This window comes from Hippopotamus amphibius, chromosome 11 (assembly GCF_030028045.1).
Source record: "Hippopotamus amphibius kiboko isolate mHipAmp2 chromosome 11, mHipAmp2.hap2, whole genome shotgun sequence".
NCBI classification, from domain to species: Eukaryota; Metazoa; Chordata; class Mammalia; order Artiodactyla; family Hippopotamidae; genus Hippopotamus; species Hippopotamus amphibius.
Genome location: NC_080196.1, coordinates 114,747,763 through 114,808,710, shown reverse-complemented (window position 1 = coordinate 114,808,710; position 60,948 = coordinate 114,747,763). Strand labels below are relative to the sequence as shown.

At 56.3% G+C, this 60,948-nt stretch overlaps 2 protein-coding genes across 15 annotated transcripts; one reads left to right on the top strand and one right to left on the bottom strand.

Moving 5' to 3' along the window:
• Positions 1-208: 208 nt before the first annotated feature.
• On the bottom strand, positions 209-43,495 carry CTDP1 (CTD phosphatase subunit 1). Of its 12 annotated transcripts, none has more exons than XM_057698467.1 (14): positions 42,966-43,495; positions 37,334-37,417; positions 36,758-36,823; positions 36,592-36,706; positions 35,176-35,304; positions 33,663-33,795; positions 31,060-31,150; positions 29,055-29,221; positions 27,211-28,200; positions 26,784-26,925; positions 25,967-26,170; positions 14,803-14,965; positions 6,126-6,307; positions 209-969 (listed from the first exon to the last, which is right to left on the bottom strand). In XM_057698467.1, exons 1-14 carry the CDS (start codon positions 43,274-43,276, stop codon positions 828-830), a joined length of 2,919 nt encoding a protein of 972 aa, XP_057554450.1. In that variant the 5' UTR covers positions 43,277-43,495; the 3' UTR covers positions 209-827. The 12 variants fall into 12 exon arrangements, with proteins under 12 accessions (XP_057554450.1, XP_057554447.1, XP_057554451.1 ...); XM_057698464.1 differs by having other exon boundaries at positions 33,663-33,813; positions 42,966-43,494; XM_057698468.1 differs by having other exon boundaries at positions 6,171-6,307; positions 33,663-33,813; positions 42,966-43,494.
• A 1,360-nt stretch (positions 43,496-44,855) lies between these two features.
• On the top strand, positions 44,856-51,891 carry LOC130831033 (tigger transposable element-derived protein 1). Of its 3 annotated transcripts, XM_057698479.1 has the most exons (3): positions 44,856-46,698; positions 50,963-51,019; positions 51,645-51,773. In XM_057698479.1, the coding sequence occupies exons 1-2, from the start codon at positions 44,928-44,930 to the stop codon at positions 51,004-51,006; spliced, it is 1,815 nt and encodes a 604-aa protein (XP_057554462.1). In that variant the 5' UTR covers positions 44,856-44,927; the 3' UTR covers positions 51,007-51,019; positions 51,645-51,773. The 3 variants fall into 3 exon arrangements, with proteins under 3 accessions (XP_057554462.1, XP_057554460.1, XP_057554461.1); XM_057698477.1 differs by lacking the exon at positions 50,963-51,019 and having other exon boundaries at positions 51,645-51,891; XM_057698478.1 differs by having other exon boundaries at positions 50,963-51,774.
• Positions 51,892-60,948: the final 9,057 nt, after the last annotated feature.

Below are 60,948 nucleotides of genomic sequence, written 5' to 3'. Positions count from 1 at the left end.
CCTAAAGCTGCGGTGCAGTAAGGGAGAGACTAACAGCCACCACCTGGCTTGAGAGGATCGTCTGCTTTTCTGATTCAACGTCCAAGGCTGTGGTCATTCTCGCGGGAATCTTCCCACGTCTTCTGTCCCACGAGCTCCCTGACCAGAACCAGCCAGGAGGCCCGCCCGCTCGGTGAGGGAACGGCGCAGAGGAGAAGGCTTACAAAAAGGACTTTTATTAAATGAAAGAAAAATCTGTTTGCTGGGTCACATATGAAACAGAAGGAGCCACAGGCTCCCGCGAGGGCAGTGCCCTCTGTCCCGGTGCCCGTGGGAGGGAGCTGGCGGTCCGGCTGCAGGGCTGCAGGGCCCCGGGGGCGGCCAGGGCTCCCAGGCCTGTCCTCGCTCAGCTGCCACACACGCCTAGGCACACCGCGCTTAAACTCCGTGCACACTCCGCATCCAGTCGTGAAAAGCGGGAAGATGCCGGGTTCCTGCTACGTCCCCTCTACGTCCTGCTGGACCCCCAGCCTCCACCCTAAGTAATATGCTGCGGTATTTACAGGGAAAGACACCCCCAAAGCCCCTCTTCCTGATAACAGACCAGACTCCCGTTCTGCTGTGCAGCTCCGTGGGCTCAACAAGGATCTTTGGCATGGCCCGCGCGCCCCGCAACGCCGTCCTCAAAAAGTAGGCTTTCCTGTAGTAAAAGTTTTAAAAACACCCATTTCTGCAAAATAATGTGTTTCTGCAGGTGGAGCTCTGCAAACAGGCACGTCCTCCTGGAGGAGAAGCAGCCCCTCGAGGACGGCCCCCGGGCGGAAGTGAGTCGCGTGCCCGCCCCGCGGTCACATGAGGTCGCCGAGCTCGGCCTCCAGCGCGGCCGCCATCTCATCCGCCTCCGAGCTGCCCCCCTCCTCGTCCTCGCAGCTGGACGCCCCGCTGGACTCGCTGGCCGCGTCCTCTTCGTTCAGCTTCCTCTTGTGGCCCCTGCAGAGGAAGCACACGCACCGTGAGATGCTCGCGCCGCACACACTCCCCTGCCCCTCGGCCGCCAGCCCTCGCGCCAGGAACAGCCCCGAGGGCACAGGCTGGGGACCAGGGCAGCCCCCTCCTCAGGCAGGTAACAGAATACCCCACAGCAGGTGAGGGGAGGGAGGGCCTGGGGGAGGGGGGTTCCAGGAGGAGAGGGAGGGGCGAGCGGCTGAAGCGGCACGGGCCGCTGGGAAGGGACACAGAGACAGCCGCCAGCAGACAGGTTTCTGTTTTACATTTAGGTCTATAAGATATACTTTGAGTTAATTTCTGAGTACATTTCTAATGCATGGGCTGAGTTTAATTACTTAGCATTTGGACAGCTAATTGTAGCACTAATTATGGAAAAGAAAACTTACGTTGTATAGAAATATATATTACCCCCCCCCACACACACCCAACTATGGTTTGGGGATATCTGAAGAGAAGAGACCCCCCAAAAGATGCCTCTCTTAGAGATGCAGTCACAGCACACGTGAGGCTGGGAAGATGACGTGCAAGACTGTCACGTCTGTGACCTAAGACCTAAGATACACAAAGGAGCTTTCACAAGAGATGAGGAACAACCTAATTGAGAGAAACCTCCCCAAACAGAAAAGGGCAACTGGCAAAAAAAAAGACAATAAACACTGAAAAAGACACCACTGCTTCATCTGAAAAGCAAACCAAGGTGCCCGTCAGCACGCACACCGCCCCCAGGCTGGCAGAGGTCAGGGGGGGCCGCGCCCGGGGGACGCCCACTTCCTGCCACCCAGCGCCCCCCCATGCGCGCGGCTGCCCGCCTGGCTCCGGCCCGCGCATCGGCACCCGAGGGCGCCCACCGGGTGTGAGCGCAGGGTCAGGAACACGGCATCAGGGTAAGAACCGCTGCCTGGCGTGATGAGGATATGCAAGGACCTGAGAGGAAGCAGTCCCTCTCACTCTGAAAAACAGGCAGTTATTAAACAAAGAGGAGACGCTTGATCTGATCCAGCAGTTTCCGCTACGCACCGCCCGGGAGCACCTGCCCTGCGGTGTGGAAGGCCGTCCAAGACCCCGAGGCAGAGAGACAGGCGGGGGTTGCAGTCATGACAGCATCGGAGGCTCTGCCGCTTCTTCAGAGAGATGCACGTGCCGGTCACTGTAACACGGCCCCCAGGCTCCCGGGCGTGTGAGCAGGTCAGGGCCGCAGGGTGAAAGGGCACGTTCCAAGGAAAAGTTACCCAGACCGCATCTGTGCAACTGGTTTTGAGAAGCGCGCAGGTGGGGCCCCCTTTGCTGAACCAGGAGGGCCCGGAGCTCCCGGCACGTGCTGGGGGGCGTTTACACGCCCAGTCCTCACGTCCCCGGGTCCGGCCACGTGCACACCCGACGCCGGGGGGTGCCCCGTCGGAGACGCCGCTCCTCCCCCACCCTCTGGTCTCTCCCCCAGTTCCGTCTTCCTGTGGCTCCGGGAACACATCGCATCGGCTCCTCCGAAGTCCCGTCTGTTCCTCTGATGGCTGATCTCCCTCTCGGGCAGCTTCTCTGGCCTCTTCTGTCCCGTCTGTGGATCTTTCTTGTCTCTCTGATGTCTCGTGATTCTTCTCGCTGGAAACTGGATGTTTCAGCTACTACGCTGTAGCCCCCGGGCTCTGGTCTCCTCACCTCCCAGGCTGCACGGTTCTGGTGAAGCGGCTGCACCCCCACCCCCCGCCCCCCGGAACAGCACAGCATCCCTGAGGTCCGGCCTCGGGCATATGCTCAGCGCGCGGAGAGAGGGAGGCGCACACAACTAGAACGATGCCCCCTCTCCTGGAGTCACGAGGGCCAGACATCGTCATGAAGTGCCGTGTGATGAGGGGCTGTGGGACAGCCTCTCACCACAGGCACCTCCCTCTGCAGTCAGAGGGCAACGTGAAGCAGCTGTCAGGTCAAGCGTGCACAGGCCTCCCGACCCGGCGATTCCACCTTCAGAAACGCACCTGGCGGATGAGCCTGCGCACGCAGGGCCTGGGGCACCGTGGTGCTCACCAGGGTGTTGTCGGCGACCGCAGATCAAACATCACAATACACAAATTGACGGGAGGTCACGTGTCCACGTAACAGAAGGACAGCTTCTCAGCCACTGCCTGGGGAGCATGGCACTGGCCCACGTGCCCAGGACGCAGCCACCCATGAACAGGCAGGGGGATAAACGGGGAATTTAGAGCCTGAACCAAGCACCTTGGTGCCAGGGCCACCAGCTGGCAGTGCAGGTGGAAGATGTCTGACGGCGACGCAGCAGCTGGGTGGAGGCGGAGGCCTGACGAGAGGCGGCCTGCGGACGGACTAAGCCCCAGCAGCAGAACTGGGCCTGCTCTCTGGCCACAAGCACCACCAGGGCTGCGTCTCCTCCATCGTCAGAGATGACAAATCTCCCAACGTATTAAAGACAACCTTGCCCAGGCGACCACCCGGTGCTGAGGACGCCTCCCATGCGTGAGCGCCTCTGTGCACCTCAGCACCTGTCTCCACGTGAGGGTGCGAGCCCCCGGCCAGCCCCGCGGCTCTCGTCTGGGCAAGTGTCGCCCACACAAATGCCGGATGTTTCACTCAGGGACTTACCTCAAGGAATGGAGGTGCCCCTCCAGCTGCTGTGCATGAAGGGGCCTTGACGTTTGTGCATTTGAGAGAAGAGTGACCCACTCTTGGTGGACGAGTGAAAGTCCCCCTCCCCTCCTTCCATGAGAAGTCACCTTCACGCTTCAGTGACGCTAAGATTCTGTAGAACAGCCTGGCCACGTGGGCCCAGCAGGACGTGCCACCCGCTGGGAGAGAAGCCCGATCCGCGACCCAGGCGCCACCACACGTGGCAAAGACCACGGATCGAAAGATTCCGCAGGCAAGAAACAAAACAAACTCCCAAAACATGTTTCACTTAATTTCAAATAAAAATGCTACTATGGGGAAAATTTCAACACATCTACACTTCTAGTTCAAGTGCTGGTTGACAAAAACAAAACAGAAGCAGAAAACCACATTTGCCGACTTCTATGCAGAGAAAGGGATGAACTTCCGAACCTGACCATGGGCCCGAGAGCCTGGCTCCTGGCCGGGCGCAGGGCGGGGCCCCCCGGGGTGCAGGGTGAAGCCCCCCCACAGGGCGGGGTCCCCAGGCACAGGGCGGACAGCCCCCCACCCCCCAGTGCAGGGCGCACAGGAGGACACACAACAGCAGCCAGGCAGGCGGGGACGGGATGAGGGGGTCTCTGTGGCCACAGAGGAGGAAGCCCCAGAGGCAGGGATGGCGTCCGGATGGATTCTGGGCTTCGCCCTCATCACCTCAAACCCCCACACCACCGAGGTCAGGGCCCTACGCCACGACGTGACTCAGCGGGCACAGCGAAGACCGTGCAGAGACGCGGGGGTGCCCCCTGCCCGCCCCACGTCTGCCCAGAGTGGGCCCCGGAGCTGGACTCCTGGGCACCATGCCAGGGCCGAGAGCAGCCACGGCGGGTGCAGGCTACACACCTCTGGCCCTGACGGCTGCACCACACCACGGCAGGCACGGCTCTCTCAGCGTGGCCCTGAGCTGCTGCCCGGGCGGGCAGATGACTGGGGGGAGACACAGCAGGACGCTGGCCCCAGGGCTCCGGCCTGCCTCCCCAGGCTTAGAGAAGAGGCCTGGCGTCTTTCTTCTCATTTGGCAGAGGACACGGCATCAGGCGCCCAGACCAGCCCGCAGCACGGGAACCGGGGTTCTGGGCGCGGATGGCTCGGAGGGGCCCCGGCTCCCCACGGAAGCCTCGCGTGAGCTGAACACACAGCCGAGTGGGACACTCACACGAGGCTCGCCGTCCCCAGCGCGGACGTTAAAGTCCGCTCCTCGAACAGCTGCGCGACGCTCTCCCGCCGGAGCACAGGCGGCCGCCTCCTCCGAGAAGCTCCCACACACAGAACAGCGTGTGTCCTGCCTCCACGCGCTGCGGGGTTTCGGGCCCAACCTTGTTTTGTAACCGGGCTGCCTGAGGGAGCCACACTTTTTTTAAAAACATTAACGTGTGTGTCCCCTGCACCGGCAGGCGGATTCTTAACCACTGCGCCTCCGGGGAAGCCCCAAGAGCCACGCTTTTTACGTGTGCTGTCTGTTCCCCGACAGGACAGCCGACGTGTCAGGCCGGACAGGTCCCGGCGGAGGCAGAGTCTGCGGGGACGCAGGGCATGCGACAGGGACGGCGGGTCCTGAGAGGGAGGCAGGCGCGCGGGCCAGATGGCGGCGCCCGTCTCTGGGAGGACTGAGATGAGAGGCTTGGAAACAGGCAAAAATGGAGAAAACAAAGCAAACGAAAAAGTGAGGTAGTCATCTAATCAAGTAAAACAAAAAGATGTTCAGAAAAGAAAGCACAAGGACGCCCCGGAGGCCCCGTGGTTCAGGCTCTGTGCCTCACTGCAGGGCGCCCAGGTCTGATGCCCGGCTGGGGAGCTAGGATCCGGCAGGCTGTGGGGCCGAAACCAAACAAACGTCAATAAACACACAAGTCAATAAAATAACAAAGAAAGCACAATCCTACCGGCCTGCCTGATTCAGTAACACAAGCTGAGCAACCCTGAGAGCAGACCCTGGTGTCGACAGCTGCCTGCGGTCTGCCCCCGGCACACGCGTGAAGTCACGTGGGGTCAGGTCCTCACCGTGACCTGCTCTCTGAACACGCGAAACCGTGGGAGGACAAGCAGCCGCACAGGAGCCGCACACGCGCCGCACAGCGGGACACGGAGCGTGGGGCCGCCGTCCGTGGACACGCTGCTGCCGCCCGTGTCCCGTCCTGGGTCCCCCACACGGCAGCCCCGAGACGTGACCGGGGGCTCAGGCAGAACCCCCACCTACAGCAACGCTACGCACTCGGTGAAGGGGACGAGTGCCGCCTGCCTGGGTGGTACCTGAACCCTAAAAAGCCTGATAGGAATCCGTGCCACAAATGCAGGCTTCTGGAGCAGCTGGAGTGCGCTTCTATGTCTCAGGAAGGGGAGGGTGAGCCGTGGCCCCCGAGGACGGCCCGGACCCACGCCTCCAGGTGTCTCGGCCCCTCGCCGTGGCTCCGAAGACGCCCCCCGCGCGGCGCGCGGCGCGGCTCGGCTGGAGGAAGGGGCCGCGGTCGGGCGCCCGCCCTCACCTGGGCCCCCGGCCGTCCGCCGCGCTCCGCTCGCCGCCTGCTGACCTGAGCGTGGGCCCCCTGCGGGCCCCCGGGGCCTCGGGCTGCGCGGGCGGCGGCCGCCGCTCCTCCTCCTCCGCGTCGCCCGCCTTCCTCTTCTCGCTGTCGCTCTCGTCGCTGCCCTCTCCCAGGATGTCGTCCACCTGGCAAAGGCACACAGCAGCTTTCCCAGGGCTCCGCGCGTCGCCCCGCCCCGCAGACGCCCCGCCCCGCAGACGCCCCGCCCCCCGGGGACGGGCCGCGAGGCTCCGGCGCGGGGTCCGCACTTAGGCGGACGCGCTCACGCACGGCGCCGGGCGGCACGGACGAGGCCCGAGGCCCGTGGCGGGGCCGACGCAGGCGCAGGCTGTCGCGCCTCTGCGCCCGCCTCCCTGGGCCCCGGGCCCCGCGGCTGCGTCCAGGCCCGCCCGCGTGTTTCCCCTGACAGGCCTCAGGCCGCACTGCTCACGGACACGCCAAGCCAGGGCGGTCGGGGGCTGCGAAGAGGAAGGCAGCAGAGAGCGCCAGACAGGCCCACGTCCCCTGAACGCGGACCCGCCAGCACCCCTTTGCAGGAGGGAACAGAGACCCCACGCCCCGCCAGTCAGCATGAGCGCGCTCTCACGGCCTCCGACGGGGTCCCTGCTGAACAAGTCTGACCTGGGAAGCCGCCCCGTGTGTGAAACGAGGAGAGCTCTGCTGGCAGGCCTCTGTCCCCGGCTCCCAGCCAGAGCGCCCACCGCCCAGAACCTCCCGGATGACGGCAGCAGCCTTTGCCCAAACGAGGCGACCGCGGTGGACTCGGGCGTGGGGCTGGTTGCCCGGAAGACCAGCCTGAGCAGAAGCCTGGAACGTTCCGCCACCCCCCGCCCCACCCAAGGACGCCTCCCTAAAACCCTCAAAGCGCGGGGCGCGGGGGCTTCGGGGCAGGGGAGGGTGGCGCTCCCCAAGCCCACGGGGCGCTGCTGCTCAGGGCCCTCCCGACCTGCCGCCGGCCTGTCCCCGACCACGTCCCCGATTCCAAGGCTCCCGAGCGCTCGGACATGCGAGCGGGGGTGGGCGTGGGAACCACCAGGCGGCCGGCTGCTGAGAAGGACGCGTGACCACCCCTTGCGCCTGTGTCTGACGCGGGCGGCAGGGCCGCCGCGGCTTGAGCTGGTTGGAGCCGGGAAGGAGGCCGTGTCTGCCAAGCGGAGGCCGGCCGTGCGGGCTCCGGGCGTCCTGAGTTTCTCGGCTGCCGGCGGCAGCTGGGGGTGACGGCCTCCGAGCACAGCCAGGCGGGTGCTCCCGCACCCCGGTCAGCCGGGCCGGAGTGACCGTCCGCCAAATGCTCAGGGAATGACCCCCTGTGGTCCCACCAAACACCGACGGGAGGGCCGCGTGGCCGGAGAGGAAAAGGGCGGCCGTCGGGGGGTGAGGGAGGCCGCACCCACGCAGGCTTTCAGGCTTTTTGAACTTTAAAGTACGGGGACGTAACGGGGACGTAACGGCTACTTAAAGCTCAGAAAACATGCAGAGGAAGGAAGGCTGCCTGATGGACTTAACCCATGAGAACTCGGACTTCTTCCAACAAATCACCCAACAAATCACAAATTTCTAAGCAGGCCCTGAGTCGGGGGTGGAGGGTGCCCGTGAGGCCCAGAACCCGGGACCAGGGGTGCCCTCGGCACCCCCGCCCACACCCACAGCACATTCAGGGCCATGGCCCCTCGCGGGTGTGTGCCCTGCACGCCTGCTCCTCCCTGTGGCTCTACTGGGCCTGCTTCCCCGTGAGAGCCGTGGACCGGCAGTGCACGGCAGGGACGCCTCAGAGGAAGGCACCGGAAGTGGGACAGGCCAGGCGGGGGGACACCCCCACACAGAGCAGCGAGGACCAGCCACACCTTGCGTGCTCCGGCCAACGCCGACGTCTCTGAGCCCCTGTCTCCAGTTTCAGATCTATGGGCACGTAGTTCAGGAAGGGAGGCCATACACGGACCTCATGAGTTAAAACACGGCAAGACTGCAATCCACAGTTAAAGTGCTGGCTTTATCGCCGGGGCCACAAGATCTTTAAATGTAACATATCCTCTCGGGTTAAGCTAAAGGCACTTATCAAAACGCATCTAGTTTTATTAACTCTAACAAGTTATTGGCATTTACTCTTCACCGGAATATTTAGTTGGCTGTACTTTACTTTGATAAGCAAACCTATTATTTATTAAATTTTGCTCTGAAAATACTTAAGGCCTCTAACTCTGCATCCTATCTTTTCAAGGGAAAAGAAGGAATTAAAAAAGCCAGTCATCTTAGATCTGCCTGAAGCACACAACCGCAGCAGCTCCGACGTCAGGGCAACGCCGGCCTGGGCCGTGCGGCCCCCAGGAAGGGCTCCTGGCTGGGTGGCGTCAGCACCGGGACCAGCAGCCAGTGCAGGCTCCGCGGGCAGGAGGTCTGGCCTCACCTAAATCCCCTTGGAGTGTGCTCCCCCGCTGCTGCTCCCCTCTTGGAACTTTCTGGAAAAGTCACCCAGTGAGCCATTTACTTTATAAACGTTATTTTAAAAACACTTGTGTAAATACTTTGAAATCTCAAGGAACAACCTAAAAGCGAGCACGTGAAGAGAAGTACAAGCACTGAAATCTCTCAAACGAAGGGCGAGTACGAACGAATGTTCCCATCCACTGACTTGGAAGATGTGGGAGTGTGAAGAGCGAGTGAAACTCATCTCAGCTTCTGACCCACGGAGGTGAGGCGGTCGCGGGATGAAACAGGAGAAGAAAGGGAAACGGAGCGAGTCCAGGATGCGGGCGGCCGGGGGGCGGGTGCCACAGCGGACCCGGCCTCATCTCAGCCGCGGTCCCGGCACTTTCCTCTTCCCACAGCTCTGCTACTTTACCTGCAGAGAGGGAACCTGACACAGCGAGGGCCGTGCAGAGATCTACGCGCTGTAAAGGCTGGTGGAGACCGGAGAGCAACTGGAGGACAGCCGTGAGGCAGAGGAGAGGGCCGCGGGCAGACGCGCGCGCGGCTCTAAACGACTAACAGCACCGCCTGCAGAGGACGCCACTCAAAGGACCGCCTGCGTGAATTCTAAGCTCTGGCCTCAGGCAACACACCTCTATCAAGATAGCGATGATACCACCCGAAAGGTCTTCAGGCCGACACAAACGCATCTCTCTCCTGGCCAGAACAAACATCCCGGCCATCCTCCTTCTTGTGCTGCATTCTCACGAAATAAAACCAAATGCACTTCCAAACCTATTAAACTAGTTTCTCCGACGACGCTTTCCATGCTGCGGAAAAAGGGACCAGAAGGCAGCCGTGCACATACCCACGTCTAGCTAGTCTTCAAGCTTCCCGTGGGAAACACCCCGGCAGGCGGGTCCCAAGCCGCTCTCGGCGCTCAACGGTCCCCGCAGGCCGGGCCCTCTGGGAAACGAGGGACGGACTCTGACGTCACTGCTGGAATCCTAACATGTTGTTTTCACATGTCATCTTCGGTCTCAAGTCTCCTTCCTGAAGCCCAATGTGTGTTCTCTCAGAACACCTGGAGTTCACAGCAGTGACTGCAGGGCTCCGGCTGCCCGACGCCCACACTGACGGCACGGCGTTAGACACGTTGACTTTGCTGGAAACCGAGCTCTGGGAGTCTGTTCCCCACACGGAGCCTCGAGGCCTGGGGCACCTGCTCCACCCCAGGGCTAGGCTACCGTCCGGGGAGGAGAACCGACCTCGCTCTGATCTCCAGGCTGACCCGGCTGCAAAACAGAAGTGAGACCACACTGGGAGCCCGGCGAAGCGAGGGCCGCGGGTAGAAGGAGAAGGCGCAGCTGTCCTGACACACAGCACGCCGCCTCTGCAGACACGCACCGCTCACACAGCAGGCGCTAGGAACACCCGGCACCTGGCCTCACGTCAGCTCCGCGCAGCCCGTGCACGGTGAGGGGCAAGTCGGGGCGCCCCCGCCCGCCCGTGTCCCCTGAGCCGGCCTTTCCCACAGCGTCCATCCCAGGGGAGGAGGGGCCCGGACACTGTGACCGCCTTGGAGGAGGTCCCACAACTGGCCAAGCTGGTGTCTGCCATCAAGGGCAGTACACTCTTGTCTATCACCAAATTTGAGGTTTTCAGCCATTATTTCCCCAAGTACTTTTTCCATACTGATCTCTCCCTCTTTTCCACTTGGACAGAAACATTCAGCTTCTGATTTGAACCGGTGCCCTTGAGACTCTGACCCCGCGCCCAGTCTGCTTTCCTGCTGTTCCTCAGGTGACTGCTGTAGCCCCGTCTTCAAATTCTCCGAGTCCTTCCTCGGCACTCCCGTCCCTAGGGGTCCTCCTGGTGAATTTCAGCGCACCTGCCTGCCTGAGCACGTGTTCAGTTCTGACGTGTCCCTGGCGTTCCTCTTCGTGGTCAGCATTCCCTTCAAGGCTGTGCCTCTCCCGATGGCCACGGCCACGGCCGCTGCCGTAGTGCTGGTCTGACGGCCCCCACATCTGGGCTGCCCGGGTAGCCGCCTGCTGTCACTCTCTTGGGAATCACCCGTTCCTGTGTTCACATGTTGACTGTTAAGTCGTGCCCTGGACATCTTGAATACTACGTCCTGGAAGAACCTCTGGAGAACAGGGTTTTGTGTTTTAGCAGGTGACCAGGCCCGTCAGGCTAAGACGGAAAGTTCTGTCCTGCTGGCTGTGGACGGAGACGTGAGTTTCGTGTCTTTCCAGTCCGCCCCACACCCAGCAAAACTGGAGTCGACTCCTAACAAATATTCAAAGACGGGAAAAGTGGGAGGAGCAGAAATGGAGCTGGAAACCAAGGCAGCACACGGGAGACAGACAGACAGACACGCACATACGAGCAACCGCAGAGCGTGCGTCGCAGGAAGGCAGCAGAGGAGGGAGGGCGTGCCGTGTGCTCAGTGCGCCTGCAGCCGTGAGATGCAGCTGCTGTCAAGCAGGACCGCAGCAGAGTCCAACCCTGCGCTGGCCGTGGGGGCAGCGCCCCGGGCCACCGCGTCCACACGCCTGCTGTCCGTGCATGCCCACCTCCGCTCAGCCACCTCTTGCATGCCCGGCGTGTGCCGCCTCCCACCGCGTGCACCCCTGTGCGTCTCCAGCCGCCCTTCACCGCAGCTGCCGGGTAGACACCGAGCAGCAGACGCGGTGAGGACTTCCCACGCTTCTCTTGTGCGTCTGCCTGGTCCCGAAACCTCGTGCTGACAGAACTGATCACCAGCAAATCACGCTGTGAGAAGACGCCACGACCTCTGGGAAACAACCACGTTAAATGAGCCACGCGGGACGGCAGGCCACATCGGTCCTGCAAGGCGTCGTGATTTGGGGGAAGCATCACGAGCGTGCTACTGACCTGCCCTCAAGCGTGCTCTCCAGCCCTGCCAGACCCTGCGTGCGCCTGCCGCCCTCCCCCGACGCCGGTCTTCGTGCAGCTTCTGGGATACACTGGCTTCTTCTCAGTGTCTGGAAGCCCGTGGAGAATGCGCCCATTCTACTCAGAATGTAATCCTCACATGGCAGTTTGCCGCCAGCACAGAGCGGACCCGCGGTCGGGGCGCGAGAAGCGACTCTGCAGACGTCCCCGGGGCAGCAGAAAGGACCACGGCGGTGAGGGCAGCAGGCGAAACCTCTGCTCCTGTGCAGGGGTGGCCTCCCGGGGTCAAGGGGCCACCGCTGGACACTGTGGTTACTTCATACCAAAGCCTTTAACCCACCAGACAGCAAACCTGTGTCGGAGGCCTCAGTTTCCCCAGTGAAATGTGTTATTTGTCCACAGATGGGGAGTGAGACAGGACCTCGATGTGCTGCCAGACGGCACTCACTGGTCCACAAAGACCTACGTGTCAACAGAGGCAAGGCAGCCCCAGCCTATAAAATAAAGTCCATCATCTCCTCCTTGGCTGGCACTGCGCACACACACAGGCCGCACCCTCACGGCTTCCGCCTGAACCACGGCAGGCGCAGTGTCGCTGGGCGCTCTACTCCGCAAACAGCCTTTCCGTGTCAACCAAAATACACAAACATAATCATATGGCATCAACAGGACAAAACAGCGGTAGTCACACTAGATGTGCATAGGCTTTTACTTCTTCGGAAGAAGCAGCGAGGAGATCCGGCTCAGACCCTGGGTCTGCAAGACGCTGATCTGAGACGCCAGGCTGCGCGGCGCGCATCACAAGGACAGCGGCCGTCCTCACCAGGGTCAGGGAAGGCTGGACGACAGACACCTCGGGGCTGCAGATGTGCCTTCTGGTGGAAGGAGCTGAGACCCCGACGGCAGAGCGAGGGGGGCTGGGAATAAAGGCTCCAGGGTGCCGGGGGCTGGGAGAGGCCTGTGTGCTCAGGACACCCTGGCCGCAGAGCCCCCACGTGGTCCCCAGCGTTTACTCAGCACCGGTCCCAGGCCACCTGAGGGCCCCTGCTGGTGGAGTAAAACACAATGACAACAGGCTCAGAGCAGCGCCCGGGTGAGCACAGGCAGTGCCCTCCTCCCGCGCTCCTGTCCCGCTGAACTTTAAGAGGGGTGAGCACCTCTCTGGCCTCAGCCACCCGCTGTGGCTCCACGGGGCCCTCGCGTCCAGTGGGAAGCCCTGGGGACCACAGCCTGCTCTTCTCCAGGCAGCGCTGCAGGTGGTGGACACGGGCAGCCCCACTGACCACACCCAGCAGGCCCCCCTGCCCGGCTCTGACCCGCCTTGAATCCTAAAGCCCCGCACGGCCCCGCCCAGCTGTGCAGGAAAGATGGAGAGCCGGGTGCCTGCCCTCCTGGTCACCTGACACCCGGGCACTGACCGAGCGGTCTCACCGGAGTCGAGCAGGACTCCCTGAACACCGCTGGACACTGACTCTCGAGTCTCTCATTTATAAAACAACAGCTGTGGGCTCCCCTGGTGGTGCAGCGGTTAAGGATCTGCCTGCCAGTGCAGGGGACATGGGTTCGATCCTTGGTCCGGGAAGACCCCACCTGCCGTGGAGCAACTAAGCCCGTGTGCCACAACTACTGAGCCCACGTGCCACAACTGCTGAAGCCTGTGCACCTAGAGTCCATGCTCCACAACGAGAGGTCACTGCAATGAGAAGCCTGCACATTGCAATGAAGAGGAGCCCCCGCTCACTGCAATTAGAGAAAGCCTGTGCACACAGCAACGAAGACCCAATGCAGCCAATAAATAAATAAATTAAAAAAACCAAAACCACCCAAACAAAAAAAAACCCGATAGCTGTGTTCACGGGAATCCCAAGGCAAGGATTTCTCTCTCCTTCAAAACCTTTCTTTCTGAATAGCCAAATCTAAGGTTTTAAGACTAATTTTCATTTCTAAAAGAGAAATCGGGTTTCAGAGTGATGGAAAGTATATTTAACACTTTTATCTTGTATTAAGATTTCCTCTTTGACATGGAATAAACAAGTGACAAACTGACCCATCTCTCCGCAGGGGCCCAGCAGTGAACCCGCCCCGTCCACCCGGGAGGAACAGGCTGGAGGGGCAGGAGGAGGAGGAGGAGCGTGTCCAGCTGTTCCCACCACCCCCACTCCCCCAGCAGGCAGCTCCCCTCGTGTACAATAAGGAACATCCGAGATCAAGAAGACAGGTTTATGGATAAAGAAATTTTTCTAGGAGAAAACATTTTTAGGAATCAACCGCAGACATGCACTGGCTAAATGCTCAAAAAGGCAGAAAATGGCAAACAGGAATCCGGCATATCGAAAGCAGGTTTAAGCACCACAGGATAAATTATCATCTGCTGGTGATGGTCTGCATTCCTTGTAGGATTCTACACTGAATACAACATTTTTCTGCTACCGCTGGAAAGAAACTGAAACGCGCCTCCGTCCTCCGGGTGCTCCCTGGCGTCCCCGACACCGTGTGAACAGGCGAGTGGCTGTGGCGCGCCACCTGCCTCTACGACGGTGACCTGAGGGCCGGAGGACAGGGTTGTCCTGGCTGCAGCCCGGCTCCGTTTAGTGGGACGTGAGGTGTGGCTGCCACAGCGGTCCCTGCGTACAACGGGAGCCCCAGAATGAAGTCGCACAGGCCGGGGCCTCCCCTGAGGGGCCTGACCTACAACGGACAAGGGGCGTGCAGGCCCCGGGGTGGGCACGGGGCGCGCGGGACAAAGGGCAGGCTGACGGCACGCCTGCTGCTTCCCGCGCACGCCAGAGACAGACAACCGACCTGCAAAACCATCTGTAGTTCTGTTTTGGTCCTACGGAGAGTCCCCACTGTGTTTAATCTTCAACTCAAAAGGTGTTCTGCGTTCTACTGTCATCATTCCCACAATGAAGCATTTGAAAAAAAAACACCACTTCTGCCAACACTGCCTGAAACCTGTTAGTGGTGTAACAGCTAATTCCCAGTCACGATGTGGGTGTGTTTCCAAAACGTACGTGCACCGAGAGGGCAGCGGCTGGGTGCCTCGTCCTGGGCCCCTGAGCCCCGGGGACGTGGGGGCCACCCAAGCCCCGCCCCCACCCAACGCCAGGAGCCCCTTGTGAGCAACAGCCCAGACAGCGCCGGGGGCCCCGGGGCTCTCAGCTGGGATCAGAACCCTGTCTCCTGTGTGGCCGCCACACTGACGGCTCACTGCCTGCCGTCATCACCTCCTTCCCCACAACGTCCCACAGAGACCACGTGGCCACGCGCGGGGTGGGCGGGCGGGGCTCACCTCCTTGTCCATACTCTCCAGGTCCTCCCTGCACAGCGTGTACAGCGGCATGGTCTCCGACATGCTGGGCTGGCGCTTCCTCCTGGAAGGACCGGGCTGCTCTCCGTCTCGGCTCTCCGGCAGGTCCCCACCAAACAGCTGCTGCGGACGTGGCTGAACCGCTCTGAAAGGAAGTTCACAGGCTCCACGTGAGAAGCGTTGGTGTGAAATCACCTTTCCAGCCCTGAATCAGGTTCCTGACTCTCGGGACAGGTAAGCGCGCAGACACACAACACACACACACACACACACACACACACACACACACACACACACACACACAGGGTGCATCAGCTGTGAGAACACACGCCGTCTCGTGGACGGTAGCTACTCAGGCTTGATTAGGGTTTGTTTATGAAACCAAATCCCTGCTGGTCCAGCCAGGCTGCGTGCAGGTCAGGCGCGCCCTTTCTCAGGCTGAAAGTGAACACCTACTTCCTCTCATCAACAAAACGCACCGTTCAGCGCATCTGTCTGGTGGGACTCATTTGAGAACAGAGGGCAAAGGTGAAGAGAGATGGTGAACACTCGCCCAGAAACCGACCGGAGTGTTATTTATCCTCAAAGTAATGCCAAGCAGCCATAAGATTTAAAAAAACAAACCATTTCTATACCATCCAGGCTGTAAAAACAGAAACAATGTGGCACTGAATTTAAGAAACAGAACGCCCTGGCTGCAGTTAGAGTCCATCCGTCCAGAGGACAGAACGTTCAGGATTACCTGTGCGGTTTTATTCAACTATTAAATATTAACACGTATGATGAGCCAAGCTTCTGCGTCCAGGATGCTTCTCTCCTAGAGCCGAGCCCAGGCTCACGTGACAGTGACTGTCCTCTGAGGACCGTTCCTTTCTGTTCCACCTGGCACAGTTCCTAGAACCCCCCTCCCCCGCTGTCATCCCGCATTAGGTCCCAACACGTGTCAGTGCCTGTGACGCCTCAGAATTTAAGGGCTCTGTGAAGCGGGCAGCTGTGCCCTCCTCCAGAGCCAGCTGTGGGCACCTCACTGCCACCAGGAAACTGAAGACAGCGCAGTACAACCTCGTTACTTTGAAGAAAGATGGCGGTAATAAGGCTACATCACAAGACTGAAAGGAAGCCACTACACCAGGCCAACCACACACGACCCTATGGCGGTCAAGATTTCTGACCCAGAAATATGAAGGACCATCTAAAAACCGCCGACCCCCTGCTTGTTCCGAAGCCAGACTCTGCCCCCAGCCTCTCAACACTCCACCCGCCTCCACACACCCACACGTGCTGTGTTCTGTCCTGGGCAACTGGCTGCACTTCAGTCCACACCCACCACCCATCCCTTCAGGCCACACCCACCGCCCATCCCTTCAGGCCACACCCACCGCCCATCACTCGCCATCAGCTCCTACCACCCAAAGCTCCTCCTATGAATATGCAAAAACAGCAAAAGTATCTTTTTACTAAAAACAAACGTATGACAGTCTCCCTTCAGAATCAGAACGGGCAAGGTGAGAAGGTGCTCCCTCTACACAAAGAGGGCGGCCCGGGTGGGGGGGGCCGACGGGTCCTCAAGGCACCGGGGCCTGGGCGCGGGCTGAGCTGTGGGCTGGGGGCGGCCCCTGGCCCAGCCCGCAGGTGTGTAGGCTCTGCGCGCAAACACCTGAAAAGGCACGATTTTCTTCCCTGTGCAAGATGTTGAAAACTGGCCACCACTCGGGGGGCACCCACAGGATTCTGCTTCTTCCAGAGACACCGGGTGAGGCCAGAACCCCGTCCTGCGTCCCCACTGGACGGCAGGTCACACCGGGTGGAAGGAGGCTAAGCCAGAGAGTCGCAGAGAAGCAAACAAGCCACTCTTCTCGTCACGTTTCTTGTCGACCTGGGGAGGTCAGTCTTCATTAGAAAGGGGTGAACACGCAGTGGTTTATGGTTCTTTTAAGATGAAGGGAGGTGAGTGTTTTAAAGAAGTCTGGGTTTTACTCTCTAACCCGGTGAACAGCAGCGGACGAAGCCCGGACCGGTGGCCAGAGGGCCGGCGGCAGCCGCTCGTCACGGCTCGCGCGCCTCCCGCAGACGGGGCAGGGCGGGGGGCAGCGAGGCGCCGTGGCTTGTGAACCGGCTCCGCGCCCAGCCGCGCCCAGCCCGCGGGGCCTCTCCGGTGCTTTCCGCTCGTCCCGGGAAGCGGCACTGGAAACACCCACAGCGCAGCCTCCGGGACAGGACCGCCCCCCCCGCCGCGGGACCCCCGGCCACGGAGCCCGCCCCACCCCGCAGAGGCGCCGGAGGGGGAGGCGTTTCTCGCTCTGAGGAGCCTCCTATCACTTTTCTTCCCACACGTCACATTTGATACGGAAGCCCACGAGGTGCTGCAGGGTCAGCGGAGTCCACCCACCTGCAGAAACCGGAGGCTCAGACTGTGTCGGACCTCCGCCCGACCGCCAACAGGGACGATCACCCCCAGGCAGGGGCCCGCAGAGGCCCAGTGGGGCCCTGGGCTCCGGTCCCGCCCGGCCGGGAGGGGCGCCTGCACGTCCGCCCGGGGGCAGAGACGGCGAGGGCCAGCTGTGCGCCGGTTTCAGCAAGGCCCAGACTCGCAGACGCGACCCTGTCCAGGCTTCCATCGAAAACCACCTGTCACACCAAGAACCAGGAGGATCTCCAACGGACTGGAAAAGACAACCCGGAGATGTCAACTGAGGTGACAGAAATGAGAGAATTACCTGACAAAAATCCTAAAGTATCTGCAATAAAAAAAAAAACCTTCAACAAACAACGACAAGCACACTTCAATGAAAAAAACAGAAAGCCTCCGTAACGACACAGAAGATAAAAAGAAGAACCGAACGGAAACTTTAGACGTGAAAACCACGCAACGTACACCGGGTGGGGAGCGCGACTCGACGGAGGGACGGGGGAAGGGAGCCGGAGGCCGAAGATGCCCAGAGGCTGCTCCACCTGGAGGACAGGAGACAGGCTGCGGGGAGAAACGCACGCGGCCTCAGGCCCGCGGGAAGCGGGGTCTCCTCGCTCGCGCCACTGGCGCCCCGGAAGGACAGGAGAAACGTGCAGAGCTGAAAAAGTACTTGAAGAATAACGGCCGGAAACAAATGCCCCAAATTTGGCAAGAAAGACATGAAACCTTCAGATTCAAGACTTAAGTGAATCCAAAGCAGGAGGAACCCTCTACATCTGTATTAAGACACATCACAGTCCAACAAGGAAACCTTGAAAGCAGCGAGAGAAACACGCCTTGCTGACAAGGGAAACACATCGAGTGACAGGCCGAGGAAGAAGACTGCAGGGGCTCGATGTCAACACAGAGCAGCTGACGCCGCACATGAGGCGAGAGCCTCCTGCCGAGAGAAGGCACAGGTGCCACCGACCAATGGAAGAGACAGAGCCCCCAGCAACAGACCCACGGAAACACAGTCCCGCGTCCAGCAAGGCGCGGAACGAGCCCGCAGGAGAGAAGGCCTCTCCCACACACTCTCACGTTGGGCAGAAGTTCACTCAAAACGGACCGTGGACGGCAGCGTGACATGTGACACTGCTAGGACGCAGGCCAGGCCGAGCCCAGACGTGACAGGGAAGCAGGACTGAGAACCAGCCAACGCGCCTCCGCCGGACGAGAAGCGTGTGCCCTGCGACGACCCCGTCCTTGAGTGCGGACAGCAGCTGCAAGGCAGGAGGGCCCTCGCAGGCACACAGCCGACCAAGGGTAAGCACCCAGGACACACCAGGAACCTCACACCCGCGGGCAGGGGGCGGGGCATCTCGCTGCAGAGGCCGCAGGAGGCAACGGGGCCCGCGGGAAAGGGTCAGCTCAAAACCACACGCCCCACACCCATCAGGGCGGCTCAAGTTTAAAACGGAGACACCAGACGCGGAGAAACGATCTCTCCCACCCGCTGGTGGGGACGTGAAAGGTACCATCACTGCAGGAAAATGCTGCGCAGCTTCTGTACAATGAAGCACACTCACCGCACACCTCAGCAGTCACACCCCTGGGCACTGATCTGGGCGACACGGAGACGCACCCAGGCGTTCACAGCAGCCGTGTCAGAAACAGTTCAGAGCTGGGCACACCCCAGATGACCTTCAGCAGGTGAGCAGTCACAGGAGCTGTGGCACCTTTCACCACGAAACACTCCCCAGCAGCGGACACGGCAACACCGGGGCAGAATCTCCCAGGAACCACGCTGACTGGAGCTGCACGCCGTGTGGTGCCACGCACCCCATGTTCTCCGGGCGACAGGAGTACAGGCACGCGGTCAGAGCCGTAGTGGACGGATTAGGTCGGGGCGGGCTGGGAGGGATGAAGGTGGGTCGGGGGCCCTGGTGGGGGTAGATGCTCTGTCTGGACCTGGTCAGTCGGCCTCCCAGCTGTGAGACTGGCTGCCGTTTTGGAGATGCTGCCACTGGGGGAAGCTGGTCCCCGGAATCTCTGTGTTATTTCTGACAACTGCCTGTGAGTCTACAGTTGTCTCAAGACCTTTTACAGCACAGCTAACAGTGGGGAAATGAAAAGGAATTCACAATTTCAGAGGCTGTCTATGCAGGAAGACACACTTGGATGCTGACGCCGTGAAGCCCAGGGCCCCTGGTGGCCTGGTGTCTCCCTGAGGGGGCCCCCCTAGCGCTGGCACCTCTCCCCCTCACCTCCAGACACACCCCTGAAGACATCACCCACGGGAGGCCCAGTTTGGGACCCCCCGGAGCCACGCGTGTCACGCGGGCAGCTGTAACCTGGCCCTCGCTCGGCGGGCTCTGAACTGAAGCTGCCTGGACCGACGGCGCCCAGCAACCGCTCTCACCTGCAAGGTCCCCGGCGTTCCACCTGCGGAAACTCCGTGCAGGAGGGGAGTTCTGCCACACGCTCCCCAAGGACCTCGGGGGGCCAGCACCTTCCCCCAGAACCAGAACATCAAAGCAGGAACCAGAGACTTCCAGCTCGCGGACGGCCACGAGGAGCGAAGCGACCGCCCGACAGCTCCAGGCGCCCTGTCACAGCGGGGCCTGCGGGGCTCCGGGCTCAGAACACGGCTGCGACGCCACTGCATGGGGACCGGGGCGGGGGGATGGGCCACTCCAGGAAGCAGGACCCACGAGGGGCCGATGGCACAGGGCGGGGCCCGAGGTTCGGGGAGGTGGTCGTGTGCAGGCAGGGGTGAGGCCCGGCGCGTCTGGGCGCAGCGCACAACCAAGTGAGCGGGAAGGAAGCCCCTGCTTGGCGCCTGTCTCCTCAGGCTCTTGTTTCCTTATGTAAACTGGTCATTTTGTCAGTTTCGAACAGACACCTGTCAACAAGCTGTACCAACGTTCATTAATTTCAGAACATGTGGTTTCCCACACGCACATGTGAGGAGAGGAAAATTAACGCGACAAGTGCTACTCAGGACACACGCCTCCGGCCTCCTCTGCATGGCGCACCCTCCCCGGGCCAGGCGCTGGTCTCGGCGCGGCGGTGCTACTGCCTTTACAAAATCCGCGCGGGCCGCAGACTTACTGAGTCACAGTAACACCCTCTCCTGCACCTAAATGGTCTGACCAAAACTAAAAAATATTAATATTTTGGTGAAAATCACACCTCCAAGTTAAAAGAAGAAAATTTCCTCAAAAGTCAAGTCACTAGGATAAACTACAGTCCAATGTGTGTTTTCCACAGAAAGGTCAGGCAGAGCTGAAAGTACCTCGGTGGCACCTGAAACGGAATGACTTCTGTTCACACGCATTTGCACACGAGAGAACAAAGGTGGTGACCTACACAGCGAATGGCGCTCTCCCTGCACCCGCAGGGCTGCGTGCAGACGGCACTCAATCCCTTCCTCTCACTGCAGAAAAACCCAGCCGCTGCCAGTGGCTCCCAGCAAGGCTGTGTAATTGGAAAACCAGTTTTGTACCTCATCTTTCAAAGCTTCCAGACAGCTTAACACAACACGCTTTCGTTTTTCACACGTGAGATAAGTCAAACGTGCGATTTTCTTTTCTTTTTCTTTTTGGCTAAGCGGGGTCTTTGTTGCTGTACGCAGGCTTTCTCTAGCTGTGGAGAGCTTGGGGCTACTCTTCGTTGCTGTGCGCGGGCTTCTCTTGTCGCAGAGCACGCACTCTAGGTGCGTGGGCTTCAGTATTTGAGGCGCACGGGCTTAGTTGCTCTGCAGCATGTGGGATCTTCCTGAACCAGGGATAGAACCCGTGTCCCCTGCATCGGCAGATTCTTAAGCACTGAGCCACCAGGGAAACCTGTGATTTTATTTTCAATAGTATGAAAGCAAATTCTAAAACCAGGAATGGCTCAGCTAAAGCTCAGGACAATACTGACTTCGTGATGCTTTAAATTATGTAACCATTACTGTAAAATTGCATTTCTGTGCCATTTTAACGCCCAGATCTTTCCTGTCAGTGTACTTTTAAGTCAAAGCATGAACCTATAGACCCTGGAACAGAAAAGCAACCACCGAGATGGCCGTGATTCCCGGAAGAGGGGGTTCAGGTTGCTGCTGGTACAGCCCGTCCTTCCTGTTCTCTCATTTCAGATGTCAGGAACCAGAACGTTGTTTTACTCCAAGCGATGCTCAGCTAGGCTGATCCAGGCAGCCACCATCGCCGGGCGGCCTAGGGAGGGTGTCCACTCTGCTAACTGCCGGAATTAATATGACAGAACCTCCTCCTGAAAATCGAAGTGCTCTCACCTTTGTGGCTGTGCCATCACTCCTCTCACCGTGTCGGAAACCCCAGACTCATCGCAGGCCCTTTCCCTCCCAGGTCCAACCACACCGGGCAGGGGTGCCCCACGGGGCAGGGGCACCGCGCACCCACCCACTGCTCTCAGGGCTCAGCCACCATGGCCACCGGCTTCCGTGTCCGATCACGACGGCAACCACACGGATGTGCCCTGGGAGATGAAGCTTCAGAGCGCACTTCCCGGAAGAGCTGCTCGTGGAGACGCCGATCGCGCCCGCCTCCCCGGGCCATTTACACACTTCCCTCCGCGAGCCAGGGGCACAAAGGGTGGGACCCCAGCCTCACCACGAGATGCAGGGATGCTCAGGAGAGGCCTCCAGACACGAACTCCCATCTTCCCATTGGCTGCATCTCACCCAGCACCGTGCCGCAGGAACAGAGCCCTCAGCGTGTCCGCTGCCTGCAGGTCCCCACCCACACTCCGGGCGGGCAGCCAGCTCAGCCTGGGTGCCGGCACCGTCAGGGGCAGCCTTCCCGGGACACCTCCCTGAGCCCAAGCAGTGCAGGGCGAAGCAGCCACCCGGCGGAAGTGGGGCTGGCACCCAGAACACACATGGCTTTTGGCCTCTGCCTCTCTGCCCAAGTCCTCCCCGTGCTCCTGTTGGTCAGGGACGGCGACTGCCAGCCTGGGCCTCTGGTTAGAGCAAGGTGGCTTCCCTGCACCTGGTGTGACCGTATTCTCTGCCATATTTCCTGTTGCTTAAAATACAACCACGCCTCTGAAACCCGACGGAGTCTTCTGATCTGGAGAAGTGTGGCCACGTGGGAAGGCCACGTGCCGCCAGCCTGGCCTCGCCCTGGCTCCTGTGTCCCAGGACGGAGGCTGCCCTGCTTCCTGTGACGTGCCTGAGGGTCCCGGCGTGTCCCTTGCTCCCGCCTGCACCCAGGAGACCCGGCCCTCCTCCCTGCCCCTCCTGCGTGTGCATGGCTGGAGTTGTGCTAAACGCCTAGCTTTTCTTACTTAGGTCATCTTATTACACACTAATTTATTGGTCTTAACATATGTATGGTAATTGAATGAACAGCTTGCTTTAATTTTTTTGCTGTAATATAAACATTAAAGTTTAAAAGGTAAAAACCAACTATGTAGTTACGTTATATTATATGGTTTACAGTTTTAACATCACTTAGCAGTAAGTTGTAGTACTGATATACCACTAATGTTGACATTAGTTGATATTACGTAACATATAGTAGCGTAGAACAAACACATCAAATAGGCTTTGTCTGTCTGGTTCTCTCCTCCATCACCCAGCCTGTGGATGCCCAGCTCCAGGATCTCAGGCTTGCTCCCTATTGGCCAGGGAGCTTCCACACTCACCTGCCCACCTGCCCCTCATCTCCTCTGGGCTCTTGTGGGTCCCCAGGTCTCCTCTGTCCTATTCCTTCCTTCATGCACCCAGGCTACATATTTCTTGCTGACCGTCTTCCATTTAATTTTAGTCTTCGCGTTTTTCAGTTCTAGAATGGCCGTTTGATCACTTTCAAAGGCTGCAATTCTCTGTTGAGGTTCTCCACCTTTTCACCTGTTCTTCCCTCCTTTCACCTTATTGATGTGGTGGTCACCGTCCTCTGAAGACTCCTGGGGTCCTGGGAACCCGCAAGGCCTGGGACTTGAGAGCCCCTGGGGGCTTTGGGCTCCCCCGGCCACTCTCCCCTCCAGGACCTGCTCTGACGGCCTAAAACCGCAACCCCGTCTCGGAGCTGGGGAGGCACAGGCTCGGCTCTGCCCACCAGCCACGTGGGGCGGGGCCCACAGGGACCAGCTGTGCCGGGTGCTGACAGACACCCTCACGCGGCGTGGAACACGTCCCCTTCAGCAGGAGGGTGAATCCCACCTGAGCGGCACCATCTCGCCAGGACCAGAAACCCTCCTCCGGCAGGCTCAGATCTCAGGGCGATGCTGTCGCTCAGGGCTGGAGTCCCGAGCAGGGCGGGGCCTCAGCAGACGCTGCCGGGAGCGGCGCGCAGCCCGCGAGCTCGCATGGGCGGGCTCAGTGCAGCACTGGTCCATCTCGTCCAAGCTTTCTGCCGGTTGGAAGTGTGAGAAACAGCAGCCGGCATGGCCCCACGCCGCCCGCTGCCCGCCACCTGCACTCACTCACAGATCCCCGCCCCCCTCCCCCCCGGCAGCTCCAGCACCGCGTGTCCCTCACAACGCGATGTCGGCCTTCGAGCAGGGGCCACGTGGTCTGACTCACGGTGTTTTGTGGCCTCCAACATAACTCTGTCAGAAGTTCCCTTAAAATCTCTGCTAACCCCGCCCCTGCCCTCAAGGCCCGGCCGCGTCTGCCTTGGGACCCCCGTGCTCCCTGCAGACCCCATGCCCGCGTCCTGCCTGGGCCGGGTTCCCCTCGGAGACACGCTCCGCACACCCGTCGGGCTTGCTGTCACATGGAGGACCTCACAGAACAGTTCAGCGTGAGGACAAACTACAACAGAGCCACCCCAGGTGGGGACAAGCAAGGAGTCCTGAACCACCACAGGCCTGAGGGGTGACAGGACTCGGCTCAAAGAAACAAGCTACCTGTGGAACTCTGTGGGACAGCGAGACGTAGAGCCACAAACCCAACTCAGATTTTCTGCAGGATAAAACGCACAAGTTACTCTATGATACTGAAGCGTTTCTGTCCCGACGGCGCATCCTCCACCAACACGTGCTTCAGCGGGACTGCCACACAACCAGCAACCCGTCAGCTGCTGCTCTGGCGAGAGGACGCCCAAACATCCGCTCTGTGTTCAAGGAGGATCTGGTCGTGACCGTGGCACCTGTGAACGTCTGCGCCATAAACGTTCACTGCAAAGGGAACATCCAGCAACCCACACCCTCAAACGAGGATGAGGCACCAGCACGGCGCGGTAAGAACCACGGGGACCCAGCGCCAGCTCCAGCGGCTCCTCCTCTGTCCAAGTGGTGACATCGCCTACGTTACAACAAACATTTCACAGGAGGAACAGCGACAACACTTCCAAGAACCAGCAAGAAGAAAGGTGTCAATTAAGGTATAGAAGCCGACGCACTGAAGGGAAATCTGAAGGGCTAACCAACACGTGCGCAGAGGCAGCCGCCCACCCCCCAGAGGCTCGTCAGAGAAAGAGGGCGGCTGTGTGCCGTGGGCGGGGCGGGGGGAGGCGGGGTCCTGCTGGACGGGACCACGCATCCAGCAAATGCTTGGAAAACAGCAAATAAGTACACAGGTGCCCCACTCATTACAGTCAAAGGCACCCACGACGGCTACCCCGTGACCCGCCCCAGGAAAGGACCTCCACAGGCGTACGAGCAGCACACAGAGCTCACAACGCGTCTGTGCAGGGGACTGAACACCACGCTGCTGGAAGAAAATCAAAGCCTGATCAGCGCTGATGCTTTTAGTTTCAAAGAATCCACCAACCAACAAGCCCAACTGACACTGTCCTAAACCAGGGCATCTGTGTGTCCACATCGGGAGCCCAGTGGCCGGGTCCACGGACACCCACAGGCCTCCGGGGGCCCCTCATCCACGTCCACTCTGCTGGGCTCGTGTTGGCCCTGCAGTGTCGCTGTGGCCGGAGGAGAGCCGGAGCCCAGGGAACCGGGTGAGTCACTGCCCGTCCGTAAAGCACACGCTGGGGGAGCCGCGCGGCCAGCGCAGGGCTGCCAGGCCCCCGGGCGGGAGGAATCCACCACCACACGCGGGCCGCTCACAGCGCGGGCGGCTCTCAGCACGGACGGGCTTGTGGCTCCGGAAAGGAGGGGATCTGGAAGCAAGACCACGTGCGTTCATCGCAGGCCTTTCAAAGCAACGGCTGCTCTTCTAAAACAAAACAAAGCTTCAGACGCCTCACGTAGACCTCAGAGTCCTAAGGTGCTTTCAAGGTGGTCTGTAAGGTCCCCAACTCAGCTGACTCCCGGTCATCGTGCAGGAAGGAAACACACATGCGTGGAGACACGTGTGGAGACCACCGGCCACGCCCCCTCAGGGCAGCGCCTTCCTCCCCCACGGGGCTGCCACTCTCCACGTTCCTCTCTACAAACTGCCACAGCGGCCACGGTCCTCAGTGCAGCCCGAGGCAGCAGCGGCGCAGGGAGGGCTGTGTCTGCGGAGGGCCGGGGCCACAGAGCGGAGCTGCGCCCGACGGGGACGGCGGGGGCGGAGGACGCACCTGGAAGGACAAGGCCGGGGGGAGGTCCCGCCGCCCGAGGCCCCCTCTGCGGGCAGCGAGCGGAGGTGCAGCGTGTGCACGTCCAGGCTGAGCCACGGACGCACCTGCCCCCGTCCCGGACCCGAGAGAGGGCAGGAGAAGGCGCAGAAAGGCCCGACGTGGGCGTGGGTGAGGCGTGAGCCCCCCGCCTGCCTCCACACGCACGCGGCTCCGTCACTGCCAGCTAAGCCCTGGGAGGACGTTTCCGCGCGAGGAGTGCGTGTACCTGAAGGAGGAGAGCTCCGTGTGCACCGGCAGCGAGCCCGGGGGCCCGGGGCCCGCAGCACTCCTGCGGATGAGCTTGCCCGTGCTGGCGTCGTAGATGCGGACTTCAGGGCCGGGCGGGGCCTTGGGGTGCAGGGGCGTCGGGTGCAACAGCGGGGCTGGAAGCAGGCCCTGCCTGTCGGGAAAGGCTGCCAGGCCATCCTCCCTGGGGGCCGAGAACGAGGGCGTGAAGAGGGGCTGGAACCCTGCCGGGACCCCCAGCGACCCCCCTCCTGCAGGGACTGTGAATCTGCACGTGAAGACGGGGTTCTGTGTTACGTCTGGGGCCCGACCTCGGCCACAGACACAAGGGCACGTGGAGAGTGTGGGCGGCGCCGCTGCCTCCCGGACGCCGTCCCGCGTCGCCTGCAAACGCAGCGCCCGCTCTGACGGAGCAGGGGTGCCCTCCACGCCGCCGGACACCGACAGGCCCACACCGCTGCCTGCAGGGCCTCTGCACCCACCCCGCACCCTGGCCACCACCTCCCTCCATGCTGGACCCAGTGAAGGCTCTGCGACTCGCCGTAACCACGTCCCTGCTGTGAAAGAAACATGCAAACTAGGATTTCTGCTGAGAGCCGTCTAGCGTCTTAGGAGAAGCAACGTCGCTCCTTCTCCAGGAGGCACTGGTCAGAGGTGCCCTTCACGACCCCTCGCTGACCGAGGCCGGCGGGGGCGGGCACGCGTCTCCGGGGAAGGGAAGCAGCGGCCCGCGTGGGCTCCGGCACAGACCCTGCCCCCTGAGCCGCCCCGCCTGCACGAGGGGCCCGGGCGCTCACCTCTGCGCTCTGGCCTGCTCGTCGCGCAGCGGGAACAGCTGCTCCTCCACCTTGTCCCAGCGCTCCAGGCAGCTCCACAGCCAGTCGGGGTTGACCACGTGCAGCTGCCCGCACTCCTGGGCCTGGCGCACCTTCTCCGTGCCTGCGGGCGGACGCGCTCGGCTCAGAGCCACCGTGGGGGCACCGGGCGGCGTCAGGGCTCAGCGTGGCAGGACGGAGGGGCTGGGCGGGCTGGCCAGGGTGCGGGAGCGGCGGCCCTCACAGCAGGGGCCCCGTCCTGGGGTCGTGCCTGAGGGGCCCGGCGCCTCCCCTGGAGCCGTCTCTACAGCGGTACCCACTCCAGGGCCTCGAGCCCAGGCTTTCGGGGCTCATGGACGCCTGGATGCCCCCCACAGGCAGGTGCGGCGGGAAGGGGGGTGCCACTCACCGGCCCGTGCGGCGATCAGGTGGGTGGCCCGGTCAGGGTCGTCGGGGTCGAGCACCAGCTGCGTGAGGATCCGGGCCCCCAGGGCCGTGGCGTGGTAGTGCTCCCGCGTCTTCTCGATGGGGAAGTTGGTGGGGTGCAGCCCGCTGAAGATGATGGCCACGTCGGCCAGCACCCTGCTGCGCAGCTCGGGGACGATCCTGCGGATGTCGGGGGCCTCCTGGGCCTCCCCGCGGAGGAAGCGGTCGTACCTGGCGTAGTAGTCGGAGTGCACGCGGGCGAGGATCTCCTCCAGGTGCACCAGGTGGTCGTCGTTGTCTGCGTCCTCCTCCTCCTCCTCCTCCTCCACGCTCTGGTCCAGGGACTCGCCCACCGTGATGCCGGACTGCTCGCTGTTCTGCGACTCCGTCTCCGCCTCCTTCCTGTCGGCACAGCCGCCGCCCAGCCCGCAGAGGCCGTCCCGTTCGCCCTCCTCCTGCGCGTCTGCCTGGACGCCGGGCCCGGGCTCCCCGCAGTGACTGGCACCCGTGGGCCTCTCCCCCGCCGGGCCCAGGGGGCTGCCCTGCAGTGCCACCCTGCCAGCATCGCGTGCGGCCAGGGGCCTTCGGCGGGTCCTCTTCTCCCCACTTTCCCCATCAGAGGGGACGGGGGACGGCTGGCCCTCAGACTCACTGCTGCTCCCGCTGTCACTGGGGACGTCCGGGTCTGGGTCGGGGCCCAGCGGACCCCGCACAGGCCTCTTCTCTGGCGGTGCCTGCCCACGTTGCTGGGCGCCCGCGGGGGGCCCCTGGCCATCAGCTGAAGGGCCACGGGCGGCGGGCCGGGGGCCCCTCTCCTCCTCCTGCCCCAGCCAGGGCCAGCCGCCGCGAAGTCCCGTGCCCCCGTTGAGCTCCCTCGCGGGCTTCCCGAGGCCATTGCTCTGCTCAGCCCGACACGCCTGCCGGCCTTCCTCGGGGTCCTTGACGGACGGCGGCTGCTCTGTGGTGTCGGCACCTTTAGGAGAAGGACTGACTACACGTGTGCACGCGAGACAAGGTCACCGTTACTTAATTAAGTAATAGGAAACCTCTGCTGGAAGCAAACTCCGTCCACCCACCCGCGGCTGCTGGTGTGAACCATCTCTGGACGGGGTGGTGGTGGCACCTCTGCCGGGATGCCGGGAGGGGCCAGAGGGTAAATATCTCAGGTCTGCGGGCCTCACCCAGCTGCCCCATTCTGGGCTCCATGGTGGCACAGGAAGCGCAGAACACGCTTGGTTCCCAGGCTGTGGTCAGACTGGGCCCTGCTCGAGCCACGCTGTGCGGCCTCTGCCCCCGAGGGTGCCCTGAGGCCTCACTCCCAGGCCTACCCCTCGAGGTTCTACGTTAGCGGCTGTGTGACCGTATGCCTCAACACACTTCATGGAAAAGCTAAACATCACCAGAAACACTTTAGACCAAAACTTTAAACCTTCTCGGGACTCTGGGCCCCAGCTTGCCTGGGACGTCCTCGGCAGGCGGTGGGCCAGGACGCAGCGCCAACCGGCCGCGTGCTGGAGCCTCACGCCCCAGACTTCCAGCGTCACGCTGTCGTTCAAGGAAAATGGGGGTGAAAAGCAGTATTCAGACGCACTAAATTAAGCAGTGTTCTTTAATTGTCACCCAACAGGAAAAATGTTCAGGCTAGCACCATTAAAAAAAAACCCACACTGAAACCAAATAACATTATGCTTTTCAGTATAACATACATAAATCCAACACACGTTCTATGACTCCTGAAATACAAATAAATGCGCAAAACCCACCATCAGCCGCAGCAGAGACAAGACAGAGCCGACACGATCTGCCGGCCAGGAAGGGCCAACCCACCTCTCCTCCTGGCCTGGGGCTCCCGGGCCCCGGGGGGGGCGTTGATGTCGCCTGTGGCCTGGAAGTACACGTACTTCTTCACGGTTATCAGGTTGGGGGCAAACTTCCAGACGTCTTCTCGGTCATCGATAATGCACACCATGGAGTCTCCGCAAGGAAAGAGATTTCTGCAAGTAAAAACGCATCGGAAATACGAGTACAACTTACAAAAAGTCATCCGCAATCAAACGTCAAGATCGTCTTTTATGTGAAACCAGCAGAGAGCAGACTAACCAGGACCAGATGCCGGCTGCACTGAAGGGCTTTTGTTCAGCTCACACGTAAACCCTCCAAGCTTCCAGAGAAAGGAGCACTAAGATGGCTACACTTTTCTCCACTGACTTTCAAAGCAGGAGTCAGGACAGGTTCTTCAAGAGAGTGAAGGGTTTTGTGTTTGGGGACCACGGAAAGCCCTCACCCAGAGGAAGCTGGCACGGACCAAGGGGCCTGGCCCACGTCCCCACAAGACTTTATTTACAAACACAGGTGAGAGCCACCAGTTACAGGCAGGAGGGCAAGGCCCTACTCAAACCTCAGCCTCAGCGGGGCACCTAATGACATCCAGTCCAGAAAGTGACTGTTGTATTCCCAAAAGCTATGAGGATGTATGGGGTGCGCAAAAACGAGAACAAGCGTCCAAGCAGCCACCCGACGGCACAGGCCTGCTCTGCGGTCTTTTCTCTTGATCTCTGTCCACAGCGCAGACACTCACACAGGCAGGTGTGAGGACACCTGTTTTCTAGGATCAGGAAACAAACGCAGGAGAAATGCCTGCCATTGTTCAGGTTTTCTAGCTGCTACTAAAGGCTACAACTAGGAAGAAAAAAATGTTCACGTGTCCAAAATTACCTTCTGTGAGTCTGTCTTCCACAGGCGAACACTAGCAGTAGCTAAAACGACTTACACAGTTACTGCTTTCAGCACGTTTAATTCCAGATGAGGGAGATGAAAACCACAGCAAAACCAGAGCGGGGAACAGAGCCAAGCGCCGCCCCCGGAGCTGCCGAGGAACCCCCTCCTCCAGCTCGCTCGTCCTCGGGAAGCTTCTCCCCAAAACAAGTCACCTCGCCTCCCTCAGCTCCCTCTGTCCTCGCATCTGCCCACGCTGGTGCCTGACCAGGACACACGACAACCGTTTCTCAAACAAGCACCCTGATTCTCTTCTTACACCCTACAGACGTGAACAGGGGTCGGCCTGCGTGGCCCTAAATCTGGAACATGAAACATTAGCTAAGGGCGGCCAACACCGGCCGCTTGGCCACTGAGGCCACAGCTGTTACCGTCAAGTCTCAGGAACCAACGCCCATGAGGAAAGTTGTATCTGATATGGGATCATAAAGCGGGGAGCCTACATTTCTGGGTAGAAACAGGGAAATTCCTCGTACAGCGAGCAAGAAATTCCCCAAAACACAAAGCAGCCTTCACCGAGGGGTGGGAGGGAGCCCTGGTGTCCAAGCACAGAGGCGGGGACGGGGAGGGCGTGGGGGGCTGGAAGGACGTGCAAACGGGCTGAATGGGAGCGGGAGGTATCGCGACGTAGGATTCGATAACTGACTGCAGGATGCACAGCACAGCAGGTCCTAAGGAAACAGAAACCTGAGGTGCCAACACCCTCTGAACTCCCAGCTCAGCCCAACAGCCCCCTCGCCCTCGGGGGAGCCTCTGCATGCTCTGCCGCCCGGACCGTCTCTCCACGCATCCCCCCGCCCCTGCTCTCAGCACCCCCTACCCCCGTGTCAGCCTGGGCTCTGGTCCAAGTCCCCCGGGAGCCAGCACTGCCCGCACATTCAGGGAGAGCAGGGGAGGGAGGGGTCTGGTTAGAAGACAGCGGGCTTGCTACATGCTGGAAAGCGGACGCTGGTAATCGGGAGAACGAACACAGGACGACCGGTCTGGTGCTCTCCACGCAGACTGTACGACAGAAACTGAACAGCGACCTCAGCAACACACATGGCCAGGTACGTACCTAAGGTTCCCTGTTTTGGAAAACGGGTCAATACATTCGTCCCTCGATAATATTCGATGAGAAAAAAGCTTCTTCTCAGGATCTAAAAAGCCTTTGAAAAGAAAACAGGACGAGGTCACGTGTCTGAGGTGCACAGACGTGCCCCCTGCGTGCGGTGACGTGGAGACACGGAACGTCAGCGTCCAGCACCTTCCTCTTTCAGGGGAGACCGTCGCCCTCCGACCGCTCCTTCCCTCGAATTTTAACGCAGGTGAGAGCTTTGGTCCAGGAAACGCTGACTGAATCTCACGTGCCCCGAATTCTGCTAGGACAGCAGGTGGGAAGAACGAAGCTCAGTGTTACCCCGGAAGCGCAGAGCCGCAGGGAGTAAACACGTGCACTGGCCACGTCCGTCCACGCGCAGGGGCACTCGGGGTGGCATCAGGGAGGGGCCCCCATGCCCCAAAAGCGGCCCCAACCGGGAGCAAGAGCTCTGGTTTTGCTTTGTGTGCGGTCTCCTTGACCTTCGGGTCTGTAAAGCAACTGCGGGGCGGGGGGGGGTGGTCCCGGCAGCACTTCTAAGCTCAGGCCGAGACAGCAGAAACCACGTCTTCTCAAGACGTCCTTTACACCCCCCGGCCCCGTGTGCTTCAGACCGGCTTCCGGCGCACCTGCCCAGAGCCTGCCTCCCTCTGTGACAGGACGCTTGACATCACAGATTTGGTGCCCACGCCTTACTGCCTTCTACTACCCACTGAGATGGACGCGTCACCCACTGCTAAGCCTGCAGCCCGAGGCCACCTCCCGAGGACCCTGTGTGCAGCGACAAGCAGCGCCCGGTGCGCAGGGTCCTGCTGTCCTCGAGCCGTCAGGGCTCCATCAGCAGAAAGCGCTCACCTCACAGAAGGAACGCTCCACGCCTTTTTTAGCACGTCAAGAATTTATATTAACACTGAAGTCTCTCAGGGGCTAAACATAAAACTGATGAATAGAATTATTAATCTCTACAGTAAATGAAATGCAGGCAAAGCTCTTTAACATTTCTGTCCCGATGAAAGTATTTCTATCCTCGTTACACCAAAAGTACACTTTCTGTGAACACAGTAACTTTCAAAATTAAAAGCTGACAGGAAGAGGAAGTTACAGAAACCATCCTCGTTAAAACCACAGTCGGGCCTGTGTCGTCTGAGACTGATCAGACAGACGCCGCGGATTAGCTGTTCCTTCCAGCTAAAAACGCCGCGATCGTGTGTGGATGGCCAGCTCACATCCACGAGCCCTCGAAGGCCTTGCTGCTCTCAGAGCCTCATGGGGCCCCCGTCCTGGGGGCCACGCGCGTCCTCCCGGGCCCTCCTGGCAAGCGAAGCACTGTGGGTCTCGATGCCCTCACGGGGGTGGCTGAACCGGTCCCGGGTGCCTGGACGAGGTGCTGCTCTGAGGGTGTCTGCACCCACCACTGCTGGGACACTGCCTGCAGCTCCTTGCGACGGCCTCGTCTGGACTTGCTGGGACGGGGCATCCTAAGCGCAGCCCACAGGCCCCCGGGGAGGGGCAGGCCGAGGAGGGAGGCCCCCCGGGACCCTCGCTGGTGCTCTCCATGCTTCCCTGACGGACCCCTAGAGGCCAGGTTCCAGAGGCGACGGCCACACGGAGGAGCCTGAGGCCGCGCCTGAAGACATCGCGTGCTACGTCCACGTGGGGTGTGGCTCATTCAGTGGTGAGAGCCGTGTGGGTCTCCCAGTCAGGTTCTGGGCAGCCACACAGCAGCCACACACTGAAGGCAAACACGCTGAATTCGAGTTACAAGATGGATTAACTAACATGCTGCCTCCGTGTTCGTGACTGACTGCCTACAAAGGCACTCAGCGTTAAAGCGGGATTGAAAACCCTATTTCCCCACCAACAAGAAAACACCGAGACGGACCCGTAAAGATACGCGAACGTGAAAGTACTTGATCTAACCTCCCTGTGACTAACCTAAGGAGCGGAGACATAACGCAGGCGCCCATGTGCACCGGTGGCCCCAGTGGGCGCGAGCCCAGCTGCGCCCACCCGGGGAAGCGGGCAGCCCTCGCCCGCGCCCGCCAGAGCTGGGGGCCGGGGGCTCCTGTGTCCAGGCACGAGCACGGCCAGCACAGAGCCACAAGTCCACACCGAGACAGCAGGCTAACGCTCCGTCTTCACGCTGCCCCCTCCCGAGCAGGAGAGGCCATTCTGTCTGCCCTGAAAGGGCTAACTGTAGACAAACCCTGCGACAAGCCTCCAGAGCTATCTGCAAACCGATTAATGTTTTCTAAAAAAGAACCTGCACAGCCAGAGTTTCCACTCTGCCACGCATCTGTGGTCCTGACCAACCCCCAAAGCGGCCCGCGGTGTGCAGCTGACCGGAGTGACGGTGGCCTGCCCCCTGGAGCAGAGCACGTGTGGCCAGGGCCTGTGGGCCGGCAGAGCGGGGAGGTTCTCGTCCGCCCGCAGCCTGTGGCCTGATGTCACTGTGTCCTCCGCCGCCACCGGGAGATGGAGACCGCGTCTGGGAGAGCTTCCTGATCTTTCCCCTTCATCTTCGAGAAAACACCCTTGAGAACAAGAGAGACGCCAAACCCACAGTGGGAGTGCCCACTCACCTGCGATCGTGTGTGCGTACAGCCGGCTGCCGAAGGTGAAGACGTGCAGCTCGTACAGCTTGGCGATCTTCTCCAGGAACTCCTTGCAGTGCGGACGCAGGCGGGTGTGCAGCATGGGCTCGCCCCGGCCCAGCTGGAAGTGGAATATGCCCTGCAGAGGGCAGGCCGGTCAGGGGACGCAGCCGCTGCCAGGGCCGCCAGGGCACAGCTGCGTGGGCGCGAGTCCGCGAGCAGCGAGCACGCCCGCTCCGCACATGTGCTTTCCCTTCACGCTCTGTACGTGGGGGACGGGGCTCCCCGGCCGGGTACCCACCCACGGGGAGCTCCCGGGAAGGGCAGAACGACCAGCCGGCCGGGAAAGCCTCCTGGGGCGCTCCAGCACCTCAGCGCCCGGGGACCAGGTGCCGCCGGCTTCACTAAGGGGCCCTCAGGAAGGCGGTGGATGCGCACGCGGCCTGGCTGTCTCGCCAGCACGGCTGCTCCGAGCACGGCCCCAGCGGGCACCAAGCAGGTCCCGGCGGCCGCTTGACGCCCATCTCCAGGGATCGTCGCGCGGGTGGTGCGCGTGACCCCGGGGCCCCACCTACGCAGTCTAACTTGCGGACGACTTCAACATGCAACTTTACTCGTGTAAAAACACAACGCAGAAGCTGAAACAGGATCTGAAAACACCTTTAGGAGACACACCAAAGCAACAAGCCGGCCTGCTTCCACACCATCAACGCACATGGCCTGAGGCCTCGCTGACTTGTGTCGCCGGCTCTACACTCGCCACCCCTCAGGATGGGGCTGCTCTGGTTACACACTTGGGAGCGTGGAATGCTGCACAACACTTCCATCCCAACTCAGCAGCGACAAGGTCCGCAAGCTGCCACAGAAAGCGCCTGAAGAACCCGAGTCCGCGTCTCCGCGGCGCAGGCTTCAACGCGCCCCTCGGGGCCGCCGCCAGCAGGGGTGCTGCGGGCCCGGGCGCTGCGGCGCGGATGCGGGCCGGGAGTCCGGGGGGCCCGGCCAGCGGGCAGGCGCGCGGGCGGAGGCAGGGGGAGGCCCCCGGCGGCAGCCCCGAGGCCAGCTTCCTACCACGCGCGGGGGACAGGCGAGGCGGCACCGCGCGGCTCTCCCAAAGGAACGAAGAGGCCGCGCCTCGCAGGCGGGAGAGCGGTGATCGCCGCGGCCGCCCCCCCCCCCCCGCTCTGCCCGCCCCCCGCGCGCGTGGCGGTCGTCGTGACGCGGGGGAGCCCCAGAGCGCTGTGCTAACAGAGGACGTCACGCACGATCCCGCGACGCTGCAAGACGGACGTGACGGCAAGCGCCCGCTGACGGCGGCGAGAGGACGCGCGCCAGCCGCTCGCCGTCCACACGTGGCCTGAGCTCCGCGCGCAGAGCGGCCTTGCGCCCGCTCGCCTGCCCTGCCGAACGCCCGGAACGCCCAAGCCCTTCCGGACGAAAGCCGCAGCGGCCGCAGGGACCCGCGCCGGGGCGCCGCCCCCAGCCCCGCCCCCGAGGCGCGCACCTTGTTGGACATCTGCTGGCAGTGCTGCTCCGTCGTGTGGATCAGGGTCTGGTCCAAGTCCACCATGAGCACCAGCTTCCTGCTGCGATGCAGCCGCTGCTGGTCCTCCCGCCCCAGCTTCTCGGCTTGCTGCGGGCGAGACGGAGGAGGAGGAGTGACAAAGGACGCACTCTGCATCCAGCGTGAGCCCCCGTCCCATCCGGAACCAGGCAGCAGCGCCGGGGACGGTCTCCGCCGCCACGCGCACCCACGCGCCGGGGCCCTGGCCACTTCTGCTCGGTCCAAACCTCTTCGAGCCGCTCTCACTCGCGACTGCTGCTCACCAAACACGCAGAGCAGCGAGCGGGGGCGGGGAAGGCCGTGGCCGCGCAAGCTCAGCTGCGGGCTCCGGAGCGGCGCGGGGCGCGCGGGCGGCACCACGGGCACCAGCGGGGCGCCGAGCGGCGGGTGGGGGGCGGCCGAGGGGCCCTGACCGGGCAGAGGAGTCCAGGTCTGCGCCCGAGAGGGCTCACACGGAAAGGCCGTGCGGCATTCTGTCACGGCAGAAACAACGGGGGACGCTTTCTTCTCTTTTTACCCTCAAACGTCCTTGCTTTTTCTTAAACATACACTTGTGTATTTACATTTGTTTAAATTTCAGTAACTCAAAAAATCAGAATCACGTATCTGGCATTTTGCCTCCCACAGAAAACAAAGTAAGTATGTATCACTTAAAAGTACAAATCTCATAAAGTTATAACACTGAAAAAGGTTTTTACCCACTACTTACAAAAACGGAGAGCTCCGAGACTGCCTTGCAAAAAAACGAGAAGCCGGTTTTTGCAGGGCCCTGTGAGCTGGGCTCTGTGCCTGGTGCCCTGGCCAGCTCCCCCACGCCCCCCAGGGACCCTGGCCCAGTGTCAGGCCTCTGGCCAGCACTGCCCACGTGACTCTCGCGACGTATAAAAAGCAACCTTCTTTCTTCCACACGTCTCTCCAGCACCCCTGCACTCGCGCATCTCCGCACATGAGAGCACAGCACGGGGCCCCCTTCCCGCCATCCCAAGCCCATGTGGCCAGCACCGCTTGGACCTGACACCTCTCACCTCCTGCACAGCCCCCTGCTCCCCGGGCAGGAGCCGTCGAGATGCCCTCCCCTCACGCCTGCGCACAGCCCAGCTCTTCGGGCCCTGGCTCCCGCGGCAGCACCCTGGAGAGCTCCCGGCCCACAGATGCCCCGGGATCACTTGGGGAAGGGGAAGAGGCTCGGCCCTCACCCGGGCAGGCCGCACGTCCCAGAGACCCTCCGTCCACCCAGTCACTCCTCCCGGGGACAGAGGGACGACGACAGACCTGGCATTTTCTCCCACCGCCCCTGACGCATGCTAAGCGCAGCCCTGTCTTCCCAAACACTGCCTCTGCCGGGGGCGCGCTTACCTCGGAGCTCACCATCAGCTCGGGGACGCTGTGCACCATCGACACGGTGGCCGTGGACAGCGGCGCCTGCGGCCTCCCGTTCTCACTCTGTAGCCTGCGAAGCAAGGAGGGGCTGCTGAGGCAATGCCTTGAGCTCATTAATGTGCACGGGAGCTTTAGTTTATACCTTAGCTGATGTGCGCTGTGGCTGAGGGCTGAAATGTCCTCTGCTGTCTGAAAACAGACAGGAAAACTGAGGAAAAATTAAGTGAGAGTTACACTCACAGACTTCTCTTTGAAAATAAAGATGGTCCCATTGAAACAGGGGCGACAGCACGAAAGCACAGAACAGTCCACACTGCTTTACACGTACAAACGGGGAGACCACTCCACAACGGCGGCAAACTAGCCCAGGCTGCGAGACGGGGCCCAGGGGCTGTGCAGCTCAGGCCGCCTCCAGGGATGGCCGGTCCCAGCAGGGAAGCACGGTTTGCCCAGCTGGGATGTGAAGGCAAATCTCAACCCACCACTGGTTTCCTACCCCACCTGGGGTGGGCAGTAGGCACACTTCAGTGCTTCTAGAGCGCAGAGAAATAACACCAGACAGGAACACCTCCCAAGGAAGCAGACTGACCTGCGCTGCGTGTGGGCAGATGAAGGGTAGGGCTCTGCCGTCCGCATGCGGAGCTGCATCCCCGTACCCCCGCCCGGTGCCCTCAAGCACCAAGAGGCATGCTGTTCTGCCCGAGCTGCCGGTACTTACTGGGTCAGGTCCTGGCCACACTCAGCGCACAGGCCCTTCATGACGACGGGGTGGCTGCATCCTTCTACTCGCACCAGAACCGCCCTAGAGACGGGTGAAAACAGTCACAAGTCAGGAAGGACTAAAAACTCCTGGCTCATCAAGCTACTCTAGAAAGCATCTGAGTGTGGACAAAGCACCTGGATTCTGGTACCAGTTCTCCCAGCGACCCCCGCGTAACGAAGGAGGGCACGCTGCCCTCTCGGTGCCATCTGTCTGCCTATAAAATGAAGGGCTTTTTCACCTACGGGTCTCTCTCACATAAAACACAACAAAACTCCCTACGGAACAGCTGAAAGAACTCAGGATGTCCTGCCACAGGATACCACGAAAACTGCCTCAACATACATTAAACATTTATATGTGAATCTCTCACATTTCTGATCAACAGCTCATAAAAACTGAAATTGTTAGGACAGTACGGGACGACTCAGTATGACGCCAGCAAGTAGTAAACGACGGCCGCCCCCCATGTCGTTCCCCGTTCAGACAAAGGCTACGATTCCTCTCAATTTTTCTGACAGAACTACTGTAACGTCCTGGTTTTTATAAACACAAAAATCACTATTTTATTTGTATGTTCACCTCAAACCCTGGTCCCCTGACAGCAGCCTCCGAAGGCCCTGCGATCAGGCCGCCCCGGCAGGTCAGTGCCCCGGGGGCCCCACGTGGCTGCACCTCCTGAGCCCGCCGGGCCTCGCCCAGACCCGGGCACCGGGCCAGGTGCCAGTGTCTGTGAGGGAGGCCCTGCTGGGTGTTTCCTCGCAAAACACAGAGACACGCTGAGGCCCAGGAGCCTCCCGGGCAGTGCCCCACAGGCGACAAGGGCGCACTGCACCCTGCTTCTCTCCTGGAGGCTCAGGATGGCAAAGCGTCTCCAGGGGCCGACACAGCTGCCAAATGGAGGGCAGCACCCGGGGGGCAGCACTCCTCGTCCAGCAGGGCCTCCTCCCCCCCCGTCCTGCTGTCCCTGCGCGGTGCCCTGGGCCAGGCCTCCCCAGGCCAGGGTGCTGGGTGGGGAGGGCACATCGGGCCCCGCCCCTGCGCCGGCGGCTGGGCCCCCTCCGCTATCCCCCCTTCTATGCTGTCTCAACCTCTCCCTGAAACTGCCCCCCGCCCCCCGGCCTGATCCCAGACAAGCTGGAGTGGACGAGCCCTGGCCCCGAGCACGAGGCGCCTCCTGGTGGCCGTCTTTCCCACGGCGCCTGCTCCAGCCCCGCCCGCCTCGGCGCCCGCGACCCAGGCACCCAGGGGAGCCCCACCTGCGGGCTGTCCACCCTGGCATCTCTGCAGCCTCGCCTCTGAGCCTCCGGGCCTCCCCGGCCTTCTCCACACACGTGGCCCTGCAGCATCGACCCCCCCCAAACCCAACCTTCCATGAGCCCCCCCCCCGCCGCGATCCCTTCCCCCAGCAGAGCCCCGGGGCGCCTCCACCCGCTGCCCAGTTGGGGGCTCTGTTATTCCAGCTCTCGGGGCACCTCCGCTGCACTCGGAACACGCCCTAGGTTCTGGGGTGAGCTCAAGGCTGCCACGGGGCTCCCACCTTCCCATACCCCTCCCTGCTGGGGGCTCTTCCTGGCCAGCCTTGCTCTCCTGGGCACGGGGGAGTGGGGGGGCGGATGAGAACAGGGCCCAGGAAGCGTCTGAAACTGCACAGTGGAGCGAGCAAGCAGACAGGAGGTGCTCTGCTCAAGGTCAAAGGTGCAGCTCAGTCCTCCACTCTCGGGTCAGGGGCACCTGTGGGCCTCTCGCACCTGGTGAAAGTCTGCTGCATGCCGCCTGGGACGCAGGCAGCAGGTGTGAGAAACAGTCACGGGCTCATCCCCCAATCCGCGAGGCTTACAAACGCTAATGCTGCTCGCACTTCAGTTACAGGCTCGGCTGAGCGGGCTTCTTGCGGGAACCTGCAGCCCCTGGAACACCGGCGGCCAGAGGGCTCCGGGCCCAGGAGCCACCTGCGGGGCGGAACCCACGCAGTGCAGCAGCTCAGAAACATCCAGCCCAAATTAAAAGGACGGGAGACAGACGTGACCGTCACCTGTCCACACTGCAGGGGCCTGCTTCCAGGACCCCGCAGACACCAGAACCCGAGCAGGCTCAGTCCTTCCCCTAGAACACCCTCGTGTCTATACACAGCCTACGTGTCTCCTCCTGCGTAGGCTACCTAGACACCAAACACAGCGTCAGTGCCATGTGAATCACTGCCAGTGTGTGGCAAATTCAAGGTTTGCTTTTTGGAACTTTCTGAATCTGCCCCCCCCCCCCCCAAAGGTTTCAATGCAAGGCTGGCTGAATACACAGAGCGGAGCCCGTGATGTGGAGGGCCAACTGCATTTCCTGTCGGTTCCAGGACCACTCAGAACTGCCTTCCACGGTTAAAGCTGGGTACGACCCTGTCTATCCCAGCTGACTTCTGCATCTTTGCATGGGCTACACAAATTCCCCCCAAAAGAGATGAAACACCAAGAGTGAGCACAGCAGCAATGTCCTTTCTGGCACAAGATGTTTTCCCTCTTCAGCCCTGCAGACACTGCCACAGGCAAGAATGACAGGTGCCGAGCTCAACCCACCGCACGGTCAAGGGACTGCGGTGCTGTGAATGCAACAACGACACCTCAGCCAAGGAGACGAGCCCCAGAATGCCAGGCCAGTCACCAATAAAGGTCAACATCCCTGGTGTGTCCCTGAAGAAAAGCTACAGGATAATCACCAAACGCAATTCGTAAACAAGTTACCTTCCCCAAAACACACACGCACCAAACTCTCCTGAATTTTTCGTACGCATTGGCTTTTGTGTCTGCTCCAACAGGAAGTCAGAGACAAGGTGGAGCAGGGAGAGCACCCTGACAGGGAGCTGGGTCCCAGCACACTGCTTCCTGGAGCGGCCACTTTCAGGCGCTGGGTCTGGGCAGCTCCTACAGATTAGGAGGGCAAAGCGATCTCGTCTAAGCACTGAACGTTTGAGCACTGAACAATATTGCCGAAAAAGAGACTATTTTGTGCACCCAGATCATGGTTTCTAAATGCCATTCTCCACTGAAAGGAAACAGGATTTCTTGGAGGAATGGCTGATTCCAGGGCCGAGGATGGGAGAGCAGAAGCCATCTGGGTCAGAAAAGAGGACCACACTCTACAACTAACAGGATCTGGAAGGGTGCCCACAGCCAAAGCCAAGATGATGTGAGCATTAAGACAGGTAATCAGAATGGACTCTAATCCACCGAACGAAGGATGATAAGAAGCCCTGGATCCACACGGATAAACTAGTTCTTACAGCAGAAAGCCAAGCAGGAAATGAAGCAGCAGCGATGGAATTAAGAACATCACCACTGTGCAATCCTGATAGAAACAGCAGATTCAGACAGGCTACCGGGCACAGATAAGGCTGGCTGGATGGCAGCAGAAGCCACACACACCCCCACCCACATGGCCTTCTCCTGTTGTCGGTCCTTATCCATCGCCAGACTTGGTTAGTGATTATCTTATGTATTTATTTTCCTTTTCTTTGGAGACTTCAATGTGGCCATGTGAATTGAAAAAAAAGCAGACAGGTGAGAAGGAAAGACATTATCAGATAAACAAGTAATTCACAGCTTTACTTTCTGGCTGACGGTGCCTTGTCAGCACAGCTCCAAATTAAAATAATTTCAATCCACATATATACTATGAAGACAGAAATAGACTCTCATTCCATCTACTTCCCCCATGGGGACGCTCTGGATGAAATGTGGCCTAAGGAGAAAGCAGCGCAGAGAAGCCTCAGGGAAGCCTCAGCAGGGATGGTGCTGGTGCGTCAAAACCTCCTGGGACCTCAGTCCCCTTCCTCTGTCTAAAGAGTAAGAATAGTTCCCACTCTCCCTGACAGCACGAAGCACTCCAAAAACATGCAATCCCGTTACAGGTCCCTACACACAAAGACAGGATTTCTAAGTTCCTGGAACTGTTCACTGCCTGAGAACAACCTCTGATGTGGTCAGGATGAGTCCTGCTGCTGACGGATGACAGAGACAGGGACAACTCCAGCCAGGTGAGCCTGGCGCTGTGCTGGCGCCACCCCCCCGGCCACTCGCCTTTCAGGAGAAATGCTACCACTCTTCAGGTTCTCAAAAACCCTGTGATGATACCCCAAGACCTGAACTATCAAAAAAGAAACGTCGTCATGGCTGGGAACTTGTCACTAGATCAGCTACTTGGCTGACTGGGGACATTTCCTTACTGGGCTACTCTGACCTGCAGAGCTGGCTGCCTTGATCCATGCACACTCACGAGGTCTCACAACTGCTGTGACCAGTGACTGGCCTGTCTGGGCCTTGGTGGTGTTCTCCGTGCAGTCAGAGGAACAGAACCACAGGAGAAGAGGGCTTCCCTCAGGGGTTTCTACAGTGAGAGGGCAGCATCGGGCTGCACCTCCAGCACTTAGCTGGCGGGTTTACAGGCTCATTAAGGCCCAAGCAATGGTTAGGTAAGACGTCGACAGCACACCAGTGTGTCATACACACAGCACAGCGAGCCCCTCCCTCCTAAAGGAGGCCAGGCAGACAGCGCGGGCTGGGGATGCAGCACACCCCACCTCGCCTGCACTCAGTGGGCCAGCACAGGCACCCAAGCAGAAGGCTGAGGACCTGGCTCTGCCTACAAAGACGACAGGAGAGAAATGGACGTGGGACGAGGCTCCCAGGATTGAGAGGGAGACCAGTTCTCTCCGCTGCTGCGTAGACCGGGTAGAAGATGCTCAACAGCCAAGGGGTCGACTAGAGCCACAGGGAGAAGAGAAGGGACTGGTTCTCACCCTCACCCCCAGGGGAGGGCCGAGGGTGTGCAGAAACGGAACTTACCACCTAAGGTACTAGGGCCCCCACAGAGGAAAACTGCATGTCAGCCACTAAGCAAGAGGCAGGAATGCTCACCTGCCCCAGGTTTCTGTTCCTGACGTCATGTGCACATACGCCTCAACTTAAAAGATACAAACTAACAGGTTCTACTCTTCAAAAAAGGGGAAAAAAGGGGCAAAAATCCCTTTACAAGGTTAACACAGAGACACAGCAAGAGCCTACGGCAGGACGGTGCACTACCACCTCTCACCCTGACCTACCTGTGCCCAGGCCGCACCCCCTTCCTGAGCTATGATGCAGAACTGCACCAGGTTCTTCCATCACGCTTCACGAGAGCTACTAGGATCTAAGGAGGTGCACGCCTCCCAACAGTTAGCACTGCTACAGCAAGCACGAAGCACGCCTCACTTGTGCCGTACGCACCGTGACCCCTACCCTTCCTAATTCACACACGTGAAGTCTCGGGGGGAGAAACCTATTACAGAAAAAAAAAAAAAAAAAAAGAACGCAACTGTTCTCCAAAGAGTGCCATTTCGGTGACAGAGAACCTTTTATTAAAAAGTCAGCTGCCTCCAACCGGTAAAGTCACTAGCGGTGCCTGTCGTCCAGCTTCAGAAACACAGGCAGACGCGCAGCTGCGGGCCCAACCTTCCAAAGTTCTCCCCGAGCGCAACTCCTTCAGCGGCAGCCCCGGAGACGCCTTCCCGCCCGGCCCAGGCCCAGGCCTCCCTGCAGACCTCAGCGCCCCCCTTGCCACTCACCCGGGAGCCACCACCTGGCCGGGCTGCGCGCACAGCTCCCGCACCACGCCCGCGCGCTCCGACCTCAGCCTGCGCTCGGTGCGCACGCAGCCCCCGGAGCCGGCGCGGGCAGGAGCAGGGGCAGGCCCGGCGGGCTGCGCGGAGGCGGCGGCCTCGCACACGGCCAGCACAGACCCGATGCGCACGGCCGCGCCAGCCGCCACCCGCCACTCCAGCAGGCGCAGCGGCCCGGGGCCGGGGCAGCGCACCTCGGCCACGGCCGGGGGCTGGGCGCCCTCGGCGGGAACGCGGCCGCCGGGCGGCGCCTCCATCACAGCCGGGCGGGGTCCCTGTGGAAAGGCGGCGGCGGCGGACGCTCAGGGCCCGGCGCCCATCGCGGGCTGGCGGACGACCCCGGCCCCGGCCCCGGCCCCGGCCCCGGCGCAGGCTGCGGCCGTGGCGCTGCGATCCTTGCTCCGGCGCCGGCTTCCACCCGCCACCGGCTTCCACCAGCCGCCCGTTCCGCGCCGACTTCCGGGATAGCGTGCGACGTCACGTGCCGTCGCATGCTTGCGCGCATGCGCCGAGGGCCTGCGTGTGACCACGCCCACGCGGGACCCAGAGGTCCTGCGCAAGCCGCGGGGACCGGGTGCGTCCTGGGACTGCGCCTGCGGGCCTGGGCCCGGTGGGAACAGTGTTCCTTCGCCCCATCCACCCCGTGAACACCAGCACCTAGGGCTGCAGGTTGGCATACAACGCGGGGCCGCTGGCCCAGAAACCCCCACTGGCCTCTGATGTTGCACGTCGTAGGACTACGAGTCCCGGCATGCAACGCGCCCTCTGTACCACGAATCCCCCGTCAGGCGCCGGGAATTCCGGTATGCAACGTCACCGCGGTACCCGTCACCAGGTGAGGGCCGGCGTCAGGAGAACTACAAGTACCGGCATGCAACACCTCCTGTTGTTCCCCACCACCCTTTGTGCGCTGAAGGCGGGCTAACGTCTTAGGACTGTGAGGCAGGAATCCCGGCATGCAACGCGCGCAGCTGTCCCAGAAACCCCTTCGGGCGCAGCGGGTCCCGGCATGCAACGGGGCCGCGGGCCCACGACTCCTCCCATCACACGCTGGGGCCGGTCGTTGTGGGACTACCAGCCCCGGCGTGCCGCGCGGGCCGCGGTCCCGTGAATCCCGGCCGGGCGTTTGGGATCCCGGCGTGCCTCGCGGCGTCGTGGACTGCGGCCCCAGCATGCCGTCGCGGCCCGGGCGTGGCGCCGGGTGAGCGCCGGGTTCCCCGCGTCGCCTTGGCGTGCGTTCTTCGGGGGCTTCTCGGGCTCTGGCCCTCCCCGCCCTGTCCGGGCCGCCTCGCCGTCGCGCCCGCCTGGGGAGGCCGGGCGCCCCGCGCGCGGGGAGGGGGAGCCGCCTAGAGGAGAGCCCGTGCGGGAGGAGTGGGCGCGGGCGTCCGCGGCGGCCGTCAAGGTCTTTCCTGCCGGGGTTCGGGGAGCTGACCTTGGGGGGGCGGGGTGGACAGGAGCAGCTGTCCCGACGGCGGAGCGCGACGCGCCAGGCGGGAACTGACGTGCTTGAAGGACGGCGGAGCGCGGCGGTCGTACTGCGTGACTTTGCTGCCGTCGCCTTCCTGCGCTGGGCGGTTGCCGCCTTCTTTACAGGTTGAAGATTTGTGGCAGCCCTGCGGGGAGCAAGTCTATCCGCACCGATTCTTGCAGCTGCCGTAGGCGCTTCGTGTCTGATGTCACATGTGGGTAATCTCGCCGTGGTTCAGACTCCGCACCGCTGTTTGTTGGGATGGTCTCGGACGTTGCTGTGGTGGTTGTTCCGGAGCGCCGACAGCCGAGCGGGGGTGAGACGGGGGACCTAGCTGATAAATGCTGTGTGTGTTCTGAGGGCGCCTCCGCACCCCTCTCTGGCCGCCCCATCCCCCAGGACACCACAGCATCGCGGTTAGGCCCATTCATAACTGTGCCATGGCCTCTAAGTGTTCAAGTGAAAGGAAGAGTCGCACATCTCTCACTTTAAATCAAAAGCTAGAGATGATTAAACTTAGTGAGGAAGGCATGTCGAAAGCTGAGATAGGCCGGAGGCTGGGGCTCTTGCGCCAAACCGTTAGCCAAGTTGTGAACGCAAAGGAAAAGTTCTTGAAGGAAGTTAAGAGTGCTACTCCGGTGAACACACGCATGATAAGGAAGCAAAACAGCCTTATTGCTGATATGGAGAAGGTTTTAGTGGTCTGGATAGAAGATCAAACCAGCCACAACATTCCATTAAGCCAGAGCCTAATCCGGAGCAAGGCCCTGATGCTCTTCAACTCTATGAAGGCTGAGAGAGGCGTGGAAGCTGCAGGAGAAAAGTTTGAAGCCAGCAGAGGTTGGTTCATGAGGTTTAAGGAAAGAAGCCGCCTCCATAATGTAAATGTGCAAGGGGAGGCAGCCAGTGCTGATGCAGAAGCAGCAGCAAGTTATCCAGATCTAGCTAAGATCATCAAGGACGGTGGCTACACTACACAACAGATTTTCAATGTAGATGAAACAGCCTTATATTGGAAGAAGATGCCATCTAGGACTTTCATAGCTAGAGAGGAGAAGTCAATGCTTGGCTTCAAAGCTTCGAAGGACAGGCTGACTCTCTTGTTAGGGGCTAACGCAGCTGGTGACTTGAAGTTGAAGCCAATGCTCATTTACCATTCCGAGAATCCTAGAGCCCTTAAGAATTATGCTAAGTCTACTCTGCCTGTGCTCTATAAATGGAACCACAAAGCCTGGATGACAGCACACCTGTTTACAACCTGGTTTACCGAATATTTTAAGCCCACTGTTGAGACCTACTGCTCAGAAAAAAAGATTCCTTTCAAAGTATTACTGCTTATTGACAGTGCACCTGGTCACCCAAGAGCTCTCATGGAGATGTACAATGAGATTAACGTTGTTTTCATGCCTTCTAACACAGTGTCCATTCTGCAGCCCATGGATCAAGGAGTAATTTCAACTTTCAAGTCATATTATTTAAGAAATACATTTCGTAAGGCTATAGCTGCCGTAGATAGTGATTCCTCAGATGGATCTGGGCAAAGTAAATTGAAAAGTTTCTGGAAAGGATTCACCATTCTAGATGCTATTAAGAACATTCGTGATTCATGGGCAGAGGTCCAAATGTCAACATTAACAGGAGTTTGGAAGAAGTTGATTCCAACCCTCACAGATGACTTTGAGGGGTTCAGGGCTTCACTGGAGGAAGTAACTGCAGATGTGGTGGAAATAGCAAGAGAACTAGAGTTAGAAGTGGAGCCTGAAGATGTGACTGAGTTGCTGCAGTCACATGATAAAACTTTAACAGATGAGGAGCTGCTTCTTATGGACGAGCAGAGAAAGTGGTTTCTTGAGACGGAATCTACTGGTGAAGATGCTGGGAAGATGGTTGAGATGACAACAAAGGACTTAGAATATTACATAAACTTAGTTGATAAAGCAGCAGCAGGGTTTGAGAGGATCGACTCCAATTTTGAAAGAAGTTCTACTGTGGGTAAAATGCTGTCACACAGCGTCGCCTGCTACAGAGAAATCGTTCATGAAAGGAAGAGTCAATTGATGTGGCAGACTTCAGTGCTGTCTTATTTTAATAAATTGCCGCAGCCACCCCAGCCTTCAGCAGCTGCCACCCTGATCAGTCAGCAGCCAGCGACGTCCAGGCAAGACCCTCCACCAGCAAAAAGATTACGACTCACTGAAGTCTCCGATGATGGTTAGCATTTTTTAATGATAAAGTATTTTTAAGTTTAAAGGTATCTACACTTTTTTTAGACATAATGCCATTGCGCACTTAATGGCCTACCATATAATGTAGACATAACTTTTATATGCATTGAAAAACCCAAAATCCGGGAGACTTGTGATATTCGCTTTACTGCAGTGGTCTGGAATCAAACCCTTAATGTTACCGAGGCAGACGTGTCATGGTCTTTAGTTGGATATCTCTCTCCCTTTGTTCTTCTCTCCCCCCATTGAAAAACTATGTAAATTTTGTACATACCAAAGACTACGTAATCCTAAAATGAACCTACCTGCTAACCTAAAATTTAGAACATGACCAGTATTGTTACAACTGCCTGTGTGCTCCTACCATCCCGTCTTATCCCCTTGAATCCCCACCAGAGGTATTCGCCATCCTCAGCTTCATGTTTGCCTTTCTCCTTTTGTGTGGAGTTTTGCTGCATTTGTATATACGTATGCTCAAAGATACTGTCTAGTCGTGCTTGTTTTTGAGCTTTATAAAAATGCATCATGGGCTTCCTAGGTGGCGCAGTGGTTAAGAATCCGCCTGCCAATGCAGAGGTCATGGGTTCGATACCAGCTTCAGGAAGATCCCACATGCCAAAAAAAAAAAAAAAAAAATGCATCATATGCTTTTTTAATCTGTGAATGGCTTTTTCATTCATCACTGTATCCAAATTTCATTCACATTATTTTATATTGGTATAGTTTACCTATTGTGATTTCTGTATAGTAGCTCATCATGTGAATAATTATTAACAGGACATATTTACCCATTATTTTGTAGATGGATGTTCAGATTGTTTTCATGTTTTGGTATTATGGAATTTGCTGCAATGAACATACTTCTGCATGTTTCTTGGTGTAATGAGTTAAAATCTGAGGATATGTACATAAGTGTAGAGTTGCTGAATCAGGATATGATAATATTCAGATTTATGAGATAATGCCAAAATGATTATCTCAGTTTATATTCTCACTACATCCTCAACAACTTGATGGTATCAGACTTTTTAATCTTTGCCAATCTAAATGAAAATCTGTATTAAAATTAAGTTATGGTTTTAATTTGCATTCTTCTAATAGCCATTTTGGCTTAGTATCTTTTCCAATTTTTTAAAATTTACCTTTTGTGTTTTCTGCAAAAAGTCTATTCAAGTTTGTTGCTTACTTTTCTATTTGGTTGTTTTTTTCTTGTTGAGTGGTGGTGGTTCCCTGTGGTTTCTGAATACAGATCCTTTATTATTTATATGTTACCCTACCAATTTTTGGCTTGTCTTTTTCATCATCTTTTGAGAACAGAAGTCCTTAATTTTGAGAATGCATTCCCTAACCTGAGATTATAAAGATAGCTTCCTTTTTTACTCCTAAAATTTGTACAAGTTTGCCTTTCACAGCTAAGTCTAAATAATAAGAAATGGATGTTTTGTAGATGGTATAAGGCAGGGATCTGATCTCTTTCCCACATGGGTAACTAATTGTCCTAGCACTATATATTGAAAAGCTTATCTTGTTCTCACTGAGCCTTGGTGCCATCTCTGATACACAGTAAGTCTCTATAAATACATGAGCTTATTTTGGACTTTCTAGTCTAGGTGGTTCTTGTATTGTCTTAATTGCTGTAGCTTCATCATAAGGCGTGATATTTGGGAGGGCAATTGCCTCACAGTAGTTTACTTCTTTATAAGTTTCTTTAGAAGTTTTGTGGCTATTGGCCTTTGTTTCATAAATTTTTGAATTAATGTGTCACATTTATTAATTAAACTTGTTAGAGTTTTGATCAGAACTATATGGAATCTATAATTCAGTTTGGGGAGAAGTGACATCTTTGTGATTTTAATCTTCCCATCCATAAAAAGTATATCACTCCAGCTATTTAGGTCCCTTTTAGAATCTTCCAGTAAGACCTTATAATTTTCTGCATACAGGACTTGCACATTTTGGTTAGATTTATTCCCAGTTACTTTATTTTTTGTTGTTGATACTTTTGTTGATACATGATACTTTTAAAAAACTGACATTTTGTAATTGACTGTTGGTAGTATATAAAAATGCAGTAGATTTTTGTGAACTGATCTTATACCCATTTGCCTTAATGAGTTCTTTTAAATAGTATATAAGTAGATTCTTTGGCGTTTTCAATGTAGAAGTTCATATTATTTACAAATAATTGTTTTATTACTTCCCTAGTTTTATAGCTTTCTTTCTTTTTCATCTTACTGTGCTAGTTTACCATGTACTGCAGTGGTGAACAGGATCCGTTATTGCAGGGATCCAACATGTTTACAACATTGCCCCATTAGGGAAGATGTGTGATGAGAGTTTTTTGCATATCCATGATTAGGTAATAGAAACTTCAGTCTGTTCTTAGTCTCTTAAAAGATTCTTAAGACTATTATAGAATATTATCAAATGTTTTCTGCATCTTTTGAGGTGATCTTATGGCTTTCTCTTTGGTTAAAAGTATATGTATGCACACACACACAGATGTGAGTCTGTTTATATACCTAAGTTAAAGTATGCATTCCTGGGATAGACCCAGTTCACTGACTAGATTTAGTTAGCTAATATTTCACTTAATATTTTTAATCCATGTTTATGAGTGAGAATAGTCCATAAGTTTCCTCTTCTGTATTATCCTTATTTAACTCGATATCAAGGCCAGTAGGTGTCATGAGATGAGTTGGGGAGCTTTCCTTTTCTGTTTCTAGTTCTGCTTCTGAAAGAGTTTTTGTAAGTATGGAATGATCTATTTCTTGAAGGTTTGGTGTAACTAGTCTTTGTAACCTTTTGGTCTTGGTATTTCTTTGTGGGAAGATTTTACCCTAATGACTCAATTTCTATTCTAGTTATAGGTCTGTTCACATCTTATAGTTCATCTTGAGTCATTTCAGAAATTGCATTTTTTAGGAATTTTCTCAATTTATTTGGATTCATTCTTGTTTCTAGCATCCTAAATTGGATGTTTAAAGCATTAATTTTAGCCTGTCTTCTTTTTTAAGTAAAACCTTAATGCCATTTGTGTCCTACCAAGTGTCACTCTTGCGTCCTCGCACTAGTTTTGATGTGTAGTTTCTCCATCATCAGTCCTTCAGTTATTCGTTTACATCCATTATGCTCGTTTTCTTTGACGGATGGCTTATATACAAGTGTATTTTAAAATGTCCAAAGCATGGGAATTTTTCTCCATCTTTTTATTTTTTTTAAGTTTTATTGAGATATAATTGACATAGAATAAATTACAAATGTTTAAAGTGTACAATTTGAGATTTTTTTCTTATTAGTAATGTATATATGGCAATCCCAATCTCCCAGTTCATTCCCCCCCTCCCTCCTTGGTGTCCACATGTTTCTTTTTATTGTTGACTTCAAAGTTAATTGCATTATGGTTAGATAACATAATCTGAATGATACTACATCTTCAAAATTTAATGCAGTTAACATAATCCCGGTATACGGTTAATATGTGCTTCAAAAGAATGTGTCGTCTTTATTTGAATAAGGATTCTATATCTACTCAATAGGTTAAGCTTGTTGAATGTGTTATTAAAATTTCCCATTTTTGTTTTCTGACTGATCGAGAAATGAATGAGAGATATATGTTGAAATCTCTTACTGTGATAGTGGACTTGCCGAATTCTCCCTGTAGTTTTATTAATTTTTGTGTGTACACACACACACACACACACACACACACACACAGCTGTACATACATATACACAGACGGGTTGGGGGTAGAGGTTGGTATTAAGGCGCACACATTAAAGGTTTTCTGTCCTTGAGGAATTGAAACTTTTCATTATGTAGAGCGCTCTGTGTGCTGAATAATGCTTGCCTCTTAAAATGTATTTTGCTTGAAGTAATATGACTGTCTTAACTTTCTTTTAATAAACGCTTGCCTAGTATATACTTACTTTTAGTCTTTTTATACCTTAAGTTTAGGTATTCTTTTATAAATGACATCTAGTTAGACTTTCATAATTCATTCTGACAATCTCTGTTTTTTAGCTGGGAAGTCCAGTACCCTTACGTTTACCCTTCCAGTTTTTCTGTGGATGTCTTTTGTCCCTTATCTTTTTTCCCTTTGAGGACATATTGAGATCTGGTTTTCTGTTTATTTTCTTATTATATTTTTTCTTATTCCATTTTTTTCTCTTTTGGTGATCACCACTAAAATTGTACCTTTGCAGTGTTGTGATTTATAGGAAAAATGTATATTTGGTCTTCATCCACAGTGCCTGGGTCACAGCTCCGAAAACCCTTGGAACTTCCTGAGTGAAAAGAACAATGGGGTAAGATTTGGGCTGTGGTCCTTAGTTCCTGAAAACACTTTCAGGAGGGCCCTACCCAAGGGTAGGGGCTGGTTACCTGCAGAACCAGCCGTAGGATTAGAGGGTTGGAACCTTCACCCCTCTGGGGAGAACAGAGGGGCTGGAGATTGAGCCAATGGCCGATGAGTTAATCAATTGTGTCTGAGTAAGGAAGTGTCCATAAAACCCCCAAAGGACAGGATCTGGAGAGCTTCCAAGTCTGTGAACACCTGGAGACCTGAGAGAGTGGTGCACCTGGAAGGAGAAGGGGGGCTACATGCCCCTCCCATACACCTTGCCCTGTGTATCTCTTCCATCTGGATGTTCATCTGTATGCTTTTTCCATACCCTTCTGTGATAAACTGGTAATCCAGTAAGAAAACCGGTTTTCCTGAGTGCTGTGAGCTGTTCTAGCAAGTGAATCCAACCTTAGGAGGGAGTTGTGGGGGAACCTCTTGTAACCGGGAAGAGCTAAATTGGACTCCATGTTTGATCTGTTTCTTTGACGTTAACGTGTGCTTTGTCCTGCTTTTGTTATAATCATACATGCTGGCCTGCCTCAGGGAAGCCTGCACCTCTGCCTGAATGTTAAAATGCCTCTGTGCAGCTCACAGACAGACACTCTGCCCTGCCCACCTGTGTGAATGCCTGAAATCAACACATCCCCTCACCGAGGCTGGTCATTCCTCCAGGTGTTCTGCAAGACTGATGGCCCTTTCACTCTACGTCCTCACAGCCTCTCCCTCTCTGATTCTGTAAAACAAAGTGGCATCCAGACCCTGATAAGACGGTTTTTCAGAGACACTAGTCTGCCATTTTCCTGGACTGCTTGCTTTCCGAATAAAGTCGTGTTCCTTGCCTCAACACCTCGTCTCCGATTCATTGGCCTGTCGTGTGGCGAGCAGAGCGTGATCCCTTAACACGCTGATTCATAGCCAGTTGATAAGAAGTAAGATGCAAGTAACAACTGGACTTGTGATTGGCATCTTGAGTTGGAGGGGGTCGTCGGAATCTCGGGTTTGTGACTAGTGGGTCCAGGAACCCAAAAGAACCTTGCGTTTCTAACTTAAAGTTAATATTCCAGTTTCCTTCCAAACAGTATATAGATCTTAAACTATACGTCTGTTCTTGTCTAAACTTACACACTATAGCTGTCTAATATTTTTGTTCTGCATTTTCTAACAACTCCCAAATTAGACATGATTTTGTACACATTTGTTTTAATTCATATTTACCAATTTATTCCTCACCACTTTTTCTAACATTTCATATCTTCCTTTTATTTTGTAACAATTTATTACGAAAGAGATACATTCCAGTGAAAGGAAACTGGTTCTCCTAAAATGATGGATATCTAAAATATTTGTATAATATATAATCGACATGTGACATGTACCATGTCATACACATTTGTATATATATGTTGTATTGTAAATAAGTCACATCTTATCTATGGGATTAGGGCTTACCTTGGAGGACATTCTTTAGAATTCCTGTAGTAAAGTTCTGTTGGAGTTAAATTCTCGGTTTCTGTTTATTTGAGAATGTTGTATTTTGCTCTCATTGTGGAAAGGTAGTTTTGGTAGGCACACAGTTATAGGGTGATAGTGGCTTTTTTATTTAGATGACATTTCATTGGATTCTGGTTTCCATTTTTTATTGTTGAAAGTCTGTTAATCTGGTTGTTGTGGCTTTGTAGCTTTGGGGTTCTGTAATTTTGTTGCAGTATGTCTAAAGGTAGGTTCCTTTTTGTTTATACTCTTTGGAATTTATTGTGAATTCATGAATTTCATTAGTTCTTGAAAATTCTCAAGCATTATCTCTGTAAATATTTCTCTTCAGTCTCTCTGGAACTCTGAGTAGATATTTGTTGAAACTTCTTATTCTATAATCATTTCTCAGTCTTTTAAAAGTTTTTCCTCTTATTTCTCCATCCAGCATTCTGGGGAATTTCCTCAAATAGTGGCTGCAGTTTATTAATCTCACTTCATCTGTGTGTAATCTGCCGTCTAACTCATCTTTTGAAGCTTTACCTCAAAAATTATTTTTTACATTTATGAAAGTTCTGTTTGGATGTTTTTCAGATACGCCTGTTCATTTATAGTAAATTTTTACTTATTATTTTGGTAATTTTATTTTATCTTTTATCGTTCACACCTGATTTGTCACATTCTGAATCTGATCATCTGAATAACTGAGGCCTTGGTGGGTCTGAGTCTGCTTTCTGTCTGCACTTGTCCTCACCCCTTCTTCCTTCCTTTTGTGGTGGGTGCTCTTTGAGAGCTCATGTTTGGTTGCTGGTCTGGGGGGGGTCCTCGTGACACTCGCTGTGGGGAGAACCAGAGGACCCAGGATGGGGACACTTCGGGATCCTTCCAGGTAGGAGCCTAGAGTCCGCCTCTCCTGCCGTGCCAGGAGCCCAGGGCCACCCTCCCCACCTCGCAGCCTTAGGTGATTCCGCTACCGCAGGTGCTCTGGGGGCAGCCCTGCTGCTTGTGTGTTCTTACTGGTTCCCTCCCTGGGTCAAGCCTATTAGGATGTCCTTGGTTTGAGAGACTTCATGTTGTCCCTTACGTCCTTCAAGCCCAATACTGGCATGAAAATTAAGTCCTGGACAAAAATCTAATTTGTTCTGTAGTGTGAGGGCCCTTCAGAGTTTCTAGATTGCCATACCACCCAAGTGGAAGTTCTTGTCTTGATTTTTCTTCTCTGCTTGTTTTTAAATGGATCAAATGACCAAAGGAGGAAACATTCCCTTCCTCCCTCCCCCTCCCCTCCTCCCCTCCCGGTTTTCTCCCCTCTTTTTTTCCCTCCCTCTGGTTGTCTGCCTTTTCTGGTCTGTATTTCAAGGCACTAGTCTTAGTGGAGTCATGTGCTCACTGTCCCTTTTGTTTTGGTGAGCGGGACAGAGGAAAAAGGCAGAAGTAGAGAAAGTTCCTGTTAGTGGAAGAGCACTGTTGACATGTTTGGGAAAAAGAGATACTTGTGAGTTAAGAATTTTAAGTCATTTGTAGGAGAGACCTCCATAAGAGAAGCTATTTACAGACAACAAATACATCTGCACATAGGATGTTGTTATGTGACGTTATTATATAACAACACAATACACAGACCAGTTGGATCTGTTCTATAAAGCGTGTAACTACCAGGGCTATTCTTGCTTAATCAATGATTTACTGACTCTCTTTACCACTCCCACGGGCTTGGCTACACAGCATTTTACTTTCAGTAAAATGGCTCTTTGAGAAGAGAGGAATAATGAAAACAAATGTGTTTTGGCTAAAAGCAGCATCCTACCATTTTTGAAAAAGGGAGCAGTCGTACACACTGTGTGCATCTTGGAAAGGAAAAGACAGCCGGGAAAACAGAAATGGTTCCTGTGCTCAGGAGAAGGCAGGGTCAGGAGGAGTGAGGACGTCCGTGGAGCTGTTACTGTGAGAGCAAGCTGGTGTGCGGTGCAGGCTGATTTCTCACCGGCAGTCAGAAACAGTCCCTTTGGACAACCCCAGAAGTCTACCAGCGTAGAGGGTGCACGTCAGAACCTACGCACACGCCCGGCGAGATCTCCCAGGATGCTTCTCATACAAACTGACTTTTTCAGGAGCATTTCCTAGCACTTCGGAGTTGCTAGGTAATCACGAGAAAAGAAATAGGTGAATTCTCCTTGCTCTCTTTATTGTTTTACTTCCCAGTGAAGGGAAGTCTGCTTGGTTCTACTGGAATAGCCCATGAGACTGTGACCCTAGTGACAGTACACAGAGCTAGAAGAGGTTGCTTTTCTCAGAATCTTCACCAAGTATATTGTCTGTTACAGTGGGGTAGAGGTGGCATGGAAGCATTGTACTAGTTGAGCCTTCCTGTATGGCTTGGGTTTAGGTTTTTTTTTCTTTCTTTATTTGGTTGCGCTGGGTCTTAGTTGCGGGAGGCAGGCTCCTTAGTTGTGGTTTTCCGGCTCCTTAGTTGTGGTTTGCCAGCTCCTTAGTTGTGGCATGCGAACTCCTAGTTGTGGTATGCATGTGGGATCTAGTTCCCCGACTAGGGATCGAACCCAGGCCCCCTGCACTGGGAGCTCAGAGTCTTAACCACTGTCCCCTCGGGTGTAATTTTTTAAATTATTATTTCAAGTCAGGTGTTAAGAGAACATACTTTACAGTGAATCGATTCATATCTCCAAGCCACAGGTTTTCATTTGAAAGTTCACTTTATCAGATTCAGAACTAGGTAGTCAGCCTTTGTCCTGGACTGAGGGTCAGCTTTTCTAGGTCTGAGGCGGTCCCACTGTGTTACATGGGCAGGAACGAGTTAACGGGCTCTGCCATGTCCATTTTATCTGCCGTGTCACATGTTCTCTCTGGAACAGCAGGACAGCAGGCTCCTAACCACTGCGTGTGGCTATGTTTGCTTTGCTGCTAGGAAAAGTATATTTTTTGGGAAAATGAGCATGAGATTCATTTGATTTTATACCATCAGATGGGTGTTAAAAGAAAACACAAGGCTTTATAGGCTGAATGCAGAGTCCATGCAGCTTACAGAGGATTTCCTCTGTTTATTTTTTAAATTCCTATAGGAGATTACTGATGATTTATTTGGCCATGGGTTTAAGAAGAATCTTTATCATTTAAGGTTGTGTGCTGAAATATTTACAGGTGCAATAAAAGGATACCTGGGATTTGTTTCTAAGTAATCAGATTTAGGCGTGATTGAACAAGATAGATTCTGTGCTGATAATTGTGGAGAGGGGTAAGAGCAATGTCAGTATTTTTGCATGTTTGAAAACTTTCATAATAAAAAGTAAAATGTTGTGTTAGAGGAAATAATCTTCCTGCAGAAATTCCACCTGTAATTTATGTACAAATTACCTCCTAATTTGCTTCTCATCTTACAACTGCCAAGTTTCCATTACGGCTGCTGGAGAGAGAGTTTATACAAAGCAGGTCCCAAGATGACCATCTTCGTGTAACTCACAACAGAGACTGGGTTGGAGCCATCGCCTGTCAATTGTCCTCTGAATCCGGCACAAGACAGACACGAGAATATACTGTGGGGTGAGGGAGTCCTTAATAGGAAGAAATCTCTCTCCAGTGACTCTTTAAACTGCTCTTTTGTGTTAAACTTTACGAGATAGGCCAGGAACGTCCTAGAATTTCAAGTTCTGTTCCATTGGTCTTTATGTCTGTCCTTATGCTAACACCACATGATCTTGATTTCTGTAGCTTTTTGGTAAGTTTGAAACCCAATAGTGTAAGTTCTCCATCGTTGTTCTCTGTCAAAATTGTCTTGGCTGTTCTAGGTCGCTTTCCTGTCCATATAATTAATAGGATCATTTTGTAAATTTCTACAAAAAGCATGCTGGGATTTTGATAATGATTGCATTGAATCTCCACAATTTGTAGGGAGTTGACATATAAATAATATTGAATGCTTCAATCTGTGAACATGGGATATGTCTCCATTTAAATTTTCTATAATTTTTCTCAGTGATGTTTTATAGTTTTCAGTGAATTAATCTTGCATTTCTTTTTTCACATTTAATACTAGGTATTTTGTTCTTTTTGATGCTACTGTAAATGGAATTGTTTTCTTAATTTCATTTCAGATTGTTTGATGATAGTACAGTTGATCCTTGAGCAACACGGGGCTTAGAGGCACCAACCTCCCGTGCAGTCAAAAATCTGTGTATAAGTTCTGACCTCCCCCGAAACTTAACTACTGACAGCCTAGTGTTGACTGGAAGCCTTACCGATGACATGAAGGGTCGATTAACACATTTTTTATATGTTATACGTATTATACACTGTATTCTTATAAAACGTAAGCTAGCGGAAAGAAAATTTTATTAAAAAATTATAAGGAAGAGAAAATACCTTTACAGGCATATATGAATTTATCTAAAAAGCCGGCACATAAGGGGACCTGCACAGCTCAAACCCATGTTGTTCAAGGGTCAACTGTGTGTGAAAACAGAATTGATTTTTGCACAATGATCTTATATCCTGCAATCTTGATAAGCTTATTTATTCTAGTGAGTTTATTTTGGTTTATTAGAATTTTCTTTATACTGGACCAGGTCTTCTGTGAATGGACAGTTGCATTTCTTCTTTTCAACCTTTATGCCTCCGTTTATTTTCCTTTCTCTCATCCTCTGCCTTCCTCTTTGGGGGAGTGAATATCGCGCTGTGCGACCTCCGGCGCGGTGCTGACTCGGAGTGGCCAGAACAGCTGTCCTTGCCTTGTTTGCCGCGGTCGGGAGGGAGAGCAGTCGCTGACTGAGCTGTGCAGCTTTGTGTGCGTGTCCGTCACCAGGCTGTGGAAGGGTCCTCGTGTATGGGGAGGTTTCTGTCTGCGTTTTATCGCGGATAGGTGTTGATTTTCTCCGTGAGAGTTTGCCACATCTATGGATTGATCAGTTTTCAGGTGTTCATCCAACCTGCATTCCTGGGATGAATTCTAGTTAGTCGTGGTTGAGAGTACATTTTTATGCTGTTGGATTCCGTTTGCTAAGATCTTGCTAAGCGTTTTTATGTTAAAGTTCATGAGAGAGTTTGGTGTGACGTTTTCGTGTCATATTTTGTCTGGCTTTCGTGTCAGGGTGGTAGTGGCCACATAGAATGAGTTGGAAAGTGTTGCCTCCTCTTTTTTTCTGAAAGAGATTTTCTGTATCTGATGGAATTCGCTGTTGAAGCCATCTGGGACTGAGCTTTTCTTTTCTTTGAAGATTTAAAGTCACCAACTGAATTTCTTTACTTGTGACAGGTCCATTCTGATTTCCTAGTTCTTCTTGAGTCAGCTTTGATCATTTGTGTCTTCCTAGGAATCTGTCCATTTCATCCTCATTGGTATAAAGTGCTTCAGGTTCTGTTACAACCCTTCTCAGCACGGCTGGTCGCGAAGCCCCTCTTCCTTGCTGGCTTCGCTCATCGACTCCTCTCTGCTTCCGTGGCCAGTCTAGCTCAGGGCTCCTCAACTTGAGAACTGTTGGCATTGTGGGCTGAAGAATTCTCTGTTGCGAAAGGCTGTCCTGCACATTATAGACTGGCTGACTGGCTGACGTGCAGACGGGCCTTCAGGCACGCGACGTGGGGGGCGAGGAGCGGAAGCAGGCCCGGGCAGGGGGAGACGCGGGGCTGCGTGGCCGTCAGAGTCGTCGGGCTGCTCCTCCGGCCCTCCTCGGGCCCCGGTTGCTGAGGCGGAGGCTCTGAGGTTGGAGGGGCGTCCGCACTTCTGCAGCAGCTGGGCGGCGGAGCCCTCCTGGGGGCGGATCAGGGCGGGCGCTTCTGCGGGCCTGTGAAGGCACCTTCTCAAGCTTCCAGGAGCGGGAGACCAGCGTAGGGCGTGAAGACGTGCGCCGTGGCCGTGGCAGAACTAAGCGTATGCTGGCTTCTCTGGGGGTCTCGGGGCCACACTTCTACGCCCTGCCACTGCACACTCCAGGCAGGACCCGAGGCCACTCCCAGGGCTCTCCCTCCCAGAAAATGTGCCGTGCACAGAGGGTTTGTTTTCCACTTTATCCACACCTGTAGCTGCGTGAGGCTGAGCCTGCATCTCAGCTGGAAAATCAACACTTGAATCCTAAATAATAATAATTACTGTTTCTGGTTATTTTGAATCCACTGACAAAGACCTTTACAGAATAATTGCACTGATCAATCCCCTATGAGTTGCAGGGGAAGGTTCTTGAGTTGGTGTGTGATGAGAACATTAGCGTGAAATCTGTAGTGGGGCTCTGTTCAGCAGGGGTAATTGTAAGGAATACATCGTGTTAAACTGCCTGACGTAGCGTCTTGTAATAACACATGGTTTCCATCAAGGAGCAGATGTTTCCCAGCCTCCCCTTAGAATAAAACATCATAATCTAACCACACCCACCAACGCCACTGCGAAGCGGGAGTGAAGCACAGGCTGCACGTTGCAGATCGGTGTAATTGCAGCTTGAAAGCACTTTTTAGGGTGAAATGGCCTTTAAAAGAAACAACTTTTTAGAATATCAGCCAAAGGAATCCCGGGAAAACTGTTTAACAGGAACTGAAGCTGTGGTTTACAAACAAACGTGAAAGAATCGATTTCTATTTGAGGTGTAAATAGAAACCCCCGGATGTAAACTTCTTGTCCCCAAGACAAAGCAAAGAAAAAGATGCCCTTGTCGCGAGAACAGTATTTTCTCTTTCTGTTCATATTGAATCCTTTCATAATCGTTCTTTTTTGAAAATTGAGATATAATTTCTACCAGGCGATTCATCCCTTTCAAGTGTAACATTCAGTGGGTTTTGGTATATTCAAAAAGGTAGGCAAGCCGTGGCGCTGTCTAACACTAGAACTTTCCCTCCCTGCAAAGAATACCTGGGGCCCAGTTTAGCAGGAGCTCGCTTCTGGGCGTAATGAGAGGTCCCGGCCACCAGATGGAGACGTCCCTTCAGCGAATTTCCCTGCGAAGCCTGGTGCTGAGCTGAGCTCCGTGGGGCAGGGCGGGATGGGGTGGGATGCAGGGATTTCAGGGCCCTTGTGATTCTCCGAAGGCAAGTGTCCCCAACCTGCAACACGGAGGCTCTCTGGGTAGCATAGGGACAGGCATGTTTTAACTGACTCATTATGTGGTTATTATGTATTTGTTTGAATGTGTGAATAGGAAAAATATAACAAATACATTAAGCCTGTGATGTTATTCGTTTTACTTAGGATAAGGACAAGTTTTCTTTTAAAGGATTACACTTAAAATTACTTTCAAGAAAATTATTAAGTAACTAAATAGCACAAGTAGTGTGTGAATGTGTCAAGAGTTGTGTGGGCGCTCAGGCAGCCGGGGCTGGGAGTGGTGCCGGGAGGAGTCAGCAGGAAGCCCTTAGCCACAGCGAGCACGGGGACGATCCTCTCCTGTGTGGCTGGGCGTCCACCCCTGCTGCTGGGCGGGGGGCAGCCCCAGCTCGCTCGCTCAGGGTCTCCCGGCCTCTGGAGCAGGAGGCCTGGGTTTGTTTTGTGCTCTCGGACAGCCGTGCCGGGGAGAGCCGCCCTCAGTCATCTGGAAGCTTCTCTCGCGGGTGCTGCAGGTCTACGGAGGCCCACCTGCGCGTGCCGAGAGTCCTGTGTGTGGCCCGGCGCACAGTAGGGTCAGCAGGAGCACCGCACAGGGAGGATCTCTCGGGGCAAACAGCAGGTAGCAGGGCTTAGTGAATAGCTTTGAAGCCGGAAATCAGGATGAATGAATGAACCAATTAGATAATAAACACAGTACCTGGTCTGAAAGAATTAACAAGCTTCAAAATCTATCAACATTGCAAAACCCAGAGTCCTGCAGAGAAGCCGATGTGGCTGCCCCGTCCCTGGTGGTCTCCCTTCCTGGAGCTGTGGGGTCAGCACCCTGAACCAGTTGGAGTTTTCTTTCCGGTCACCACACTGGGGCACGATTTGCCTTCACACGTGCGTGTGCAAGAGGAATCTGTGTTCCTGTAGTCCGTGTCCTCCACATGAAATGGCACAACCCGGGCCAGTCAACAAGGGGAGAGAGGACCCGGCTTTGGAGACAAGTGCTGTTGTCGTGCCGGGAAGTGAGGTGGGCGTTCAGAGAGGAGCCGAGAGCGTGAGGGTCACGTGTCCCGAGTGGGGACAGGAAGCGGGAGCCTTGCCACGTGCACGGACCTCGGGGGCCGCGCCCCTGCCTGGTGGGCCCGGTACCAGTGCCCCCTCTCCACCCCGTGATGCCCTGGCCACAGAGGACGTACGCGCCGCCCTGCTTGTAGCAAAGTGTGAGGCGAGGAGGGCAGGGGGTCTGCTGGCCAGAGCCTGGGTGGTCTCACCGAGGCCTGTCACATGGCGAGGAGTGGGTCGTCATGGAGGCCTGAGGGTGGTGGGGCCCGGGGGAGCACAGAGCTGGGAGGCCTGGGGCGAAGGTGTGCAGAGGCGCTGGGGTTACGCCGCCC

What these genes read in the sequence shown, in the direction of transcription:
- LOC130831033 (XM_057698477.1), top strand. Translation starts at nt 44,928, where the DNA reads ATGGCCTCTAAGTGTTCAAGTGAAAGGAAGAGTCGCACATCTCTCACT. An exon ending in CACTGAAGTCTCCGATGATG is followed by an intron (nt 46,699 to 51,644) that starts GTTAGCATTTTT and finishes GCCTCTGTGCAG; the next exon opens with CTCACAGACAGACACTCTGC.
- CTDP1 (XM_057698464.1), bottom strand. Translation starts at nt 43,276, where the DNA reads ATGGAGGCGCCGCCCGGCGGCCGCGTTCCCGCCGAGGGCGCCCAGCCC. An exon ending in GCCAGCAGATGTCCAACAAG is followed by an intron (nt 33,814 to 35,175) that starts GTGCGCGCCTCG and finishes TGCCCTCTGCAG; the next exon opens with GGCATATTCCACTTCCAGCT. An exon ending in GAGCAGGCCAGAGCGCAGAG is followed by an intron (nt 26,171 to 26,783) that starts GTGAGCGCCCGG and finishes CTCGGCCCCCAG; the next exon opens with GGAGGATGGCCTGGCAGCCT.